We start from the raw sequence: 72,089 nt of genomic DNA on the forward strand, positions 1-72,089 counted from the left end.
AAGTGCAATGACTATAATTTTATCGGCGCCGCTGACTGCAACAGAGCAAATGACTCAGAACCGGCCCTGGATGTCCCCGGACAATTGCTTCTGTTCCAACCAACGTGATCAATAATTTGTATAGTCCCCAGGTCCACTCTGAGTAAGAGAAAACGTCGCAAGGCACCCACTCCCTTACGGGCCCGGCTGCTTTTCTGAGTGCTTGGACACTGTGCTCCTCACTGTCCCACCGCGACAGCGTCCTTCGTTCGGTCTACATTGCTGGCATCTCTGTATAATCACAAAGTTTCACATGCAGCGCCTGGAGCGACATCTCCCCGCCAAACAGACAAACTAGGCATTTGACATTGAAGTTCAGCGAACCCGATCGTGTCGCTTTCGCGGAGCTCATATATTATGCGTGTGGTGCGTGCTTGTTGAGCAAACCCAGCGTGACGATTCCGACCGCGTGATCTCGCACATGCGATAATCTGAAAAAAACCTCTCGTCTCGTACCGAAACAATTCAGCAGTGAAAATACGGTACGCATGGAAGAGAGCTTTCAAGAAACGTATCTGAACAATATACATGTTGTTGGAAAGGGCTCCAAAAAACTGTCTCAAAATGCTTGCTTCAGTTTTCTTGTTGCTAGAGCTAAAATACTTCTGCATCTGAAAATAAATCCCTTTAAAGGTTACGTGTTCATTGCCTGTAGAGTCAATCGCCAATTAGCTCAGTTCTCTTCTTTCCCTACATTAGTGACAAATTGTGAATGCTTATTTCGTGTTACTCTTGTTTCTGAATTTGAAATATACTTTCACCTATCTATGTTCATTGATAAAGTAGTGTCTGTCGTGCAGTTTGGGCACATGTTTCAAAAGGGATATGCGAGCATTCAAACTTTTCGGATATCGATTCCAATAATGCAGTATTTGGCTCGGCATCTGAACGGTTAGGAGAACTCCGAATATTCTAAATGTGTTTCAATGTTTGGGTACCCTGAGAACGCCATCCTTGCTTTCAAGAGACAAATGAAGGAAACCATGCTCAAACGAATACAGGTAACTAATGACTACGGTATAAAAAAAAATCAGAATTTATGTGCTGTCTTCTATCTTGCGTGCGCCTTCGAGGTGGTGGCGGTGATAGTAACCCCATTTTGCCCGTCGAGCGCCCTTGCATTGTCTACTCTCCCAGGTCGCGGCTGACGGCAGTCAAAGAATGGATGGCGTATAACAGTGATTCCACGACAACTTACCTGGATTTGCTTGATAAAAGTAAATTCAAAGGCTTTCAAATTCAATACGACATTTACCATTGTCTCTCCAGCACGCGGTTTAACCGGCCGCAGAAAGCAGACGAATCCCGGCGCAAAGCGAAGAGGCAACGTTATCAATGCCGCCCTCGCCCGCAAAAAGCGCGCCGACTCCCAAGCTCAGCGGAGTCACGTGACCACGGATGACTCATTAGACGTTTTTAGCATACCAGAGACGTACTAGCGGAGACGTATACCGGCTTACCGGACCCGTTCTGCGCACGCGCAGTGGCTCCCCCTGACCCCAACAGTGCCACTGCGCATGCGACCGCGGCGGCTGCGTTTTTATGGAGGCAAAACGCTAAGGTGCCCACGTGCTGTGCAATGTCACTGCACGTCAAGGATCCCCAGGTGGTTCAAATTATTCCGCAGCCCTCCACTACGGCACCTCATTCTTCATTCTATCAGTCCCTCCTTTATCCCTTCCCTTACGGCGCGGTTCAGGTGTCCAACGATATATGAGACAGATACTGCGCCAATTCCTTTCCGCCAAAACCAATTATTATTATTATTATTATTATTATTATTATTATTATTATTATTATTATTATTATTATTATTATTATTATTATTATTATTATTATTATTAATATTATTATTATTATTATTATTATGCGCAGGAGTGGTCCGGTAAACCGGTATACGTCTCCGCTAGTACGTCTCCGGTATGCTAAAAACGTGTATTGTACAGACCCACTCGAACAAATTTATGATTGGTCAGCAGGCGGAGGCCACAGTTTTCTCTACAGTTTTCAGTTTTCTTGAAGCTGTAGGCTTCAAGGGAAGAATGTCGGTACCCATGGTACTTTCCTTTGCTGCCAGCTGCAGAGGTTCAATTTGTTATTTTTGCAGTGTTAGCGAACTATAAATGTTCGCCCAGATTCGAAAACCCTACAAAGAGAACAATTATTCGCTTCGTGGGGGCTCTGATGTGAACAGTTACTATTTTTGCTTATTTACAGCTTAAAGGTAGTCATTTTGTCATTTTCGAGACCACTAAAACTGTATTTACGAGCATACGCTTCCAGTTACGTGTCGCCATAGTTTCCACTGAACTGACCTAAATATACGCGCTACAAAAGTCGTGAAGCCCAGCCCAAGGCACATTCTCGACGCTACGGCAAATGCATCACAAGCCACTCACTATCAGCTATGGCGCGTCATGCCCAGGTATCACGCGAGGTCTTCAAAGCATTTTAAGAAATAGATCGGATAAAATGGATTTTAGACCAGATTGAACCCTTGAAAGACGGCCTCTTACCACCAGGATTCAATCTCTCTAAAAGATATGGCTAATAGTACTTTAGAAGACGGGTTCTATTTCAGTCCTCTTTAAGATATTTTACAGACGAGGAAAATGGGGCATGGAAATAAATTCCCATAAAACAGTGTTTCTGCATGTTTCACTTCAGCTACTTAATTGCAATCACTCTTCGATGTCAGTGCACGTTACTGAACCCCAGGTGGCCGAAATTTCCGGAGCCCCGCACTACGGCGTCTCTCATAGCCTGAGTCGCTTTCGGACGTTAAACCTCCGTAAAACATAAACCAAACAAATATCTCAGTGCTGCATTAAACTCGCAAACAAAATGGAACTACCACGTAGATCACATTAGATCATCAGCGCAACGCAAACTTGGTTTTCTTCGCCATAAACTTGCACATAGCAGCAGCAAATCATTTCCCTACAATACCCTCACTAGAATGCGCTGCTATCGTCTGGGAACCCCATACTAAAAAATTGGAGGAGACACTTAATCTCCGCCTTAATGGTATGACGTGATTGCGAAATGGGTAAATTTCCATATATGCAGAATTGGTCATTCCTTACTTTTCCGTTCATAGTTCCGGGAGGGTCCTCACACCACTCCAGGGGCAGTGGTGCAGTGGTTAAGCGATGCGCCACTGTCCTGGGATGGCAGGTGCTGCCACCGGTGGGCATTGTGCGACCCGGGTTGCTCGTCACAAGCGACCAAGGATTAATTTGACTGCCACCTGTCAAGGTGGTCAATGTACTTTCAATCCGGTGGGCCGGTTGTGGTGACGTCGCAAGGTCCCGTGACCTATTTGGCCCATCGGCCTCTTAAGTTGCTTCTCGTGTGATTTTTGGTGGATTTTTTGCTCATGGTCAACGACGTTGACGATGCCGACGGCGACGCTGGATTTTCTGCGACACGAGCTCCTTAGCGCTGTAGCATTAAAAGGACGTAACAGAAGTGGAAAAGGAACAGACACGAGCAGTACGTTTTATATTTATAAGTATAAAAGAACCGATTCCCCATCTTTATTAGTGACAAAAAATCATATCAGACTTCTCTATGTAAGATGTAAGATTGCCCGCATGTTAGATGTAAGATTGCACGCATGTCCTTCCTCCACCAACAAACTCATTGCAAACTAGGCATTTCTCCCGTTACGTACAGTTTTTAGAAAAGCGTTGACCTCGTCATCACCACAGTGATAGCTTAGCCCGATACTTCACGAAAACTAACGGTTTTAAGTATTCTTATTTTCCGAGAACGACTGCCGGGTGGAATTCCCTACCGGTGAGAGTGATATCGGCTGTAGATTTTGGCAAGGGACTTCATGATATATTTTAGATGCTGTAATTGGTATATTCATCAATTTTAATTGTTGCACTTGTTTCACCCATGACTGCCTGCTCTTGTGTTGATTTTGATTATTATAATTTTGTGCCCTCCCTGCTTGGACGTTAGGAAACGTCTGCAGTATTATGCAAGTAAAAAAAAAGCTATGGCGAGAAACGCACCTTATTTTGGTGGGCTTTTCGGCCTGGTGGTGAATACGGAGTAGGAAACAGGTTCTATATTTCAGCCCACTTTAAGACATCTTAAAAAGGGCAGGAGTTTTGGCGGAAAAGGCATCTAATTTTAGGGGGTTTTTCGGTCTTGTGGTAAATACGGAGTAGAAGACGGGTTCTATTTCAGCCCTCTTTGAGTCATTTTATAGACGACTGAAGTTTTGGCGGGAAAGGCATCTGACTTTGGCGAGCTATTCGAGATTGTGATGAATATGAGGTCAAGACGGGCTGTATTACATCCCTCTTTATGACATATAATTGACGACAAAAATTTCTGCGGAAAAAAAAGCAATTAATTCTGGCGGGATGTTCAGGTTCGGCGTTTTTCTCAGAGGGCCGTAGCTTGTCTCGCCGCTGTCAGCCCACAACGGCCATGCCACATTTGCGGCCTCCGCTATGCGGGCCTGAATGGTGCGCGTTCTCTTCAGAATTCTTGCATCCAGCATTATTTATCTTGCGCAATTTCCTCATCGTGCGTCGAACTCTGCGGGCGCCTGTGCGGGCTCATCACCCTTAAAGCGCCACTGCCCGCAATGGCATCGCCACCGGGTCCTACGGCTCTCCATCGTGCGGCTTCTCCGCTGCACGGCGGACGTGGTTTGTGCTTTCTCGGCGCTTTCCCTCCTGCCACCGCTTTGCGGACCTGCAATCGTCGCTTAGGTTGCTTGTAATGCGGCGGTTTTCGCGCGAACCTTCGTGCGCCCTCAGCCCTACCCACCCTAGCAAGTTCACACTGCCAGTTCCTTTGTCCCTCGTGCGGTTTCGGATACCGCGAATCACTCCCTCCCCCCCCCCACCCCTCCACCTCGGCGTTTTAAGCGTAGGGTGCACAGTCTGCGCGCCTCTGTGTGTGTACACGAATGAATGAAAGAAGCAACCAACGACAGGCTTAATAAGGAGGAAATGGAGAGGCTTTACTTAGACGAGCTCACAGAACATGAGGGTGGAACCAAGACGAAGCCAGCAGGCTAAGCCTGTGACGAGGCTGAGCAAACGCCAACTAATATAGTTCAGCTGCATGGCGGCAATATCAGCGGTCGTAGCCGAGTGGGATCGAATGGCGTCGATGGGGATGGAGTCATACGAGAACTGAACGCCATAAAGCGCGGTCCTTGGTCGTCATCTCGTTGAAGTCAACGTCAACGGAGCTGAGAACAAACGAAGTAGGCGAACTCCGAAACGAACTCCGCCCCTTCGTAAGCATAGAATTGCGCGCAGTGTGTGTTATATGGACGTGTGTTGGCGGCATCACTTTCAGCTGCAAAAGCCCCTGAGTTTCTCACTAGGATCCCCTCGTCTAGCCCACGATGAAGCACCAGCTTTTTCCTTCAACGACAAATGACACTCACAGACGAGATGCTTTCGCCCCGACGCTGCATGCCTACAACCTTCGCCACGGAAAGCATTTCACTAAAACCTTCCCCTATGCTTTTCCACCACCATGCGCCACGCTCGCACCAGCCTGTCATGTAATGTGCAGCACAACCAGCTCGCAGTTACTTAGAACGCCCTTAAAACACAATCGCTTTCTTCCAACTGGCCTGCGTGCTGCCACCACTGCGGCGCGTATCACCAGAACTATAGCTCAGTGCCCTAAATAAGAAGTGACCGAACCAAAGTCAGTGCTCCTTTGCTTTACTCGATCGAATACATGTGTTCCGAACCAGTTCGCAAGCAATGTGTTTGCTGTATAGCTTACAGTGAGCTACAACATGTCAAAACGTTAAGCGCGGAAAAACACAGGGACGTGAGAAAGACGATGGACCACGAATTACCAACTAGCCCGCCCTCACACCTTACGGAATGGCATATATTGTTCCTATCTTGGTTCTTTGTTTAGAGGAAAAACGTAAAGGGAGGATAAAATATGTAGGCTACGCCCTGTTTGTAGTAATTCTCGTGTACTGCATTGCTCAAAGGTACCCGATTTTTCCATACTGTTTATGCAAACAGTGCAGTGCACTAGGTATTTGTGGACGATAGTTTTGTATTCCGAACACCAAAGTTCGACAGTTCCGTTCCAATGGCCTGCGGACCTTGAAGGATTAAAGGTTTATTTTGCAACAAGGTATTGGGAGGAAAATCGGGCAAAAAACTGTATAGAAAAACACCGCATTTACTAACAAAGTAGGAAGTTCGCGGCAGCCTCCCCTGGGGGTGAAAAGTTGGGTTACAGCTCCTATACGAATGCATGGAAAAAACATTTTTTAGAGAAGTTTTTTCATTTCGCATTGCATATACGATGTCATTCCTTTGTGAAGAACAGTAAAATTCATCCTAGAGCAGATTTTGAAAGTATGAAGCGTCATTTCGAAGGCTATGTATTTTTAAAACACCGTGGGATGTGCGCGTGGGAGTGATCCCCGGCTGTGGGAGCGCGCCCCATTGGAACATACGTAAGCAAAACTTGCAGGATTATTTTTCTCGTTTCAAAGTGTACCCATGCAACAAGGTTGTTAACAGTTGGCGAGTGCTTAGAGGAAGAATGTGAGAAAGTGTGGTCATTTGGAAGCTTTGTTTTTAAAACGCCATGATAAACGCGTGTTGTGAAGTCGTGTACATATCCTCTAAAGGCGTTCTACGCTTTGTGTGTTTCCCCGAATCGCGCAAGCTTCTCGTGAACTGCGACATTATACATTCGACATGAATCCGCGTGTGCTACATTTTCGTTCACACTAGACAGCCTAGAGAGCATTTCCTGAAAAAGCGATTCTCAAACTCCATGGAAAGCGCACGAAATAGAACCACACACTAGCAGGCGGTGCCGTAGACGATACCTCCGGCTGCCTCCGGTGTCCGCCAGCGCTACCTACGTGTGTTATCACGGTGCTAGTCGTCTGCTAGGGTGCTCAGTTCGTTTACCGTGCTGTTTGAGGACTGTCTACAACATAAACCTTGCTATCGTTTGAATGGCCGTATTTGCGAGGCAATACTCCCTTCTCGTGTTAGACTACGCGAGAAGCTTGCGCGATTCGGGGAAACACCTAGCAGATAGAGCGCTTCTTGGAGGCATGCCCGGCTTCATAATGCACATTTATGGTTGCATTTTAAAGAGGTAACTTCGAAATAACGAAGCGTACTTTAGCACGCTCTTCGTCAAAGCAGCCGCCAACTGGTATCGAACGGCCGCCTTCACGGGTGCTCTGTCAAAGGAGATATATAATTTGGCAAGCTTTCCATCGCCTTCAAACTGACGCTTCTTTCTTTCAGAACCTGTTCTAGGATACATTTGGTTGTTCTTAATGAAGGGACGACGGACGACATCATAGGTTCACTGCAAAATCATAAATCTGCTTTGAAAATTTTGTTTTCACGTATTCCTAGGGGCGCTAAGCTTAATTTTCGCCTGAAGTCGTAACCGCCTGCCACGAACCCCCGCTTTGTTTGTAAACACGGTGTTCCTCTATAAACAATTTGAAGGATCCTTACATTCTCTTTAGAGAGCAACAGTGGTGGTAACGCGTGTATGCCGGCAAAAAGAAAAGAAATACATTATGAAGATAACCCCACATGCACAGCGTAAAGAAAACGTTACGAATACCTCTGCACCGTGTAACATATATACAGATTGGAAAACGGCACAAGAGCAAGAAAGGGAGTTATGGCATAGTGTAACGCCTCAGCATTGCATAGCCCACAAACAGGAGCAGGGATGTGGGGAGCAGGGAATCAGTAATCGTCCTTGGGTGCCTTCTATAGGTTTTCGAAAGGCATACTGAATGTGTGCGCTACCATCTTTTTCTTGTCTTCATCCCTTGCAGAAATATGCGGAGAGCAGTCAAATCGGGTTTTCCTAGTGTTTAGGTAAAACTTAGCTTTTGTGGCTTTAACTGTTCTTTTTAACCATATCGGCGCGCTCCGAGATGGCGTCCTTTACAAGAGGAACTTCGCCCATAACACGGAAACCTTTCTTCTGGTTGTGCCATCCGAACTCCGTTCAGAAATCTTGCACGCCTGCCACGACGAGCCATCGGCTGGCCATTTGGGTGTTACGCGGACGTATGCCCGCATTCGAGCGAAGAATTACTGGCCAAAGTTGCTCTCATCAGTCCAGCAATATTTGAGGACCTGCCGTGACTGCCAGCGACGAAAGACACCACCAGTTAAACCCGCAGGGCTTCTCCAGCCCATCCCACCGCCTACAACACCTTTCCAAAAAGTGGGCATGGACTTGCTGGGCCCATTCACATTGTCTTCCTCTGGGAACAAATGGATTGTTGTGGTGACGGACTACTTAACGCGGTACGCCGAGACACAGGCGCTCCCCCACGCTAGTGCTGCAGAAGTGGCTCAGTTTTTTATGACATCAATCGTCTTGCGTCACGGTGCGCCATCAGTTGTCATCACGGACCGTGGAACCGCCTTTACGGCGGCATTAATGCAATCTCTCTTCGAACTCACCAACCCCAGTCACCGGAAGACAACAGCCTATCATCCCCAAACAAACGGCTTGACTGAACGCCTCAACCGGACGCTTGCAGATATGCTTGCTATGTATGTCGACGTTGAGCATCGTACGTGGGACGAAGTTCTTCCTTATGCAACCTTCTCTTACAATACGGCAGAACAGGAGACTACCTGTCTTACACCTTTCCAGCTGGTCTACGGACGGTGTGTCACTACCATGCTGGATGCTATGCTACCCGCTGCTCACAACGACAGAGACATCGGCCCCTACGCTGACGTTGACACATTCGTCCAGCGGGCTGAAGAAGCCCGCCAACTCGCAAGGTGCCGGATTCCACATCAACAACAACTCGACGCTGGTCGCTACAACCTCCGACACCGATGCGTTCGGTACGAGCCCGGCGACTCTGTATGGGTATGGACACCTGTGCGCCGCCGCGGACTCTCCGAAAAGCTTCTCCGACGCTACTTCGGTCCGTACGAGGTGGTTCGTCGTATAAGTGATGTCACATACGAAGTTTTTCCGCGGGACACGACCTCCTCACCACGTCGGCGCCATCCGACCGAGACTGTCCACGTGGTGCGCATGAAGCCCTACCATGACAGGCTGCTACCCGCCGCTTTACCAGCTTAACAGCTCTCTGTATTCTCTGCCGTCCGCCGTCTATACCGAACATTACCTTTGCTGTCCGTGTTCATTTCCGGCGTCGGCCCGCCGCCTTGATGGAGGGGGTAATGGCGCGTGCTCATGGGAGCGCGCCGACGATGAAGACGAAGTGTGCGTGTGCCGGTGGACAAAGACGAAGTGTGTGTGTGGTTCGGATAGCCATCTTGTGAGTTCCCTGCTGTGCGCTGGACTTCGCTGAGACTGTGATCTGTGCCGGTCCTGTCTTCGTTACAATATACAGTCTGCGTCACCTTTGTGAACGTCGCTTGAGCAGCGCACTGCCCTTCAAACAAAGCGACTCCTAAAGCCTCCGCAGGAAATTTCTCGCGGTCATGTTTGCACTGAAGTAGAGCTGCAGATGCCTACAAGTCAGATGGACGCAAGCACATCACCCGAAAACCATGGGCTGCTGCTCGACCGCTCTGAAGAGTGACGTGTAGGCTGTATTCGGCAAACACTTTCTCACACACTTTTCTTTATCCTGACAATGCCTTGTCAGCGGGCCGTGGTAGCCCCGCGCATGTAACTTGGAGTGGTAAAAAAAGAATAAAACTTATTTTTTCCCGAAAAGCACTAAATAAAGCCCACTTCGACAGCGATTAAAGATAAGACAGCATTTTTACTTCAAATGGGAGAGTGCCGAATAATAAGACAGGTAGGATTTTTTTTAATACTCCACAAAAAATATACGGTGTAAAGCTCGCAACTTTTTCGCGATTTTCATTTTAAATGTACTGAGGCATCAAAGAACAAGAGTTTCAAAAAGCTTTGACAGCGCTGCCTTTCTTCTATAAGTTTCATCATTAGCCCCACTGCTTGCTGTTTCTACAAAAGCACTGAGCGCACACATTTTTTTCAGTAAAATTCTTCAAATCACTTGAGTATGCGACTGCACGTCCCTTAATGGGCAACCGCGCATACGTCGTTTTCCAACATCGTATGAATTAGCTGCACTGGAACGTGTTTCAGCGAACAAAACATAGGCAGCAGGAAAGCAAGGCCCAAGTCAAGTATCTCAAGGTAATCCGAAGCCCGTGCTCACCTCACCCGCTTACGTCAAGTCTCTTCACCAACCCTAATTGGATCCCCGCGGATATTTGCGTGAGCTTAATGAGGTACATAGCCAGGTTGTTTGTCGCACAACGCTCATGTGTGGCGTCCGCACGAATGTCTGCAGGGATATGCATAATTGCGGCCTTGAGTTCGAACTTCTGAAGAAGGCGGTGCGGCTGGCGGTAGTCATGAAAACATATACGTTTACCTTTTTTCTTTGCGGAGGTATGTTTCTATAAGAAATGAATTAAAGAAGCTTTGGCTAAAGCTATGCGCAAGGGAAACACGAGTCTGCTTTGTTGTGCTTGGGAAACAGGTAGAACGTTGTGTAACAACAAAAGAGGCAAAAGTATACCAATGACACACAATTTATGCGCGCTTCTGCAGTTTGTATAGCCAATCTAAGTTTTAAAAAAAATATCTTACAGGCATGAAGTGCAAGCGCCCGGCTATCGCACTCAATTTTCGTCGGCATTCATTAGCTTTGGAACACCTGAAACAGCTTCTCGAGGGTGAAGGGGGGCGCTGCGAGCAGCCGAAGCGAGCGGACGCACGTTGCATGAGCTCCGCGAATTTCGAGCTTTTCGAACCGTTCAATCCCATTGCACCATCAAAATCTTGGTTGAAATCAACGGCGGATCAGAAGAGGACCACTTGGACACCAAATTCAAAACGGTGGGACCCATTTTTTTATTTTACCGGACTTTGAATTTTCCACGTGGTCGGCCGCACGCTAGGATTAGCTAGGCCTAACACAAGTACGGGGGTTCGCGGGCTCCCCGGCCTCGGCCCGAGGTGATATGCAGCCCGGAATGATGTCCCGACCTAGTAACCAACCCGGGAATCAACGTGTAATGGAAGGATCGACCAGGGATTTTGCCGAAACCCAAGAAATGGAGGAAGACTACCTCGACGCCGCCGGGCCCGGACTCGTGGAGGGCCGAGGCGGACAGGAGGCAGGCAGACAAGCCCCGATGTGCAGCACCCGGTTAACAAGATAACCGGAGGAAGAAGGCCATAACTGGGAGGTCGCCATGTCCAAGCGACAGAAAAGGCGCCAACAAGACAGCGAGCGGAGCGGCCATACGGCGGCTGTGCAAGGGAATGGAGTATCCCCAGACGGAGCGCGGAGCACAGCTGGCGTGCCAGCTGCGGCAAAGCAGAGAGGAGCAATGAGGAGAAGACGACCTGCGCTCCCGAAGGACGACCTCAAGATAGTCCTCAGGCCGAAGGGGCTCATCGTAAGAAATTTACAGACCCATCAAGTGGCTCGAGCGGTGGTAGCAGCAACCGGATCGAGGTGCAAGGCGGAAGATTTAATCATCAGACTACCCAACGGCTCAAACATTATTATCGTGAGCACGGACAATGAAGAAGCGGCCCAGCTCGTGAGACACATTACCCAACTCACGTTCGGGGACCGCACCTACGCGGTAAATGCACACGTGGTAGTACCGGAGGACACGCAGCGTTGTGATCCATAGCGCAGCAACAAAACAGGGGACAAACACAAGCGCTAACGCTGTTAGCGCTTGTGTTTGTCCCCTGTTTTGTTGCTGCGCTATGAATCACAACGCATACCCACTAGCCCGAACCATCAGCAAGGCGGAAATTTGGGCGAGTTGGTAAGTGTTCACTTTCGCTCTCAGCGCAACACGAACGGGACGCAAGACGAAGGACTAGCACAAACATCACCCGAACCATCACCTTGTTAAGACACGCAGCGAGGAGTCATCCATGGCGTGGACCCAGGTACCTCGCCAGCGGAGCTCAATGCAAATTTAAGAGTACGGACGCAAGGAGTCAAGATCCTCGCCACCCGCATGCTAGGAAAGACTAGCACAGCAGTAATCACCTTTGACGGCCCCATAACCCCGAAGTAAGTACTTTACTACGGAGGGGAGATGTGGTGTTATCCATATCGCCCAACAAGACAAGTCTGTTACATCTGCTGCCAGCAAGGCCATCGGTCCGACGTTTGCCCGAACCCCGAGATCAAGGCTTGCAAGCAATGCGGCGAGCAAAACCCGGCGGAAGAACATCAATGTACGCCCAAATGCCTGATCTGCGGAGGAGACCACGCGATAGGCACGAGGGACTGCAAGCACCGCCTCAAGACAGCCGAGGAGCTGCGAGGACGACCGACACAGAAGGGCCAGCGGCGCAGCCGGAGCAGGAGCCGGAGCCGCGGGCGGTGGCCGAGGTGGTTCAAAGAGGAAGAGACGGACCAAACCCAGGGCCGGAGCGGAAACGAACAAAAGTCGAGGAGCCGAAACCGCAACCGCGGCAGGAGCCAGAGCCGAGGCGCCAGCAGGGACCTGTCCTGCCCACCGCTGAGGAAGCAGAACGGCGGCCCGGGCCAGCGGCAGGGGCAACCACAGCAACAGCAGAAGAGCGGCGTTAAGTTGAGCTGGGGAGCCGGCCCTCCCAAATCACTTATTCCGCACTCGGGGCAAAGCACTAACAACAATAACATGCAAACAAATAACGAGATGAAGCTAGCCGAGGAAAACAAGGCGCTCACAAAAGAGCTAGAATTATGACGCGAAGAGACGAGGCAGCTGAAAAAGAGAATAGACGACCTAATAAGGGAAATGCAGTGGCAAAGGCAGGCAGGGTGCTCGCCGAGAGATCACCACCGCCGCCAGCCGAGCAACCCACACAACAGTCAGAAAAGCAAAGTTTAAGACATGAGATGAAGAACTTTATGGCAACAATGCAAAGCCAAATACAACAAATACAACAGAAAGTAGCGCTGCAGGATCAAAGCTTCCGCACCTACGTAAAAATTCACAATACGCAGAAAACCATAAACGACGCCAGAGATAGGCTATACAACGAGAGGAGATTCGGAAGAGAAACCCAAAGTACAAACACTAAGAACAACACAACATGGCAGAACAAAACCAACTAGAGCTGTGTCAATGGAACTGTGGGGGCTACCGGCGTAAACAGGGGCTCCTACAGCAGTACATCAACACGAAAGAAACACCACCAGACATTATCATGCTTCAAGAAACCAACACTACACCCACGCTAAAAGGGTAAACATGCCAGGAAAGCGGACGCTCCACAACCCTAATCAGTAACAAGATAGTAACCATAGCACACCAAGAAATTGAGGGTACAAAGATAGAACACGTGATAACAGAAATAATTCCCAAAAAGAAACGAAGGGTCAAAAGCACCTTCATAGTAAATCTCTACAGCCCCCTCCCCCCCCCCCCCTCCAGACAAAAGGACGGCGACTTCGTTAAGCTTTTCGCTGAAGCGAGTAGGCTAGCCAAGTCGAACATCCTAATCATAGCAGGGGACTTTAATGCCAAAAGCCCGAGCTGGGGATACCAGAAAGCCGAGAGAAAAGGGCAGAATATATGTAAACCAGCAGGGGATAGGCTGCAAGCTCTTAACAGATGAAAACCAACCAACAAGGCAGGGTAACAGCGTCAGCCCAGACACGTGTCCAGACCTAACCTTTGTTAAAGGAGCAAAGCAGGCCGAGTGGGAGAACATGCTGGAAAACCTAGGCAGCGACCACCATATCATAAGAACCACGATAGAGGCAGAAAACGTCAAGAGAAAGATCGGCACGGTGCGCCTAACGGATTGGGACGCATTTCCAACACAGGCGACAGCTACAAGGCGAGATCACCTCGATAGAGGAGTGGTGCCAGCAGCTAAAGCAAATAGAAGAAATGCACACGCAAGAAGTAGATAGAACGGAACAAGTGCCGGAGGTGGACAAGCGGCTACTCGGGCTATGGGTGGCAAGACTCGGGCTCACCAAATGATGGAAAAAACAGAAGCTGAATAAGAAGCTCAAGAAGAAAATAGCGGAAATCACGACTCAGGCGGAGGAGTACGCGGCACAGCTAGCCAGACAAGGGTGGCAACAGTTCAGCAGCTCGCTGAACGGAACACTCAGCACGGTTAAAACGTGGCGCATACATAAAGCCCTTATGGATCCCACAAAGACTAAGGCCGAAAGCGGAAAGGCAATCCAGAGACTCGTACACCAATACGAGGGTAACGACGAGCAACTACTCGAGGCGGTACGAACAAAATGCTACTTCAAGAACGAACACGAAGGCTACGACGGGGAATACCTAGGAATAGAGAACCCCGACATGGACAGACCCATAACACGAGAGGAAGTCACAGCGGCAATGAGGGCGATAACCAAGAACACGGGAGCGGGAGCCGACAGAATCAGAAACTCCCTGACACGCAACCTCAGCGACGAGGCGACGGAACAACTAACAGCATACCTCAACACACTGTGGAAAGAGGGAAGAATCCCAGACGAATGGAAGCACGCCGTAGTGGTGATGATCCCTAAACCGGGAGAGAATCTGCAGGTAGAGAACCTCAGACCCATCTCTCTCACTTCTTGCCTGGGGAAGCTCTACGAGATAATCATCACGAAACGGATCCAACTACACCTAGAAAACAAAAGGCTATAACCGCCAGCATGTTTGGCTTCAGAGCAAACCTATCCACACAAGACGTCCTCCTACAGATCAAGGAGGAGGTCCTCGAAACAGCACCCAAAATGGGCGAAAACATAGTCATGGCCCTCGACATAAAAGGGGCCTTTGACAATGTCAGCCACGCAGCCATCATAGAAGGGCTGAATAACGCCAACTGCGGAAGAAGGACCCATGACTACGTGAGGGCCTTCCTGACCAACCGAACGGCCACAGTAGGACTTGGGGACTTGAGAAGCGATATCTTCACTACCCCGAGCAAAGGAACGCCACAAGGCTCCGTCATCTCGCCCATATTATTTAACATAGCGATGATTGGTCTGGCCAAGAAACTCAGCAAGATCGAAGGTATACAACACGCAATGTACGCAGATGATATTACAGTCTGGGTCAACCAAGGCTCCTTGGGAGAAAAAAGAGAGAAACTTCAAGAAGCAGCAAGCTGCGTGGAAGATTATGTTAAAGAAAGGGGACTAGCCTGCGCCACGGAGAAATCCGAGCTCCTGAGAGTAGGAAGACGCCCCACCCAAGCAGAGCTAGAAGTGATGCTCGAGGGACAAAACATACCAGAGAGAAACATGATACGAGTCTTGGGCATGTGGATCCAAGGAAGTAATAAATGCAGCCACACGATCAGCCTGCTCCAAAAGTCACCGGAGCAGGTGAGTCGTATGATAACCAGGGTCTCCCAAAGAAGATACGGAATGAAAGAAGCTGATACGATAAAACTGGTCAGAAGTCTGGTGGTCAGCAGAGTCACCTACTCGCTCCCGTACCACCCCATGAACAAACAAGAAAGGGAACAAGCTGACACGCTCTTGCGAAAAGCATACAAGACGCCGCTACACCTGCCTAGAAACACGCCAAACGACAAGCTGCTGCAGCTGGGGCTCAGCAACACCTTCAGCGAACTAGCGGAAGCACAGCTCTAGACGCAGAAAATCCAGACCCCGAACGTCAGCCGCCGGCCGAGCACCCCTAAAGACGTTAGGTTACGACATGGAAGGACATTTTGATCGATCCGCCGTTATCCCCGACAACATCCGTAAAACCCTCCTAGTCTGTCCTATACAAAAGAACATGGACATGAATCTCCACGCGGCTAGAAGACAGGCGCGGGCAGATTATGTGGAACGCCATTTGGCTAAACTAGAAAACACATTGTACACGGACACAGCGCTTTATCCGTGGGATAAACGCACAAGAATAATCAATGCCGCCGCAGCAGTCGTGGATTACGCTGGCAAACCGATCACATACGCAACCCTACCGGGCCACACGGTAGCAGAGAGGGAGGAAGTCGCCGTTGCACTAGCGGCGGCCGAAGGCTATCGGAGAAACAAATCACTAATCATATTAGCAGACTCAAAATCCACATGCAGGAACTACGCGCAATGTAGAGTCTGCAAGGCGGCCCTAAGAATCCTCCTCGAAACAGGGCCCCCTAGCCAAAAAGTAACCCACAAGATACTCTGGATACCGGCACACACGGGGATAGCGGAAACTCAAGGGTGGACAGATTAGTTTGCGAGATCACGTTCCGAATTGAGCTGTTGGAGACCCTAGAGAACCCTACCATAGTGGAGCCAGTATATGCGGAGCTGCTAAATTGCTACAGAGGACAGAGGCTCAAGTACCCTCCGCCACACAACTCATTAACACAACAAGAACCAGTGAATTGGCGGAGACTGCAAACAGGAACATTATTAAACCTATACATTCTACACAAAATGTACCCTACACAATTCAGGGACATGCCCGTGGTGCGGGGCAACCCCCACGCTATACCACATTACATGGGAGTGCAAACGCAATTATGCATTCCACAAACTCAAAACCCCGAGTGCGTAGCAATGGGAGGGTCTGCTCACCAGCAGCGAGCTCACAGCCCAAAGGACCCTTGTGCAGCACGCATGCGAAACAGCAAGACTCAGCGGAGCCCTGGAATAGGGGCCCGACCTTGCGAGGAGGCCAGACGTCAACGATGACGACGACGGCCCTCCGCTAATCTCATTGAGATATCAATAAATGTGTTTCTCTCTCTCTCGAGAATGAAGGGCGACGGATGTGGGACAGTAACACTTTGTTTTTTTGTACAAAACGAACTACATGAGCTTAGACTGCCAAAGTGCTTCGGGCTTTTGGAATGCGAACAGGGAGCACAGGACTGTTTTATGCATACCAACCGAGGCTGCGCGCATCTCCAGCGGCACAATATTGTCACGATCCTTTTCGCGGTGCTTTCTTTCTGCTCCTTACAATTTGTCAGGCCCGTCTTCGATATCGGAGCCGGCGGATCGCATTACTTGTTTAGCTCTCAGTCAAGACGTCACAAGTGCTAACTATACCAATGGTAGGAAGGGAAAATAATTAATCAGGAGAAGATTATCTTCACAATATACGGCGCTGTGTATAGACGTCTCAGTTTGTTTGTTTCTTAATATCCTTAAGAGACAATGAACCGTCTTGCGTAATTTTCTGCCTTGCAAGATAAAAAGCTGGTTTTGGGATTCCAGTACGTAATGCACGCTGGTTAAGTCGTTTCTGCGCACTGAAAGCACACGGTGTTACCGAACAGGATTCCCTTGCGCTGAAGTCGTGTGTTCCATCTCTTGCGAGATCGCCGGGTTTTGTTCGCATGCGCGGGCGGGTGGACACACTCAGCAAGGGAAGTAAGGCAGCTACTTAGGCCATGGCTAAAAAAACACGATCAGAAGAAAAAGAAAGCAGAGAGATCTTGGGCTCTGTATCCCGCCGCTTCTTCGTTGTGTTTGCCGAAAGATAAGAACGACGCGCCGGCGCAGTCTTTCATTACGCTGACTAAACGTCTGTCTGCAAGCCTGCAGTTCATTTGGGAAGGCCAGCCTGTTGGTGCGGTGTCAGCCGTAAGCGCGCGGGCTTTGCGACAGCCTCTGAATGGTGCTACAGCTGGGCATGAAAGGCGGTGCCCTCTTTCGGTAGCAACGGTGGAACATTACACGGTCAAGAGAAGACTGCAGGCCAGTGTGCACACGGCTGGGGTACCCCGGCTGACGCGAGATAAAGAAAAGGAACTGACACAGATCGCCGAAATGAAACAGGATCACCATAGCTGACGATCGCCTAGAGCCCGCATGCATCTCTTTTACTTCGTAATACTGCTCGGATTAGTTATTTGAAAATTATTTTTAAACTTCTAGATCGCGCGACCGGTGCGAAAGGTTTTGATTAGTGTGTTATAGAGCATCACAAAAAATTGATAATGGCGCAGTTTCTAAACGATAGCTTTACTCTGACCATCTTGTTTGTTTGTTTTTCTGTTATCTGCTCTCGCTGACGAGCTTCTACGGAGACCACTCGAATCTGAGCGCGCAGGGCGTTGAAAACACGCTTTCAGCGAGCTTTTTGGGTTTCGCACCTTATCTTGATGAAAAAAAAAATACTATCGCAACAATACTACTCAAGGAACATACTGTCACCGATGCTCTACAACTTCATAACTGATACCTCTTTACTATATCTGCCGCTTTAGACGCTTAATAATCAATCAATATTGAATTATATTAATTAAAATTTATTTTCTTACAGGCTACCTCTAACAGTTCTGTTTCTCTTTTTATTTGATTACCGCGACATGCGTTAGATTTTTTTAAAATAAACTTTTGCTCATGTTTACCAGGACACCCTGAACAGACCGAAAAAAGCTGAAGGCTATTAAGGCATTACTAATACCCACGAATTCCTACCATCAGTTTTGGGTGCACAAAAGTTCCACGAAGCAGCCGAGTCAACCATTCCGTCGGATTACCCTCGAAACAAAGACGACGCACCATCTGTTGCAACAGTTCTCGGTTCACCGCGCCCTTTAATTGTGTCGTTAAGGTGACGCCAACTGAAAAGCGCAGCCAAGAGCGTTCACGACAGATGTCACACCTCAAAAAAAAAAAGAAACTAAAACTGACTCGATGGTTACGATTCTCAGTAACGCGAATTTTCAGCACAGCTGCTGAGGTATTTGCATTTCGCAATAAATTGAGCCAGAGAATTTGAGAGAGACATGCGTATATTGACAGTTATATACCACTCTTGTTATTTTCCAGATATACAGCACACTTCAAACACGAGTTCTCTCCCAGTCCTGGATAGTCGTGAAGAAAGCCTTGTGACTTGAGAAGTGGCAGATGTGTTCAAGGTGTTGGACGAAGGTCTGATTCTGAAAGAAGAGATCTGTGTATTTGTTTTTGGTGTGTTCACAGCACTGGAAGGAGTTACCGGAGAGACAAACGGGACGTTTCTGCGGATGAGTGGCATGAGGTTATCGTTTGTCGTCACACCTACGTTAGTTTAATTTATGGGGGTTTATCGCCTCAAAGCAACTCGGGCTACGAGAGACGCCGTAGTGAAGGGCTCCGGAAATTTCGACCACCTGGCGTTCTTTAACGTGCACTGATATCGCACAGTACACGGGCCTCTAGAACGTCGCCTTCATCGAAATTCGACCGCCGTGGCAGGGATCGAACCAGCGTCTTTCGAGTCAGCAGGCGAGCGCCACAACCACTGAGCCACCGCGGCGGTTTCCATGCCTACATTTAAGTCCCCTACTAACAACATTGTTGTGGATCGATGTGTGGTTACTGCGAAGTACAAGAAGTCCGCGACATATTTGAGCCGTACACAGTAGAGCACAGCACGGGCTTCATTTTAGGGTCCCTCTGAATTGTCGCTTTACTGAGCCTATCCCGGCCCAGTCCCGGGGCCGCTCCCGACAGCAGTGCAACAAATGAATTGCTCAGTGTGTGCTGGTGACGCATACTACACGAGCACAAATGTTGTCAAAGGCGCTCAAACGCAATAACCCGCGAACAAACTCACCTGGAAAACGAGAAAACGAGAGAAGATGAGGTGAGTGCCCGTTCGCTGTCGTGAACAATGATATATCTCACGTGTACGTAGCTCGGAAGAATCCGTCCCGACGTGGCAATGCTGCTACGGAAAAATTGTTAGCCCCCGAAAGTATAGCTACAACTACAACCATCTCCTGGTGTGGGTATTCGGTATTCGACAGGAGAAGACTTAATTCTTCCTCTCCATCAGATATTGTTATTGCTGGGTTGGGTTCTGTTGTGCTGAAGTTTAAGACTACTGCCCAAAGCAAAGCGTAAAACGACTGCAACAAGGATGCTGTTCGGCCCGAAGCGCTCGCAGCATGTGAGCTTCGAAAACATCGCGGGTTCGGGAGGTTTGCGGGGCATCGAAGGCCGTTTCCCCGAAACACTTTCGCCGAGCGTTATTCTGACCCGGGTGAGTCAGTCTCAGAGCTGGTCACAACCACCCTTTATGCCATGACTCTTGATTGGGCATCCTAAGGCATTTTAACTAGTTCAAACGGACAAGGACAAGACCTGTTCCCCCACCCATTTTTTTACTATTACTTTAATAAAAAACCACTACCACCACCACTACCGTGTGTTGTGCGAGGTCAGTGCACGTTAAAGATCCCCAGGTGGTCGAAATTATTCCCGAGCCCTCCACTACGGCACCCCTCTCTTCCTTTCTTCTTTCACTCCCTCCTTTATCCCTTCCCTTACGGCGCGGTTCAGGTGTCCAAGGATATATGAGACAAATACTGCGCCATTTCCTTTCTCCCAAAACCAATTACTATTATTATTATTCGCCATTATTGCGCACTCTTGCATTAAGGAATCATGACTTTGGGGGGTGTTAGTTATATGATCTATTGCATAAGAATTTTCTGTCGAATCGCCTTGGAAGGCTTTCAGTTATGACTGAGAACAAGTTGCGCATATTGTCAGTCTTTTTTTCTCGACTCGCCAGGCAAAGCTTGCGCTGGGCGAATTCTGTGAGTGGTCGTCATACTCGTTTTGTTGTTGCCTCGAATGGCAAAAATTGTTTGTGTCGTAGACTACGTCTACATGCGTACGGAATGATGCCCCTGCATGGGGCTCCACAAAAAGAAAAAGAAAGTTAGCTGCGGTTAAATTAATTTAACGTAAAGTGCGTTCCGTCTGGAAGTGGCACTTCTATAAAGCGTTCGTAAACCAATAAACGTTGCGGCCTGTTGCTGCAGTGCCGCTTGACTGAGACGAAGGCGTTTCTTGTGGATAGACAGAAGTTCTCCGCAATAAAACATCAATGAAGAAATTCATTAAGCTACACAAAAAATTTATGTGGATTAGCCCAGATAATTCAGGGAATACCAAGCGAAAGCGAGATTGAGGTCTCCAGTGGCCCACGGAGCCGGTTGTGCGCCTTTCCTTTCCTGAAAATGAACGGTCTTTGCAAATTTAAAGATCCCCAGGTGGTCGAAACTATTCCGGACTCCTCCACTACAGCTCCTCTCTCTTCCTTTTTTCCTTTTTAACGTCGTTTTTATGATCTTTTAGGCGCTTTTCGAAGTTAGCAGTATCTCCAATGTATACGCAGTAACAGTTGGAGCAGAGAATGCTGTAGACCACAGCAGGATAGTTTTCTTTTGGAAGAACGTCCTTTACGTTGACCAAAGCATGTCGCAGTTCTCTTGCGTGCCAAAGCCTCACTGATCCCAGGGGTTTGGGGAACAGCGGCACGTTTCAGGAGGGAAGACAGCAGTTTCACGTTCTGGTCGACACAGCTGTCTTTCGACCAATGCCAGGAAAGACGTCGGATAGTTATTGCGTGAATGCTCTTGCCGCGCTATGTCAAAGTCATTTGCCCGTCTTCAGGACAACTGCAAATGTGTTAGCTCTTTTTTAATACGGTGGCAGCAACCGATCTCTTATGTGAGGCTGGGTGGACAGATCTAAAGTTGAGATAATGCCCCTTGTGGGTGGGTTTCCTAACAATGCTGAATGATAGTTTGCCACTATCGCGTTTTACCAAGATGTCTAGAAAGGGCAATGCACCGTTCGCCTCAACCTCGGCGGAAAAATATATGGCGTCCTCTATGGAGTTCAACAGCGACGAAAAGTCAAGCAGAGCGTCTTTTTGAATCCATTTTCCGTTATAGCTATCCGTTACCCCTGCCTCTCCCTTGTATACTATGTGATATTATTCACGACAATAGCTTACTGACTAGTCCAGCTGCCCATTATTGTGAAGGTACACTTTTCAAGTAGCTACTTAATACAAAAACGAGCATTACAATTACCAGCCTGATCAAGTTTGACCCCCTTGAGCATAAAGTGTCTCTACATACCCACTTCAGGCAGCTCATTATTTTTTTTGCTGAACATCCAAAGCACACCAGGTAGACTAACTGCTTCCACTGATTGAAATAACTCTGAACTATGCCTAAACAAGTCTAATTGTGGTTATTTGCAACAGGTCGCAAGAGTACTGATTGCTGTTGGCAGGAATCGCGAGGTGTGCAGCACAGATGCAAGACAGAAGCATAAATCACCCTCTGTGCTGCACCCTGCTTCAAGGCGCATCACACAAAGAAGAATGAGAGAAGGAAAAGAATTTGAGTTTGAGATGTCATGATGAGTACATGAGTTCCAAGGAAATATGAAGTGAATTTTATGCATCTTGTACAACAAAAGTGTAGCATTCCTTCAGTGAAAGAACTCCTCAGGGCATTGTTGGCAAGGAAAAAAATAACTTCAGTACGGTATTATAAATAATAGGTTGTCAAGAATCAATTGAAAGCAGTAAAGGAAACTGCAGGAGACCAAGTAATACCACAACTCACCGTATAGATACTTAGTCTCCACTGGCGAGTCACTTGACTTCCCCAAGGCATCTCGTCATCGCTGAGTCCATAGGGCATTCCTTTGTAGCCTGCGCCAACAATCCTATTCTCTTCGTTGACGATCAAACAGCCAACCTGTAAAGCATTTAAGTTGCTCATTAAAACAGGCAAAACAGTAAGCCTACAAATGAAAATCTGCATATGAGTTGTAGCCTCCAAAAGTGTATTCTGGAGAACGCCATGATTGTCCCTACCTGATCTGTGTTTGCTCTTCTTCAATGCGTATCTTTCAAATATCTCTTTTGTTCTCACCATTAGCACTAAAAAAAGACACTATTAATGGCAAGTTCAACTGCCAAGGCAAAAATAAAACACGTTCACAAGTCTTTTAAAAACAATTAACACTATCATGTGGTGTGAATGCCTGAGTGTGAGCACACTGTCCATGCTACAATTCATGTACAGCACGTACAGCAGTGAACACAGTTGCAATACCAAGAGATAGCAGTAAACCTCTTGGATTCAGAAGCAGCAGTTAGATTAGTAGAAAAATGATTCTTCCAGACAGCCGTCACTAGGGCGCTGAAAAAAAGCACAGAGACATGGATGAAAGAAAGAAAAACATAGGCACTGACTGACAGCTAGATGTATTTGCTCATTTATTTTACTTGTGCTTCAGCAAAAAAAATGCTTTTATTTGTTTGTCAGCCTCTTTTTGTTTTATTCATCCACTCCTCTCTGCTGTTTTCTACTTTCAATCACGAACCATCTAGCCCACCTTGGTTCCTTTCTGCAGTCATAACTAGCAATTCACCAAAGTCATATCCACCACAGCTCCAATACAACAAATCCGTATTTGTATGCAAAGTTCAATGTCTCAAAGCAATATATTGGCTATGAGGGATGCTGTAGTGCAAGGCTCCAGATTAACTCGGACCATCTGCAGTTCCTTAATGTGCGCTGACACTGCACAACACACGGCCGTTTTTGCATCCTTAGAATTAAAGAAAAATTATCAAGGAGGCTTTACTGTATTAGCTAAAAGCTTTGTACCAACAGGAGCATTTTTTAACCTTCCTTTTGAGAAACTAAAACTTTTGAGAAATAAGCAGAAATATCTGAAATGTGAACTGACCCTGACAGATTATTTGTAAGAGTTAATCCTTCGTATTTGTAATTGTCAACTTCCAGAATCACACTATTGCCAAGGTAATAAGTGAATATACTGGCACGTTTCTTTCTCCTGACACATAGTAGAACCGTTTTTTCCCAAGTGCCTCGAGAGTTGCCTGTATGGAAGCACGATCTATGCACAAAATCTTTTCAAAAACTGCACAAATCTGCAAATAATCTGACTGAAGCATAGTGTGAGCCATTGAACTACTGCAGCCAATCACCATTTGATATTCTATAACTCTGTAACATCGCAAAGAAACAGTGAATCAAACAGAACATAGCCCTATGCAGGATAAACGCCTGGAAAATGTGTTTACAATTCAAAAGCTCACTGCAGTGCCCAGCAGTCTAAGATTGTGCTACTATTCTCCAGTGAACTGAGGTGCTGTCGGCAAAAGCTCCTCATGAAAAAGTAGGCGCCAACAAGAAAAATGGGCTTGAATGCCTATTCCGAAAATGGTACTTAAAATCTGTCAAACACATCACAGTAAACCAACTTATGCAACTTTTTGCGCTCTCTGTGGCTCAATCGTGTTTGCATTCCGAGTCTTTCCATAGAGTAAGAACTACTTCGCCATGAAGAGGAACATCAATCTCATGCGCAAAACAAAAATATGACGACACAAAACCAAGCACGTTTTTAGAGCATTCCTAAAGCATATGTTCCAACAGTACAACAGCCTAGGCTGATTAGTTTGCTATTAGTTAGTTTAACATTTTCACTGATGGTAATGTGTACTACCCTCACTGCTGATCCTTGATCTGCTAATCCTGCAACATACAGGTATATCAAAATGAGTGGAGGTGATTTCACCTTCAATCTTTTGTTGTGAGATACGTGCGACTGCATGAGGCATTAATTCACTGTACGGAATCAAAACTTGTAGGTGTTTTCCATTTTTTACTTCTCATGTTTCTAACAAAACTCCCCCATTCTCTGCAGAAGTTTGGCATTAAATGTTGAATAAAGTTGTGTTCAGGAAAATTTTCATTATCGGAGGGGTTTAAATACCTAGGGTTTCACTTTGAGAAGGAAACCTCCGTGAGGTGATGCAGGGTGTGATGGGGAAAGGGTGCTAGGATGGCTGTGAAGGAGGATTAACCAGTTGACCAGCAATACAGCAATAAAGAAATACCTCAGCTCAACAGAAACGAATTCAGGGGTGGGGAGGGTGCAGAGATAGCGAACATGGACTTGAAAGGCTGTGTGTTTATGCATCGGCAGCTGCCGCAGGTGGCATGGTATGACTGGTTCTATTGAAATGGAAAAACCTGCTACTTTAAAAAGCTTTCTTCATTGCAGAACATCATAGTGTTGCTAATAAAATTACCTTTTGAATGATACAATGAAAAAAAACAATATATGATGCTTACGAAAGAAAAATCTGTGATTGGCAAAATCTGAAAGATTCACCGAAAAGTCACGAAAATATGAAACATATCCTGTCAGAAAATAGAAGAATAAAAAATCTAGAATACAAGTTGTGTGCTTTACTATGTCAAAAACAAGTGTTCAGCTAGAGACCTCTTTATGCCAAACTTTCTGATCAGCAAAAAAAAAATCAATTGCTCGTGAGCATCGCTTTGGGCTACTCCGCAGTGTAGCGCCAAAGTGGAACCCGGGCCGTCTTGCAGATAACTGTGTCCTCTACACTGCTGGTGGCAGTGGCACAAAGTAGTGAATCTTCTCGGCAATGGCGAGAACGAAAATTACCGATGAGCAGCTGTCGATAGTCTGGGCTGGGAGAAGTAATCATACGAATGAACGCCACCTACAGAGTCAAGCTTCGATGCTGTGATTATGAAGACACTGTTGCTGTTGAGCAGGGTTAGTGCGAAATTATGCCACCTTAGGCACCATGCTTGAGCAATCACTCTGTGTTGACAGGTTTTGTGCGAGGTTAAAAGTATTCCCTCATGCATCTGACGAAAAAAACGGCTCCAAAACTGCAGCACAGCCCTTCGGCAACATAATGAATGACGCTACATGTCCAGAAGCAGCCCTGATTGCTCAGAATACATTTCGCGCCATCATTCAAATTGCATGGTTTTAATAGGCGCCGTTAACAGCGAGTTCAAGTGTGCTTACATCACCCAGCACACGGGCATTTTTGCATTTCGCCTCTACCAAAATATGGTCACTGTGGCCTGGATTCATTCCCATGACCTTTGTATCAGCAGCCGGATGGCAAAACCACTAAGCCACTGTTGCAGGCAAATGGCATTTGAAACGCTTGGGCGGCACAGGTAATCATATGTCACGACCAGGTGTGTTTATACCTGTGTATTAGGGTCTTTGCTGCGCATTGCTGCCAAGTAAGTTGAAGACATGAAGTAGTCCTGCCATGAAAGGTAGTCGCTTCGCTTTATGCATCGTTGCCTACAATTTGGCTCGCAGATTTTGAGAAATCGGGCTGCGCAGTCACCCCTGCAAGTTTTGAGAAAGCATACAGGGCATGTCATGAACCTCGACTAAGCATTCTATAAACGAAAATTAGTAATCAGATCAGACGCTAATAAGCAAGCACCACTGCTTTAGACAACCGGGACATATCTGCCAATAAACTCTCCATATAACATCAGCTCTGCTTTCATGCGCTACTGTGTTTCCTTTATTGTATCATGCAACAATTTATGCCACATAAAATCTCCTGTAGAATGGTATACAGGTAAATTTTCTATCAAATAATGAAACACCAAGGATTATTACACATAGTGGTAGAAAATCATCTGTCAAGAAGACATTTTTTGGGATTCTATTAAATAAGTTCTCTATAGCAAAGCTTATGCCAACGCATGGGCTGGCATATGAAAGAACAGATCGCTTATTATTACCAAGGCACGAGAGCTGCACGCAAACAGCTAAGAAGCTTTGTTGGTCACCGAGTGACGATACCACCCATGATGCCGTGGAAGTTTTGCACAGATAATAAGCTGAACAACAATAGCATACCTTAGTGCTCAAAGTGGAAATAGATTTTTAAATGAATGCCGCAACTAAGCTCTCTTTAAGATGCACCTATGGCTGTCACACAAAATGCACATCACGTACTGAACCGCAATGACTTCCAACATTTCCAATTGTTCCTCTTTTGAATATTGTGACAGATATAAGAATGAAAATGTTGTTACGATAATATTATATCAGCATAACACTTCGCACTCCCTCATTTAGATGCGGAGGTATGAAACAGCCTTGCGCTGTGCTTTACCAGGGAAGATGAAAGTCACACAGGCGGCCGAAATGAATTCAGAGCTCTCTCTCCCATAGACACAAATGCACACACGCACACTGCGCCGACGACAGACCAGACGCCGCCCACCTCGTCAGTTGTGCGCATGCGCGGAGTGACGTCAGGGTACACAGCTGGTATGCGCGCCGCGCGCCTACGTTATGCTAGCTTTTCGAGCCTTTATCGTGGCGGCGCCTAGGCCACCGTGGCAGTAAAGTCCCTCAATAATATAAAAGTAAGGAAAGGCTTTGATACCGTCAGTGCTGGGGTCACTTGCAGCACGTGACCTTGCTCCGCCCCTCCGCCGCCATGAAAGTTCCCGCGCGCGCGGGCAGAGAGCTCGCGTACAGTAGCTGAGGGCTGCAGCGGCATCGCCTGTTCTGCCAGCGGCCCGCAATCTTCTCTCTTCAACAAATTCGATAGAGTACACGCACATTGCTGTGCTAATTAGGCTCTAGAAAAGGCCATAATGTCTTTCTGCTGTTCGATTGGGTGCTTAGTACGGACAGAAGACGGCAAGAAATTATTTTGCATCCCGCGCGGGAAGCAAAACTTGGCTGGAAGAAAAGTGTGGCTACACAGAATCGGCCGGAAAGACTTTGAACCTTCGGCAACTGCCCGACTATGCGAGGTAAACAATGTTCGTGACACAGAGGTTCTAGAGAAAGGCTGCACTTGCGCGTGCAGAGCTGCGACAGTATTTCGCGCGCGCACGTGCTGAGGACCAAAGTCCGCCGTGAATATCACTGCATTCTTTTTCCCGATTCTTTTCCTCGATCTCAGTCAGTAAGACATTGCTACAGTACAGGCATTGTGCACTATTATGCACATTAAGCAATTGTCCCGTCTTCGATCTCCAAGTTAACTGGACCCCTTTCCTTCCCTCTTCCAATCTATCAGACTACATACTATTTCCACTGCTTTTCCCGCCAAAAATTTCCTGTATCCAGTAATTAACCGCCTGTGTCTTGGCCACTCCCCCGTAGTGGGTATGTGCCAGCAACGTCTGAGGCCTTCCTTCCTTCCTTCCTTCCTTCCATCACTGCATTCTAACGTAGCTCACGCAGTCTTATATAGCGTGCAAGTAAGGCGTTAAGGAAGCGCGAAAAAGTCGCTAACAAATATGCGAATTGCGTTTCTTGAGATAATACAAATAAATTTTAGCATTCATTTCTACTTTTGGCGTTTTTTGACAGCTGTGTTTCCATGCGCATTGTTAAACAAGCGCGTTAAAAAGTGAAAAAAGAAATCGATGCTCAATTGCTATGAGTAATCCAATGCGAATAAAATGCGCTAGCATTCTGAAGGACCAGCTTTTAATTTTGCCTCGCAGGAGATCGTGACGGAGTGCTCTCTTCTGTGGACTGATTCGATCGCGCATTAAAGTTGAGGAAGGCGACGATATCTCGAGCACAGCCCGAGAGGCTGGCAGTTTAGCACATGTGTGCTGTGAATGTATGTGAAATACAGATCTGGACAAAATCCGAGTGGGATACTACTGCTAGCAAACTCATAAATGGTTTTCACTTCTGTTACAGGACCACTTCACGGAAGATCAGTTCGAGCAGATTATTTTAAAGAATACCGGGAAAAAAGGTAAAGCCATTTGCGACGCCAAGCATCTTTTTGCACCGACCAGCTGCCAAGCCGTGAAAGCCACCCCTCAGAAGAATAAGAGTGGATAGTGCTGGTATGTAATACATTGTGTTCATTGGGTCAAATTTTTGAAGAGAACTTATAGCCTTCAAGCCAAACACGCTATACAAACTACTCTTCAGCTCTATACTTCAGTTGTCATGTTTCATGGTTTTCCTGTATCCTGCGCAGACACCCCTATAGTCGAGCCAAACATACAGGTGGACTTCAGATCTCGACCTGTGGACACTGAAATTGGTAAGCTTTCTTAGCTGTACTCTCACAATTTTTCCTGTTAGCATTTTTGTCTTCATGCTCTTCTTGTGTTCACATGCAGATGAAACATGTGTACAGACAGCACAGCGATAGGCAAAATGTATATTCTGTACTTATTATTTTTTTCTCGTCCAGTGTATGCTGCAAACTCTCTCATGTTTCATGTACCTGTATCCACGGGCCATCCAAGCACAGAGGCTGCAGTTGTGGGTCAAAGCATTTGACATCCTGCATGTATTTTCTCTACATGAAATACTAATGCACCTCTACAATGCGGGTTGTCATATTGCCGTGTTCTCCGCGCAGGTACTTCTGACGTGCAATCAGCCACAGAGATGGGTGTCGGTTTCCCACAAGAAAGTATAGAAACTGGTGAGTTAAATATTCTTCTTCCATTTTTTCAGTGTTCCGTCATCCACTGTTTTTTGCATACTGAAGTATGCAAGGTGACACAAGCTTTTTTTTTTGCTTTCCCAAATTATTATCCTGCAGTCAAAACATTTCCTTTCTGTTGTAATCATCAATACATTTTAACAACCCTGATTGTCAGACATTAGTGCAAAGTGAGGGCAAATAAACTATGTGAAGAGCACAGTCCGAAAATAACATTCACGGATTCTGCAACTTTTCCAGTACGCTTCTATATGCATTCTCTTTTCTTTCATATAAGTTCATTCACTGTCAGCAACATATTATTTCGAACGCTGTATACAGCTGCTCTGCATCAACTTTTGGTTCGCTCTTACAGCCCAACTGATACAAGAAGCCCTGCAAAAGAGAATAGCGCAGCTTGAAGCTGAACTCCAGGCGACACAACGAAGGCTTCGTCTTACTCAAAAGCAGCGGTTGCAGGCACTAAAAGAAAATAAGCACCTCGTTGCCGGCCTGACTAATTTTTTGAATGAGGACTAGGTTAAATGTCTAAAAATGGCAGCAATGAAAGGAACACAATGGACGTAAAAGACCATTATAAAGGCACTGAAAGTGAGAATTTCCAGTGGAGCACGTGGCTATGAACCGGTCAGGGAGCTTGGCCAACCTCTGCCAACAGAACGCACTCTAAATCGTCACCTGGAAGGGTACAAGTTTGCACCAGGTTTGCTGCAGGAGATCATGGAGTCACTTGCACTTAAGGTAAGGTAAATAGACACATGCTCATGACAGCTCACCTATGTCACTATTAGAGAAGCTCTGTTCACGCTCACTAACCCTTTCCTTCTCACAGGTCAGCCTCATGTCATCTGAAGAGTGGCATGCCACTTTAATGCTGGACAAAATGCAGCTTACACTAGGCTTGTTGTACAACCCATCCTTAGGAAGAGTGCTTGGAGCCCCCACCATCCCGCTTGCAGATGGAACACTGACACTTGAATGCCTTGCCACTCATGGGCTGGTGCTTATGATCGGGGGCATCACAACTCACTGGAAGCAAACAGTTCCTTACCAGTTTACTGGGAATTCACTCCGTGCCAAAACAGTTAACGACATAATAATTGACATTATAAAAGCATGTGAGGCAATTTCTCTAAAAGTAGATGTCATAGTCACAGACATGAGAGGAGGAAACCAAGCCATTTTGAAATTATTCGGTATAGTCGTCGGCAAACACAGAAAGCCTAAAACCTCGTGTCCCCACCCATTTGATGCATTTGGGCCGCTTTTCTTCATGGCTGGCATTCCTCATCCCCTTAAGAACCTGAGGAGCCACTTAACAAAAGGCCAGAAGATATATCTGCCTGAAGAATTAGTGAGAGAAAAAACAATTTGCCAGGAAACGTAGTGTCAATCGAGCCTATCCAGACATTGATCAAAACTGACACCAATGTAGAGCTAAAGCTGGCGCCTCACCTTAAGGCTTCTTCAGTAGATCTAAGCCATTATGACAAAATGAAGGTAGGGCCAGCTTTCAGCCTCATGAACAGTGACACCGCTGCTGTGTTACGCTTGTTTGTAGAGAAAGGATCAGTGGATAAGTCAGCTTTAACAACTACATGGTTTATTGAGATGGCGCTTCGATGGTTTCATCTGATGACTTCAAGAACAAAACTGGCACTGAGCCATTTTGATGATATTGAATATGGAAAGGCTCTTCAGTTTTTCAAGGAAACAATTGCACTTTTCGATTAAATTTCTATTAGTGATGATGAAAGGAAAATTGTTTGGAAGCCAGTGCAGACTGGTGTCATCCTGGCAACATCATCCATGTTACATCTGCAGGCCCTGTTTCTTGAGAAGTACTTAAAGTTCCTGTTTCTAAGCAGGTTTAGTCAAGATGCCCTTGAGAATCTTTTCTGTACACTTCGGTGCAAAAACCCTGTGCCCGATGTTTTTGAATTCAAGTGTACACTTCGAGCTGCTACAGTGTCTCAGTTTCTGCGGCCAAGTAAGGATGGCAGCTATGCTGAAGAGGACTGCTTTTTGTTAACTGGCATGGAGGAGGGCAAACCAGACGAAAACAAGATGTATGTTGTCTGTCCATCTGACCTGCTTGACGTTTAAAATTTGGAACATGAATCTCTCGAGTACCTTGCAGGGTATGTTGTCACGCAAATCCAAAAAGTAAACAGTCGCCAAGCCTGTCTTGAAGCAATAAGCAGCTCAGCCGAGGGCAACAAGCTAACCATGCTGAAGTGCTACAACAAAGAGAAGCCGGCACTAACAGTCCCTTCACCAGCTGTTTTGCAGTTGATAGTGACTGCTGAAAGTCATGTATGCTTGATTGAGGATGGATTAATAACAAATAGGCTGTCTACATCTAAGCTCCAAAGTAGCATTCAAAGTTCTCTGCACTTAAGCAGTTGTTTCCCTTCATGCCACGGCATATCAGATGCACTGCTTGCAACATTTTTGAAAACCAGAAAGTCAATCCTCGTAAAAAAAGAAGGCTTATCCTCCTAGAAAAAATTCAAAGCTCCTAGAAATGTGGCAGCAGAAGCATTGGAATGCACGTTGCTGCCAGTAGCATTAGGGAGTGCACTGCGATTCCTCACTGCTAATTTTCATGTGAAAGCACTACTCGTGTTATCTCTGTCACGTGGTCACTGGCAACACCTTCTACTATGTCCTTTAGGGGGACAAAAAGAAGGAAGTTGAAGAAAGGAAAGATTTTTGTCTCTGTCATGGTGTTATGACCCCTTTAGGAGGTGACTGTGTGAATTGCACTATATATTCATTAGAAAAATAAATAAAAAGTAAGTTTAGAAAAGGAAAGGCGTGCTGTATTATGCCCTACTATGTGCTCTGCCCTATGCTAAACTTCTACCATTTTTAGTGACTTACTCATGATAGGTCTAATGTGTCAAAAATATGGCCTTTCCCTTACTACTGTAAGAGTTTGACAACTTGAACTGTTTGCTTTACAAGAACTTGCTTATTTCAGCAGAACAGTTTATTTTATGCAGAATTTTCTGTCCACTTGGCAGGATCTCCAATTGTGACAAAATATTTCAATCAATAAAAGCATTGAAATCGTTGCTGCCAAGTTACTAATCATAAAAAGAAAACTGTAAAACCACCAGTCACTTGCACTCACGGGCGCACACACACACACGAGCAAACAAACAAAAAGGTCACGCTGACAAAGTTTCACTCAGTTGCTGAGCCACGCGATTACATCGCGTTAGCAGCAAAAATACTCTATGGCATGCTCCATACGGCCGATGTAGAATGTCGCAATAGTTGTACAGTTGAACACAGGGGCTGGAACACAGTCTAGTGGTTGGGTAACAACCGCAATACGCCACACAGTGAACGGCAAGAAGCACTGTTGACACTCATTTTCACACACACGCACTAGTGACGTTTACATTCCGCGAGGATCAGCGAAGTTATGTAGCAGGTTTTCCAGTGCAGGTGTCTATCAGCCTTTTTTTTACGAAAACTTTTCGTTCATAGTAACCACAGTGTCTATCCAGGACACGTATACGCAAAAAGAGCCACAGAGAAACGAAACCAAACGCTCCCAACTGCCACGACGGATAGCGTGAAACAAAAAAAAAACTCGTCACGAGTCGTCTTCGGCTGCGACTGTGTTGCCCACCATCAGAGGCTTCTACTCTTGTCTAAAATGCTACGAACTCAATATTCTTCGCTTTTTATAATTCTTTGAAGCTAATTTTAGTCTTAAAAGTGTAACTTATTTCGAAAAGCGCAAACAGACAAGACCGAAACATCCGGAGTGAGCGCTATGGAGCACTCATCCTCTCTGCTGTTTTTATTTTAACACGCGTTTGAAATTCAAGGAAAGACCTGTTCTGGCTACCTCGGTCTCTTTTTTTTTCCTCTTTTCAAAAGACTAAGGTACCGGAACGTTTTGTTCCCTCGCATTTTGGATTGGAAAACATTTATTTCGTCAGAGAAGGCAGAATGCAGACGATCCGTGCTAGGTGGCTATCAGTCCACGGCTGACAGCGACCTGGGTAGCCCATTCAATGACCCGGGTTTGAACTCCCAAGTCTGAGCTGACCAACACGGCCTCCCACTGCTCGAGAGTAGGAACCTGTATTAGAGATTTCGGGCGCGGCTCCTCTTTACAATTCCACAATAGGCGATGTGAAGATAGGTTCCCCGCTTATGAATACCGCGGGCCATGGTTTAGCGTGGGCGTCGTCTGCTACACAGGACCTTTCTAGGTGGCGCGCGCGGCAGTTGTCTCTACCTTTAGTATTATAGAGGGTCCTTACGTGGCAGCTGCCGATGGCGCGGTGCGCCGGCGAAACCGAGTGGGGGAAGAGGGGAGAGGGTGGGAGAGAGTGTATCCACTTCCAGAGACGAAGATAAACAACGAACGGCCAGCGAAACGCAGCGGCGAAAGGCTGACTTTGTAATTCGACTGAGCGAGTTCCACTCCGCCAGCTGTGGCTATGCAGGTCTAACCAGAACTGAACCACTGCCATTTTTTTTCTGAAAATCTGTCCTGGGATACTCACATAAATGACCTTATCACAAAACTTTCGAAAACTATTGGCCTCATGCGGACATTATTTCACACTTCCAAGAGCAGTTAATATTTATTTTTATTTATTTATTTACTTATTGGATGGGCCATACATGGCACACCACATGGGGCAGGACAAAAAGAGGTAATTAGTCTCCTGACGAGGCCCTGTACCCACTGGGCACAACAGCAGTGGTTACTAAATACATGTAGACAGTACAAATACAACTGGACATAACAATCATCACCGTACAAAAATGCGCATGAAGCATGTGACAAATTACAAAAAAAGAAACATGTTATTGTTGACACTTTGTACGCAAATATAGAAATCAGAACACAATAACTATGCAATTATAAATCATTAATCTTACGTGTTTGGCCTACTATTTGAAGTGAACAAAAGTTGTAATCTGCGTTTGAAAGTTCTCAGACATCTACATGTTTTTGCGATCTCTAGAATGTCTGGATAAATATTACATAATTTCATGATTTGATGATCAATTGTCTGTTTAGCATAATTTGTCCTTGGTTTTTCTGTGACAATGAATGTCCTACGCAAATTGTGATCAGTATCTCTATTTAGATAGTGACTAACAAATCGGCTGTAATTGCTTGATACTTCCGAAAATATGTACGTAGATAAATTTTGTATGTGTATTTCGTGAAAAGGTCGGATATTTTGAGTTCTCATTACGATTACAGGGTGTACATTTTCATTATATAGTGTTCTAATTGCCCTTCGCTGCAGTGCAGATAGTCTATCATTATCAGTCTTAATTCCGGTTGCCCATATTAAGGCACAGTAATTAAAGTGTGAGTATACAAGCGAAAAATACAGCTGCTTTTTGAGCCTGGAACTGGGACAACTGTTTATTCTCATCGGAACTCAACTACAGCGCACTTCTTTGGGGAACCACTACGAAAGACAATATTCATGAGCTTCATTTGCTACAAAAAACGTGCCATCCCCATAATTTGCAAAGCATCCTATTTAAGTCGCACGCAGGAGATGCACAAGCAGCTAAATATTGTCAGCGTAGAATCTATGTATGATTGTAGACTTTCTACGCAAAACAGAGTAGAAAAAACCAAAGGAATGACACCTTGAAATTACTCGCAAATCTAGTAGAACACACGCCTATGTGCCCAATGCCCAACCCAGATGAATGGAAATTCAGCAAATGCCGTACAGGATATGAAAGACAAATTTTCAAGTTTAGACTGCCAACATTGCTAAATGATTTCGAGGGGGACAGCAATATAAATTTTGAGCATATTTCATTGAAGAGCCTGCGGAATAAATATGTATAGGACTGAAATGTCACCATGTTTTAAATTTTGAAATTCTTTGCGCATTTACCTTTTTACCGGTTCCCATTATTGGTGATGTTTCTGCATAATGTTTTATGTAGGGGTAAACATGTATACGCTTCACCATGGTAACTAAAATTTCAGTGCAGTGCGCTTTATTTTCATGTATGCTCATGTTTGACTTGTGTGTGCTCTCCTATCGCACCCATTTTTTATTGTTTATTTTTAACCACTGCAGCATGGAGCTGCACACTGCTTGCCATGTATTGGTGTACGGGCCTTAGTTAAGCCCGTGCCCCAAGCATTCCTGAGATGTTGAAAAAATATTGTATTGTATTGTATAAATGGGGTATATAAGTTAAAGCAAAAGTATTCTTTGGATGCACATGCTGAGCTTGTGCTATTAGTGTTTAAATAAGTGCATCTTGTCTCTGATGCACGGCATGTCTGTTGATCATCATTTCCATGAAAGGATGCAATTTCATTTTTAATTCCCTGACAAAGGTTTTGATTCGCACCAGCCAGAGTGTCTGACCACACTCCTCACAAATCAGTTTCCTTTTTCCACATTAATAACATGTCAGCTAAGTTCTGGAAATATTTGTCACATTATGTAATTTACGCAATTTATTTTCAGGTACATTTTGTGAGAGCCGCCGCGGTGGTTCAGTGAATATGGCGCTCGGCTCATGACCCGAAATATTTGAGTTCAATCCAGGCGCGGCGGTCCAATTTCGATGGATGCGAAATTCTAGAGGCCCATGTACTGCCCGGTGTCAGTGTATGTTAAAGAGCCCCAGGTGGTCGAAATTTCCGGAGCTCTTCACTACGGAGTCCCTCATAGCCTCGGTCGCTTTGGGACATTAAACCCCAATCAAACCAAACTAAAACACAATTTGTAAATATTTGGCGGATGCTATAACTGCCAATTCGGTCTAATGGGTCCAATTGGTCGGGTGATTATATAAGAGAGCTGAAACCGTTTGGAATGTACACATAGGTTCGAGTAAAAACTACCAATGATTTTTTTCTTGCTTGGTTGTCAGTACATTTCCTAAATAAAATTAGAAATAATGACTACAACCTTAACTGTGCTCAACTTCAGGTGTTCATTACTGCCCCCTCCAGCTCGTGCCATAGAACGAGACATGTGACCGCTGGAGCAAAAGGATGGCTTGAACATGTTGGCAGTTGTGCGCTTCTCTAGTGCTCTAGTACTCTACTGAATGCATGTTCCACAGCACTCATTTGAGCGCTTTCAATCAGTGCGATTATATTAGCCATGTTTCTGCTAAACTTCATTTACAGTCGAATTCAGCATGCGCAGAGAAGACAGCTGTGGTACCATCAATTAAGCGGTCACTCAAGCGGTCTGCAGTCGAATTACAGCCCGGAATGCCGCCAGAGATATAAGCGCACGCCCCTCCCAACAAGAAGAACCGTCTCAAGAAGGCGATTTTCTTATACGCATCGAAATCAAGCGCCTGTTCCAGGCGTGCCCATAAAAGCGCCAGCGAAACGGGCAACAGAAAAAGTAGGGGACATTTAAGCTCCACCTGAAAGGTGTGACCCGATAGCGTTTATAGGTAAGGACCATGCGGAACTGGTTATTCTCTTTTATACATTCAAGTTCGCTGGGCAGCCGCCGCGGCGGCTGATTGGTTATGGCGCTCGACTGCTGGCCCGAAACACGCGAGTTGAATCCTTGCCGCGGCGGTCGAATTTCGATGGAGGCGAAATTATAGAGGCCCGTGTACTGTGCGATGCCAGTGCACTTTAAAGAACCCAAGGCGGTCGAACCTTCCGTAGCCCTTCACTACGGCGTCCCTCATAGCCTGGGTCGCTTTGGGACGTTAAACCCTCATAAACCGAACCAAATCAAGTTCTCTGGGAGTCCTCATACCACTCCTGGCCAGAGGTGGGCAAGTGCCCTCATTTTTACTCTTCCTCCCTTACCCTCACTTTTGAATTCACGGCTTTCCCTCATCCTCGCCCTCATTTTTAAAAGTTATCCGGCCCTCCCTCACCCTCACCCTCACACCATCGGCGCTCCCTGACCCTCGCCCTCACTGACAGTCATTTTAAAATTCTAGTTATATTTTCTAGTCCGCAGCTTCTGGCGATATTACTGAGTAATAAAAATACAAGCCACACCCTCAAGGCTCTCATGGACAAGAGGCTAGATGTTTATACTATTATGTATTTGCGGGTGTGTGTGCGTGAGCTGTTTGAGCTAAAATGTGAGACAAAACCGAGACAGTTACGAGTTGGGCCCTAAAATATCAGTCTGCCTTTACTTCTGTCACGCCCTGCAAGCATACATGTGCCCTGCACTTAAAAAATTTCATTATTGTCTATATTTTTTTGCTTATACTCCAATCCCCACTGGGATTTTAGCAGGGCGGGATACAAAGAAGTAAACACACCGTAATAACAGAGGCAATGAACACAAGAACAAAGTAGAATAACGTAGCTTGAAAATTTGGGAAAATAAGCACACACAACAGATTTGTAAAAAATACTGGAATGAAGTGTCGACATATATGATTTTGAAACGTGGTGATTGGTTGGCACATTCCGTTCAGTTGAAGTTCGTGGAAAGAAAGAATACTGAAAACAGTTATTACGCGTGGTAAATGTCGTTACTGTGCGTCTTTGCCTAGTGGCGTAACAGATGAAAAAGAAATTATGCTCGTGATATCTATTTTATAGTGACCATTAATAAATTTAAAGAGGAATTTTAGTCGTGACACACGCTTTCTTTGCGTTAATGGGGGCAAGTCCGCTTTAGTTCAGAGTTCTGTCACTGACGTACGTCCAAATCTATTATAGCCAAGCCAGCTGCTTTTAATTGCACCATTTCTATCTTATTAGTGTAAGTTTTAGTGAAAGCGTCCCAACTAACGCATGCACAGTCTAGTATCGGCAGAATTACGTTTTTTGTATGCGAGCAGTCGGGCAGAAGGAGTAGAAGTCTCAAAGCTCTCCTCAGAAAGAACAGCTTGCGATTAACATTGGTCATTGTGTAGTAAATGTGCTTAGTCCTGGTGAAGTCATGAGTCATCAAGAGTCCGAGAAACTTATATTGTATCTCGAGAAAAGCCCACCATGACGGGATTTGAAGGCGCAGGCTCTTTCGTCAAGTCATGCAACCCTAGCAAGGCGAACACCAGGCCGGGGCAAAGCTTTTACCCATTTTGAGAAAACCGGTGGGTAACTGGCCGGCAGCGGCAATCAAACCCGCCACCTCCGAAGCCGAAGCGGGAGCTTTCCTGGACAAAAGCTTGAGAAAAGTTTTGATACGATGAATATTTAGGTTTCCTATTCAAAGCGTCGTCTGCAGTATACTGAGCAATACGGCTTTGTTGTCCGATATTCCATCTACTATCTGGCTATTTGTTTTGGCAATAATTGATCCGCTAACAAAAAAAGGGTCGAACATTGGTTCAGAATTGCCTTAAATATGGTATTTTCTTCAACAATTTGCAATAAAACGAAGGTAAAAGCAATGTCCAACATAGCTTCACCTCTGGGTCATGCTTTTGAACTGAAAAATATGAGCAATCTACTCCAGGAAAATTAAAATATCCTGACAGTATGATACGATTATCGGGTTTCATTCAGCCACACGCTTCTATTTTAATGCTACCTTGCCTAATTTTATCAAATCAGATCCTGAAAAATTCTGGAGGTCTGTTAGTGAACGTAAGAATCCTATTGATCAAATTTCACATCACGGCACCTTAATAACAGATCCTGAGGCTATTGCATCTCATTTCAATTGCCACTTCAGCAAGGTCTTTTCCATCTCTAGCCCACTTGTAAACACTCCTTGTGATACTCACGACACATTTTTTTTTTCATATGAGGGCATTGTTAACATGATCTTAAGGTTGAGAGTTAAATCGGCCCAAGTACCGGATGGTATTCCAAATGCATTTCTCCGGCGCTACAGAGAGCAACTAGCAAGGTATATTGTATTATTCTTACAACTTTCAATTAGATCTTCCTCTCTTCCTGCTGAATGAAGACTAGAGCGTGTAGTGCCTGTGTTTAAAAAAAGGCAACCCACTCTCAGTATCTGATTACCGTCCTGTTTCCTTAGTATCATATGCCTGTAAAATGCTTGAACAAATAGTGAGCACTCACATAACCGACTTTTTAAATCAGCACAATATTCTATCCCCATTCCAGCATGGCTTCAGAAAGGGGTTATCAACCACTACCCAATTAACAACAGCTGTTCTTTTTTGCGCTTCTGTCCTGCATAGAGGTGGGCAAATAGCCTTAGATCGCATCCCACATGACAATCTTATTTTCAAATTAAAGACAGTCGAACTTGCAAGTTTTCTCATTGCCTGGATTTCCGCATACTTAAACGATCGTTCTCATTACGTACATTTTAATGGCTTCAACTCTAACTTTCTTCCAATCACTTCCGGAGTTCCCCAGGCTAGTGTTCTCGGGCTGCTCCTTTTCCTGATCTTTTGCAACGACAGTTTAAGTGAGCCATGATCTCGTTAAATTCGTCTCTTCGCCGACGATTGCGCTATATTTAATGAAATTATGGTACCTGAAAACCAGCACGCACTTAATGATGAACAATTTAACATACTAGAGTGGTGCTAGGAGTGGGGCACGCAGCTCACAAAAATCTGTCTTTGCATAAATAGAAAATACCCACTTCAGTACTCTTACTCTGTCCAGGACCGCCGCTTAAATGAAGTTCAGAATATAACTATCTCGGCGCTACATTAAATAATCGACTCAGCTGGAACACACACATTCATAACATTTCCTCTTCAGCTTTTAGCAAACTGTGCTTGCTCAGGCACAAGCTTAGGGATGCTCCCGCTCATGTGAAACTTCTTGCTTACACAACACTTCTAAGGCCTAAGATGGAATATGCTTGCATTGTGTGGGACCCCCAGACGATGTGCAATAAAATTCTCTTGAAAAAATTCAGAGACGGGCAGTACGCTTTATCTATTCGAAATACGGTCGCACCGACTCGGCATCTGAACTCATGGCAGCCAGAGGTGGGACCTCAAGCTTAAAATGACCTCAACCTCACGTCGTGAGGTGAGGTTGAGATGAGGCCGGCGATGGCTCGAAATTTTGTGAGTGAGGTCAGCAAATCAGGCCTCAACCGCAAGCGTGACGTGAGTTTGAGGTTGAGTGAGGTCGTCATTCGGTGAGGTCGAAATTTTGAGGTCAAGACTTTTTGCAGTTGCCACGTCTTACTCCGACGAGTGCCGCTTCCGAAGCTGAGTTGCAGGGCACCGCCGCAATATTCATGCAGTGATGACGCTTGGTGTTCGGTTTCCCCTGTTTGAACCGAATGCCACAGTTCCCTCTCAGCTTCCGATGCTGCTCCGTAATGTCCGTTCAGTCCGAGCCTACAGGTAGAGGCACCCCTCTGGTCTTCCTGGAAGGAGTGTTACTGTCACAGCACGCCACTCTCCCTCCCCCTTGCCCCGCTGGCGTAGAACCCGGCTGCCTGCCGGTTAGCTCAAGCTCCCGGGAGCGCTCAAAGCACGTAACTCACGTTGACCCGCGGTAGCTTTGTTTAATGCCGCAAACAAATAAGTTCAGTCCAACAAGCACGCAATAAATTCGTCGCATCGCGGTTGGCCTCAAGCAAGATTGCTTCGTGTTCATGCTCGTTGCCGGCATTGACATCATGGCTCTTGCCTTGCAGTCGAATAAAGAGGATCCTGGTGTACATTACAAGCTGACATAACACCAACTGGAATTGTCGGCACAGGCGAGAGAATGTGATTCAGGTGGTTCCTAAGAATGACACCTGCTGATTTGATTTAAAAAAAGCACGAAGCCAGAAAAACCTGTAACACTGTCGAAGCTTTTATCAGTGACTTCCCCTTTCGAATCTTGCACTAATTATGTATATTCCCGTTCCATAATGCAGGCAGATAGAAATATAATTTCGCTTTTTTATCCACCCGAATAACCTTTCTTTGGTCTCGTGTTCCTTGTTCCTTTTCGGAAATTCGCTTATTATGCCGAAACACCACAAGACGAGGCGAACGCACCAGCATAGCGATGTTGCAGTGGCGAAAAAATGCAAAACTATAATGAATGTATGATGATGTGGTAGCTGATTCCTCTTCCCTTTTTTTAAATGAATATGTGTGAATGGAACTGACTGCATGCTCGCGCTGTGCGGCTGAGTCGCTGTTTCAAACCTTCTAATATGACGTTTAATAGGGCGCACTGTTGTTCGCTTCTGTTTTTAGTGTGCTATTTTTGTTTGTATGTTTCTAATCATTCTCTTTTTTTCTTTTCTCGTATGGGATATCAGGATGGCGGCCTGTTTTGCAGACGACCAGGCATTACACGTTATCTTTCCTTTAACTATTTTGCAGAGACCCATCGTTCATCTTAAACGGCCTCGCTGAATGATTGCGCGGTGCTCGTGGGTAAAAAACGTCGAGGATGCTGGAGTACCATTGATTAGTTCAGTTTTGAAGGAAAACAAGTGATTGTATTAAAGCAGCTTGTCTCAGATTGGTTGACGAAATGGTACCCAGAATTCTGTTGAGGCGTATGAGTACTTACACGGTTTTTTTTCCTCGAGGTATAGGGAGAGGAACGGTGGGTGGGTTGGGGGGAGGGGGCGGGGGCTCGGAAAAAGATTTCGCTGCGGAGAAATTTCAGCGGAGAGCTGTGGTGATCCTGATGGAGAGAGCAGTTCACGCTGCCCATTCTTGGCCAGTTATTTTGACCCGTGTGATTTTAATAGTTGGCACAGTGTTCGAAGACGTAATCTAGCTCTTTCTTTCAAAACGCCGCGGGTTCACCCAGTCATCGGAGATTTGTCAGGATTTCAAAACCATTACCATCGCCACCTGGAGGGAAGTGGCGAAAACGGGGGAGGGTCTTGACCTCCGAGGAACATCATCATCCTTAATTATTAGCTGCAGGTATTCTTATTTTCCCGCACAATAATTGTCTTCGGTAGCTGGGTAATGTACAATATTTAATCAATATTCAGGCAAATTTTAATTTAGTAGCGGTATATCAGACTTCCACGGGCTCTTAAGGATACATTGTTAGCATCATCATTATCGACATCATCACGAGAGTCAAAGGCATGTACCGTTGCATGATATTTGCAGTATGATATACATGAGAACTAGCGCGTTTACCTGCTGGACAATCCGAATGTTCTTAATGTCGGTCGGGTTGTGGGCACTCTTTGTAATGCGTCATTCGCGCATTTGTAGTAATGTGGGATCCATATGGGTCTTGAAATGGGGTGGAAGGGGGTGGATGGGGGCCTGGTATGACGAGAAATTACATCGTTGTCACGTGAGTAGGTGTGATGTCATATTACAGCGCCGTCACGTGACTAGATTTGATGGCACATTACATCGCCGTCACGCCACCTGGTATGACGTCACACTCATATGATGTCATCACTAATAATACCAATTAGTCTTAACGTTACCCAATTATATTAATTAGCATTGATTAATTATGTGACGTCATCATCTTCGTCGCGTGACTCGTCGGCTCGTGACGTCGCATGGCGCCGTTTCTTGCGGATACTTTTTTGCGGATATGACCTGGAAAGTGAGCCATCTAATGCTTTCGCATTAATAAAAGAAGCCGCTCGCTTCTACACAGACGTAAATACAACGCGCCTCTGTTGGTGTACTACAGTCGTCGCACCTTGTTAAATGTTTTCGAATGCAGCATACAAAGGACTGAAAAGAGCATTCTCGCTATGCCGGATAGAGCAAGATAATCGAAATATACTGATATGCGTCTGCATAACCATCGCATTGGAAAGTACATCGACGAGTATCGTGAATACCTCCCCCTCCTCCCAATTTCTGGTAGATGGTGTAGAAGGGCTGTGTTTGTCAATTGCGGGTTCGTGCGTGAATGAACGAGGGGCTTCCAATACGAACAAGTATACACGAAGGTGGTTGCCAAATATTGACACATATAAAATACTCACCGACGTTCTGGCGGTAACCGTGGAAACCTGGTAGCCCGCAGGCCATGTACTCTCTAAGGGTTCATCCCAGATTATAAGCTTCTCCTATTGCGTGCATATCGATAGTGTCTGTAGACAACTTATTAAATACCATCATAATTTTGGCTTTCCTGTCTCACAGGATTCTCAGAATTGTTTTTAACTCAAAAACTTCTTAATCGTTTTTTGTTTTGTTTTTCGTTAGTTTTTTGAGGTCGAGCAGCGGACCTCCACCTCACAATGAGGTTGAGTGAGGTTGAGTGAGGTCAGCAGTGAGGGCGCTTAAGGAGACCACAACCTCAACTGATGAGGTGGAGGTTGAGTGAGGTCGGCAAATTTTGAGGTTCAGGTGAGGTCCAGATTTTTGAGGTCAGATGCCCACCTCTGATGGCAGTAAAGGGCATCAACACTCTCCAGGGCAGAAGAAAATTCTTCCGTCTCAAATTTTTATTTCTCTTACTTAATCGCTAGCTCGCACTAGATCCTACACCTCACGTTCACCCTCTTACTTCCAGGCAGACACGCCCCTGTCATGCATTGTCCTTGGCGCCTCACTTTGCGAGGACTAACATATAAAAATTCTCCTTTTTCTTTATTACAATTGCATATTAAAACAGTTTGCCAGCTTCTTCTCTGAATCCTTGGATAAGCTGGAATTAAGTTGATAAAAAGTTGAAGTAATTTTTGTCTTCTACGTGTTCTTGAATGTGATTTTTTATTCCAGTATCTCATCTATAGTAATAACCACTTTTCCTGTCCTATCAAATGTGGTGTGTTTTGAAATTGTACTTTAATGATTTTTGTATTTTATATACCTCATACCACTTCTGCTTGGGGGCTTAGCCCGCAGTATGTTGTAAATAAAAATAGAATAAATGACATTCGTGCACAAATATTGTTTTAGTTCCTATAATACGGCAATGGTAGAGTTGCGAGCCCTGCACAATGCTCCAATAATATTGTGACGTGGGGACCAGCCGAAGAATGAGGCGAGGTGAACGATGGCAGTGAGATGATTTTAAGGCTGCTGGCCTAGCGCGAACGCTCCGTCCCGCGCCACTGCCAGCTTCGTCGTCTTCGTGACACTACCCGGTACCGCCGAGCGATCGTCCCGATCGTGAATAGAAGAAGACACCGACGAAGAGACGCGCTCAGTGGTGATCACTCATATCTTTCAAATCCTCGTAATCGGAAGGCCCTGTATAGATCCATGGCACATAACAAGAGTTCTACAGTCTCTCTCCTCACAAGTTCAACATAGTTATCACCACAAAAGTCTCAGTAAACCCTGGAGAGTATTGCTCAGGGATTGGCGTTACGCCTCCAGACGCAGAGAAACGTCCCTTTGTGCACAATTTCACCCCCTTCGGTTTATACTGAGGTGGACGCATCAGAGCTTCTCTCCGTCCTGACAATGTTGCATAGTGCAGCTCCTGGAGCAGAAGGTGTCACTTTTGGTATGATTAAAATTTTAACCCAGGATTTTACAAGCGACCTCCTAGATATGATCAATGCTTCGTTGGAAAATGCATGGATTTCAACCATTTAGAAGACAGCGAAAATTATTTTATTGATGAAAGATGCAGGAAAAGGATACGTCTTAGATAATGTTCGGCCAATTGCGCTGACTTGAAGTTTAGTCAGATTAATAAAAAGAATAGTGCACAGTCGCCTCACAAAACATGTTCATGATGTCAACGCCCAGCTGAGCCCAGATAGGTTTTCGTCGCGGATGCTCTATATGGTGCGCGCATGTAGATCTAGGGAGCAGAATCCGGCTCTCGCTACGCAGAAGGAAAGTTTCAGCTTTGGTCACTCTTGATGTAGCAAAGGCCTATGACAGTGTAGAACATATTATTTTACTTAACAGACTTGCTCAGTTACATCCTTCAACATACATTTATGTGTGGATATCTGAATTTCTGAAGGACAGATGCTTTTATTGCACTGAGGAAACCCTATGTTCCAATACATATTATCAAGAGGTGTGCCGCTAGGATCGGTGCTATCCCCGCTGCTTTTTATTATGTTGGTCAGTGACATGCCCACTCGTCCTGATATAGCAGTTTTTGTGTGTGCAGCTGACATAGCTTTTTTCGCCTCGACCAGGTATATTCATTCCCTTTACCAGATTCTGCATGATATTTGGATGCTCGTAGAGTATGGTTGCAGGGTATTATCCGTGAATTTAGACAAATGCGGCGTTTTGGTATTTCCTCAAGACACGCCTTTGCACATTTGATTAGTCCATCGCTCTAACCAGATTCCACAAGTGGAATCCGTAAAATATCTAGGTGTTACTTATCACCCAGCATTAGATTGGAGCCTTCATATAAGAGCAATGTGTTTAAAGGAGAACGCGCTCTAGGTCGGCTGACAAGAATCGCGAACAAAAAGTTTTGGATGCGCCGCGACACATTATTGTTACTATACAAAGCCTACGTAAGACCTATACTTGAATTTGGTTGCATTCTGTTCTCTGGTAGCACAAACTACAAGATTCAACGCTTAATCTTCCTGGAAAGGCGCGCTCTACGTCTCTGCCTTGGTCTCGAAAAATCAGTTTCAAACGCCCTGCTTTATCTGGAAGCCCGTATCGCCGATATAAATTCCCGCTTTCAAATACTCACGGTGCGAACCTTCCTCAGGTCGATCCACCCGGTGGCTAGTGTCAGCACTCCTATTTTTGTGTCTTAGCCAGCCTTATTCTTATCTCATCATTGGCCATGGTATAAATGCCGCAAATTATATTAGCACTGAACCTTTTAACACCGATTGGTGTTGATCTCAGTTATTTGGAGTGAGTTGATGGCACGCCGGCAGCAGTTGAAGTCCATTTTGACCACATCTTCCAATTTCGTGCGAAACACACGCCCGCAAACTTTTTAAACGGTCTTCTCTCTGATCCCATAGAGGAATACCCCATCATACGGTGCTTGCTACCGACGCATCTGTCAACTGCCAAAAAGCTGCAGTTAGCATCTTTTCACAGGATTTGGCATGGAGCTATTCTGTCCGCATCCCAGATTATATTCCTATATTCTTTGCGGTATTTTTGGCTCTTGGAGTTGCCTTGCACAAAATTCTATGTCATGTGTCTCACGTTATTATCCTCGCTGATTGTTTGTCAGTTTCAGTCTCCCTTTAAACTTCACAAAAATTTCTTGAGCCGTTTTCTGCGATTTTTTTTGTCCCATGCACTTTGAAGAAGGTCCGTCTTGTCTGTGTCCCTGGCCATACAGGTATTCATTCAAATGAGGTGGCTGATTACTTAGCAAGGTCGGCTCTTGACGGGTCAGTGACACATCCCGTCCCGAATATCAGCCTGCTAGCGATTTTCAGGTTTCAGCGGTTCCAACTCATATCAGCCAAGTTACATGATCGCTTACTAAATACCACTGAATATCAGCACTTGCATATAATTGGAACGTACGTTCGTGTAAAACCAGGCTGTGCGAGGTAGCAATGACGCGGTTGCGGTGCAGGATTCCCAGTTTGAATTTATATATACGCAGGTGTGGATTGACACCGACAAACCTATGTGATGTGACGCATGCGGGGAGGTTGAATCCGTAGACCATTTTCTCCTCTACTGTCCAAAGTTCGCAATTCAGAGATAGATTTACCTGGAGGTCACTCTCTCTAGGTTAGGGCTCCCGTTATCTCTGCCAGTGTTGTTATTGTTTGGTGCGAGCGCCAAAGGATTTGCATTGGGTTCAATTTGTGGGATTGTCAATGATTACACAATTGCAACTGGTACGTTGATTTGCTAATTCTTTTAACATTCTTCGAGCTCTTTTCTTTCACCAAAATTCTGTCTGTTATTTAATTTTAAATATTATTCTGTTGTTTTATTGATACATTTTTCAAAATTCACGCTTGGCGCTAAAATTTTGTCGTAGTCTCCTATGGAAATTTCTTTGTTTATGCCATTACACCTTGGCCAATCCCCCGCGTGCGTATGTGCCATGTTTACTGAGGTAAAGAAGAAGAAGTGTTGATGGGTTCAGAAAACGGTACAACATAAATGTCATATGGGAGGCAGTGCTGGCAGTGACGATGAAACATATATGACCGAATGAATCCCGGTCCACGAAGCTTCCGGGCCGCAGGTCTCCAAGAGCCGACGGTCAAAGCCCTTGGACGCAACGAACGGCAGGGGCAGGGGCAGGGGCCTGTGTCCTCACGTGTGGGCAACTTCCCTGGTCGGTCGGGTCATGGGGACGGCTCGCGGCAGCGTCGTCATGCCGTTGTGTCTTGTGGTCAAGGCGGGAGACGGGGCTGGGGTGAGCGGCGAGGTCGGTTCGGGATTGGCACGCTGGGGCACTGCCGGGCGGCTCGGATGAGGAACTCACGGCCGACGACCACGGCTGGCGGAGGACGCCGAAGCTCCAGATTCAGGATGGGGATGATACTCCGGACCTCCACCAAATGTTACATGGCGACCAGCTGAAGAATGAGGCGATGAGATGATTTTAATGTCTGCTGGCCTAGCGCGAGCGCTCCGTCCCGCGCCATTGCCAGGTTCGCCGTCTTCGTGACAATGTATCTAACGTTTCCATAGTACGCTGTGCAAAAAATGCACTCCACATTGGGTACATCAGGCATTGGTAAAATTCGGAGGGATGGTTTAAACCGAATGCTGACATTTCCACCTCTACCATCACAATCCTTTCGGTACGAACTGTAGCCAGTGGTAACGAACTTACTGTTAAATACTGTATTGTCAAGCCAAGTTTCTGTCAAAACCGCTATTTCATGGTCATGCAAAAGCAGAAAAGCCTGCAACTCAGTTGTCTTATTTATGACACTTCTGCAATTACCATTAAATATATTCAGGGTCTGAGATCTCTTACTCTGGAGTCAGTTTGATTTATTTGTAAGCCTAAAGCGAGGAGCTCTTGTTTCATCCCAATCATACAGTACGCTATTAAGGCTTAACTTGCTTATCATAGATTAGCTTTAAACCTTGGCGGCCTCTTCCCCTTCTTCTCCAGAGCGTTTCCACGGTTTTCGTATTTCCCTAACTCGTTTAGAAAAGTCCTCAGCTAATGATTTTGAGCTTTTTTGGTGTTTGGATTTTGAGCTGATTTTGGTGTTCTTGAGTGAATAGCATGATCGTAATATTGAATTTTTTTTATAGAAGTCGAGGAGTTTCAAAACGAATGGTCGCGCGTTATTTATTTCCTTTTTACCCACCCTGTGGCATCTTGAGACACTACTCACTGTTCAACCTTGTTCTACAAAAAAAGACCATTATTTCCTTTTCCATTTCATCGCTAGTCTCCTCGCTAACCTGTTTTATTCCGTAAATGATCAGGTTGTTTTTTCCTGCCTCTTTTTTCTAAATCATCTGTCTGATTCCCATCTGTACTAAGCTGCTCCTGAAGTTCCGATATTGCCGATTCCATGTCTGTCACCTTCGTGGCTAAGACATTTAGTCCTGACCACTGTTTCTCAGTGCCGTAAATTCGCTGCGTTAAACCGGACAGTTCATTCTGTGGCCTTCTATTAATTCCGCTAGCATTTCTTTTACAAACGGGTCAGAATTTGTTTACTGCCACAAGAAAACAGATCTTTTGATAATGCATTCAGGCAACAAACGAAACGCTGAGCACACAGTGCACAGAGCAGCAGCACAAGAAAGCGATCGTCACTCTTGTAGCTATGTTCAGATTTGGAATCACTAGGCTGGATAGCAAAGCAAAAAGAATTGCTTAGCATGCTGGCACGTTTGCTGCTGCCATAGCCATTGTGCTAAAATGGACTGCTAAAATCAGTCAGCGCGTTGTTGTGTCTGTGTGCAAAAATTAATGTACGCCAAGGGCATTTAGTAAACCACTCAGTAGCGTTTACCAGATAATTACAATTAGTGCTAAGCACAGAAGGGACTCAGAACAAGGAATTTTGTAGGTCGCTTAATTACCATTACCTCATGAAATTGCGATTGCACTCGGTCTTGTGAATTTAACTGCTTCTAGCCTTCCGCCATTTCGTGCGGTTTGGTACATGCTCATCTGATGACGCTTCCACGCGCACAGATGGAAGACGATGAAGACCACGCTTTCAAACTACAGCGTGAAAGACTGGCACTTTCAACAACGTCGTGAACGCGGCTGCGTGCCGAAGACGACGACAATGCAAGCACAGCACGAGAGCTTGGCAGTTCGTACAGGCAGGATGCTAGGATTTCTCCCAACTGATTGTTCAAACTAGGGAAGAGTATGAGCCGACCGGCTTAAAACCGGAGTGGCACTCCTTGATGATACGCTCAGCCTCTACCTCGCGTCTATTGCAGTGTTGCTGTCTTTTTGCGATGTGTTTCGTGGCGTATCCTAAAAGGTTTGTTAAATAATTTAGTTGAAGCAAATACACTATATTTTCAATCTTATAAATAAACTGTGGCGACAGTGTAGTGGTCTGAAGTAGCGTTAAAAGGGATGCTTGGGCGAGTTGGTAAGCCATTTTAAACAGAACCACGCGCGCTTTGACAGGGACTACGAGGAAGACACGACACAGATGAGCGCTCGTCTTTGTCGTGTCTTCCTCGTAGTCCCTGTGAAAGTGCGCGCTGTTCTTTCTGAAGTAGCGGCCAGCTGAACTGATTTCTTATTGCCGCCGCGAGTTTAGATCCCGCTCCCTAGCTTCAATTTTTTTTATTTCTTTAGTGTCTTCCCGCGATGCGGTGCCGGCTTTCCGCTTCTGTTAGGCTCTTATGCGGACGCTTAAACTAAAACATTATTGAGGCCACTTGAAAATCATACGGCTAGCTAAAATGCAGCGTTTGCGCTGAATAATAGTAATCACTAACTCCCCGAGTCTGGAGTGAAAGATTCCTATGCTGGCCATTTTAGTGCCCTAGCGCTTCTAATCCGCCAAAAAGTGGTTGTCTGTTTGTTCGAAGCCTGCTTCGAGCATGTGGGCCACCTTGGTCACGTGACATTGTGAAGTCATCACAAGCTCCACACCGGGGCAGTTGAATTTAATAATTAGTCGTGAGAGCTTCCTCAGGAACAACATAGGTCTCACAAGCCCCACCGATGTCATAGCAGGGTACTAGCGCGTAGCTTAGCCGCTGCGCATATGCGCCTAGAGCGCAATCAGGACTCCCAGGTATCTTTGAATGCAGAGAACGACTAATTCTACCGAAGTAGAAGTCCAAAATGATGCAATAACATGCAAGCTTACATCATATGACATATCAACTGAACTAAGCATGTTCAGGCCCAGCAGCAGCATAAAAAGCCAAGACAAACCATGCGAAACAGGACTAACGGTGCTAGCGCACAATAATTCGTGGTTAACCCCCCCCCCCCCCCCCCCCAAAACCTCCCGTGATTTTGTTGCTTGTACGTCTACGCCTTACTCAAACGCTGAGTGCCAATTCCTTGCCATGCCTGGTAGAATTTTGGTTCATAAAATCAGGGGCGCGATTACGCGGTCACAGGTCTTACCAGGGACAGAAATTAATCAAGAGATATTTATGGTATTTGTAGAGCAGTACAACTTTTTCTTTTTTGGCACATCGTACAATGCAAGGCGGTGCGAACGATGATTCAGACCAAGGTGTTTAAGGTGCTGCTTTTTTTTCAAGGTAAGACTACAGTGGTCGCCTTTGCCCGCCACATTGCGGCGCTGCTTTCCTATACCGCAGTTTTAGAGAAAATCGAATATGTAAAAAATATATGACTGTACTGAACTACTCTTCCGCGGGAACTTCACCCTAAGATTAAGCGTTTTAAAACGAGAATTCATAACGGGTGGCAGAGAGTACGGTTCGGGCCACCACCCTCGCCCTAAACAACGAATTCTGTCCTCCCTAACCCTCACCTCACCATGTTGTTCCTCCCTCACTCTCGTCCGCGCGTATTTTCTTGCGCCCATCCTCCCTCACTCTCACCTCACCGAGTGAAATCCTCATGAGGTGAGGGTGAGGACGCCCTCATGAGGGTTCACCCTCGTGAGGATGACCATATCCCTTCTCCTGGCTCAGTGGTGCAGCGGTTGAGCTGGCGGGGCGGCCAGCGATGGGGCTTGTACGACCGAGGTTGCTCGTCCTGAGCAGGATTTGATGACACCACAAAGTCATGTCTGGAAATTTCTCTGGAGAATTTTCGCTCATGCCATCGGGTTTCCCGCTCAACTTAACGCTGTAGCATTAAAGAGAAATTGGGGAGAAACTTTAGTTGTTTGATCGATAGAATACCTGTCCTAAACACAAAAACACCACTCTTCCTGAAAACAAAAGCTCTTGTAAGCTAGAGAAGAGCAAGAACTAAAATATGGGTATCGCCGCCACAGGCCAGTCTCGCAATTACAAGCGTGATGATGAAATAAGAGAAAAAACCACCGATCTCTGAGGCTGACAAGCATGCATCGAGGTTACGTCTTTGATCGTTATTGGAAAATATGTTTCGTTTTGAAACAATCAGCGCACTTCTATAACACGAAGACGAGGAAAAAACACTACGTGAATGTTGTAAGTCAAAGAAAATCTGCAGTTGGGTTCGCTCCAGGCGGCCAGCTCAGTTTCAGTATATTTGGGTGCTTCGCGGCTATGCGTTCTTCGTGTCCGTGTGGTTTCGTTACGCGCCTTGATTTACAAGGGCGGAACAGCGGAGGACCTTCAAGTGCCTCTCTAAGTGCTCCTCGGACGTTCCTGCAACGGCACGCAACTGCGACAAGGAAAAACAGCTGCGTATATATCCAATGTTCAACGCACCTCCACGTTAGCAAACGCACCGCTCGGCGTGTTTCCTTCCTCAACCTACTAAGACGCTGAGCCGCGTAACCAGACCTATGATGACTATTATTACATAATTCAAATGTGCACCCAAGGACCATTCGCTACATATCAGTCGTGACAGTGGATCGGTGGTGAAGCCGACGCGGCAGACTCCTCGGCGATAGGACTTTCTTGCTAGACTCCCTGCCACAGCCATCAAAAGCATGGCACGCTGTGTGGGGTTGAAGTCACTGAACACAAGCCGCAGTTCTCTGCGAGAACTTCGTTGCCGGATTCAGGAACGGGGTCCAACGTAAGGTCTTTGCAAACGTAAACGATGCGACGACGGCTTACAGACGTCAATGTCCGGCCGGAAGTAGTTTTCATTTCGGCTGCTGCTAGGTGAGAGCGCAGCGTTTCAAGCCAGCAAACACGGAGTCCTCGTTTCTCTCTGGCGGTCCTGCTATGCGTAAATGTCTTACTAACTGGCTGCACTTCGCGTCGCTGTTGGATCATTTCTTTTTTTTTGCACCGTTGTAGGGGCGTCATTTTGAGTACTCATGCACAACTAAGCACCATTCTGCTGTTTACGAGGAGCGGCTAATTCGTTTCTACATAAAGACTGTTTATGCGAGACGTGTTCTCTATGCACCAGATAAGAGATGCAAGCCCACGTTTTGCGCCGAGTTCAGTCGTTCCAGGCATGACGATCTCGCAAACCCACGAACCCATAATCCTAGAAACTGTACAACAGAGCGATGAATGTGTCAGTTTCCATGAGAGCACTTCTCAGTATGTTCAGAGATCGAGAGGCTTTCTATTTAAGGGTACGTGCTTATGTGAGCCAGAAATGTGGGTTTATCAAAAGTTGCACCAGAAAATTTGTTCTCGTTTTACCGGTACCGTTCTTTCATTTTGACAGATGGAGGGATCACTGTGCAGTCCTCGTTTAATTTAGAACAATGCAGCCACTGATTTGTGTATGGAAAACTTGAATTCATAGTGTTGGAGTGCGTTTATTATGTGTCCGCGGAGAGACCGAGCTGCGGTGACGGATCATGCCGCATATCTCAGGCATAGCCAGAACCCAGAGAGCGAGCGGGGCAACTTCTTCGCCTTCAGGCGCAGCGTACTGTCTGCGCGTTGTGTCGGGGCTTGCGGGTAGCGGAACCCGTGACTGTTGGTACACTACAGCTTCTCAGCTGGAAAAGGAGCTAGCCTGACGACTTATAGGCAATAACGAACAGAGGTGTTGTAGCATGCCTTCAATCGATTTACGTGGTGGTGGTAGTGGTGAAAGGCCTTTACTAATTTATATATACAGAGAGGTGCTCGGGGAGGGGCTCTAGTGCGTCTCGCCCCTTACAATACAAGGCTGACTTCGTCATTCTCGCACGCATAGGGTGCAAACGGGCTAAACGATGTAGGTTTGCTATAAAGCAAAATACGGACAATGATATTGAGCAATTAAGCACTTTCCGCGGATGGCCGGGTGTTGGGGAGGCACCCGGAGCCACAAAAAGGATTCAGCAAGATAGGCGTAGAGGCTTCGGGCGTGTCGCTGTCGTTTTTTTTTCGTCTCACTGGTTCTGCGTCGTAAACAAGCGAGCGAGCTGACTGCATTCTTCGGCGTACGTGGCGGCGTTGGAGAGCTGCGTGGACTCGGAAATGCCGGGGTGGTAGCGAAGAAGAGTATCCACCGCGTAGGGGGGGGGGGGGGGGCATACAGAAGAAAGAAGGGATAGAATCAGTGGAGGTTTGCGTGGCAGTGTTATACGCGTAGGTGACTAAGGGAAGAACCTTCACAGTCAATAACACAGTCAATAACGACATGATGGTTGGGAAAGAAGTGACATTCCAGGATGATGTCTTGTGAGCAGTGATGCAGAACAATAAACTCGATGGTGTACAAAACGACTTGAATGAGGACACGGGCCGCACACGCGGCTGAGGGATGATTGCGCTGTGAGGAGGCGCTGTAGAGCGAAGTCAGCAAGCAGGGTGGTCACATCGGGGAGTCAACGGCGGAGAGCTTCACTGATGACGGACACTCCAGCGAACGTGTCGACGAGAGCGAGAACTGCGGCGCCTTCCATGGACAGTGCGATTACATTAGCGGGACGACACGGAGGACCTGAGGAGTGCGAAACAAGCGCCGTTCTCTCCCCCATAACTGCGACTGTTAGAACATCGAAGCATCGGAGAAGGGGAACGGCGACTATTGAAAGGCGATCGGCGAGTGGCGCAAATTATTAATTAGAAAACACTAGCGCTATAGATGAGCGGGATCTTAGGTTCACGCATGAAGTTCCGGTCAAAGGATGCCTTCATTTTTTAGAGTTTGGTTTGTATTTTGGTCGGGGGCATATTGGCTGGGCGTAGAAGCCACGCTCAAAAAAGGACATAATGGCATACAATCCGGCCCACTCGAAATTTGTAAAGCAGGGGATAGTAAAAAACAGCCTGCGGGATGCTCTTCAGAAATCTTGTCACCATAGAATCCCAGAGAGTCGGCAGGCATATGACGTAAGGCTGGATAAGGCCGGTTTCCCTCATGAAACAGTGATCGGAGTCGCTGAAGGCTTGATGAATGAAATCAGGCCAGGTGGGCTCTCTGCTACAGCGGTGGAAAAAGCGGCACCAGATTGAGGCGAGCAGCCATCCCGTATGTGCACCAGCTATCCCACCGGCTGAAAAAGGTTGGAGGGAAGTGCAGTGTGAACGTTTTGTTCACCGCTCCTGAGAAGCTTGTCCGCATGTGCAAAGCTGTGAATGAGAAAAAGAAGACAGCCTGCACTACAAATCATGAGTGCAAGTATGTACAGGTACCCCAAAAGTAATACGGAGCACGCCAGCTGTGGCCGAAATGGAAAAAACTGCATGCCAGCGCAATCTATCGGCAGATGCGCGGCAAAGAGCGAAGGTATGTCGGCACATCCGGCTGGCCCGTCGCGATAACTTGATGCTCGCGTTATCGCCGCCACGAGCAAAGCTGCGATGCTGTCATCAGTGATAGCCAGGGGCGCTTTCAATACCTCATGCAAGGGTTTGTTGTTCGTCCGGGCCGTGCAGAAAGTTGGCGTTCGGCAGCTTGCGCTTTTTGCTTTTCCTTGCCCCTGGCGGACAGGGATGATAGCAGCGCAGCTTGGCTCGTTGAGGCGATTAAGCGAGCATCTATTTATCGAGACGGTGCCGACGCCCCCTGCTCTTTGATGCTCATCTGCTGATAGAGCGTGCTGGCATGCAGTTTTTTTTTATTTCGGCCACCGCTCGCGTGCTCTGTATTACTTCTGGGGCACCTCTACCTTGCAGAACTGGTAATATATACCGGATTCCACTCTCCTATGGAAGTGCTATGTTGGGCAGTCGGAACGCTGCCTAAGTGATAAGTCGATTCTTTAGCGGGACCGGCTTTTTAGCCAAACACTGTAGGCGTTGCGGGTGCGTGCCAGCATTTGAAGCCACGTGCGTGCTGGGTAGGGGAGGTACTAGGCTGCACCGAGAGATATGCGAAGCCTACTATATCATCGGCGACGAAATAACTGCGTCAGCGCGCCTTTTTTTCAATTCAAGGATTTTATTTATGTTTCTTTCAAAATACAAAACAGTTGATAGACCCATAGCCATTGGCTAGTAAAGGGTCCAGTGATGAAATACGATACAAATACTAACACAGCAGAGGAGGAATGTAATTAACAAATACAAAATTTATTCTCGACGCACACATCATAGGCAATGCAATAATATTGTGTCAAATTTGATTTAAACATTACAATAGGTTTCAAAAAGGTATTTCTTTAGATCAGTTCTGAAGTTATTGGCTTGCTTGATGTGTACTGGCAAAGAATTCCAGATCAAGACCCTGTTAAGTTCTATGAGACTTTTCCTGTGCACATTATGAGATGGGGGCAGGTTAGAGTTATGATTAGTTGCAGCTCTTGTATTTCGTAATGGGAGTTTAAACAAAGTTATGGGGAGAGGATCATTAGTCTCTAAGATTCTATGTATAGTTTGTGCAATTTTTAATTCGTACAATGCATTGAATGGCGGCACATGGACAAAATTATACAAAGATCTACTGGATTGACCATGACTTGAAAATGTAATAATTCGTAATGCACGTTTTTGCAGACGGATTACAGGTTCGAGATAAGTTGTGAAAGTGGCACCAGAAGACTCAATGCAGTAAGAGAGATGACTATGAAATAAGGAAAAGTAAAGAATGCATATAATGGTGTATGTAAAAAATTCACGAGCTTTAAGTAAAACATAGCAAGCGTAAGCGAGCCTCGAACAAAGGTGTTTAATATGTGATTTCCAGTGCATGTCTGATCTAAATAAAATACCTAAATATTTCTACGAGATAACTTTTTCTATTTTTTGGCCGCGCAATGATATGTGCAGTTCATCAGTATTTATTTCCTTTTTTTCTGGAATGAAAAACTGTATACTTAGTCTTACTGAGATTAAGGGTTAATTGATTGGATGTGAACCACGTAAAAGCATTGTCTAGCTCTGCATTTATTTTATCCTGTATTTCAAATTCCCTCCCATAAATACAAGAGCGGTATTGTCAGCATACATTAAAGGTTGGGAATACTTAAGGATAGCAGGAAGATCATCTATGTACAGTGAGAATAGCATGGGCCCAAGAACCGATCCTTATGGCACGCCAGTTAATACTGTTTGTGAAGTAGATGTATATTTTTCAATTACTGCATGCTGCTTGCGGTCGCTAAGATAGCTTTTGAGCAAAATCAGGAACTTACCCCTGAATCCATAATTGCTAACTTTGTTGAGTAAAATCTTGTGGGTGACAGTGTCAAATGCCTTTTTTATATCAATATATAAAACAAAGCAATTCTATTCTCATTGAGAGCTGTATTTAGCATTTGTGTTAGGTTGAGAACCGCAGATGAAGTAGATTTATGAGGTCTGAAACCGTGCTGTTGGGGCTAAGCACATTGTATTCGGATATAAATCTGTTTATACGTGTACTGAGTATCTTTTCGAAAACTGTATTTAAAACACTGATAATTGATATTAGTCTATAGCTTGATGAATGAGAGCCATCTCCGTCCTTAAATACTGGAACGACCTTTGCTATTTTAATTCAGCAGGATATATTTCACTTTAAAGGGAGTGATTAAATAGACAAAGAAGAGTATCGGCTAATATATCAATATTATCCTTAATTATTTTAACAGGAATTTCATCAAGGCCTGCTGCCTTATTTGTTCTCAACTCTTTAACTACTGTTATTATTTCATCTATGTTTACATCATATATTACAAAACTATTCACAACTATTCACAATATTTATAAAATAGTCATTAAACTCATCAGCAGTTTCTTGATCAATTAAATTATGTAATATACGCTGGTCTTAACGAAGCCCTATTGCACCTGTTACAATGTTCCAGATTTTCTTCATGTTGCCACTAGTATTTAAAATGAGAGATGAGTAATATTCACGTCTTCTTTTGCGTAGCAAAGATACTGAAAGGTTCCGAAAGCGCTTAAACTGGCTTAAAAAATAATGATTAGTTTTAGCCTGTTTCCATTTGTAATGCCATTTTTCTTTCTTTTTCAGTATGTCTAGGATGTCGTAAGTAATCCAGGGGCATACAGGGGCATTATATTTATCCGATTTAATTACTGTGGAACTCTGCGAAATGGCAGCCTGAGCAGTTGCAAAGAAATTTCTGCATTTCTTATTTATGTTACTATCATACCCAGCGGAGAAGTCCGTTTGCTGCAAGATCTCACGAAATAATCGATAGTGAATCTTTTTTGTGGCCCACCACCAGTCATTTTAGGATTAATGTTTTCTTGGATATTAACTATAATAAATGTGGGTATGTGATCAGCTATTGGATCTGTATAAGTTCCGGCCCATCTGTCATTAGTAATATTGGTAAGTGCATGATCTATTAAAACGTACTAGAATTGCCAGCTACAAGTGTGGGTTCTGTTATAAGGTTGGTCATGTTATATAATCTCAAAAGTAAGGTGTAGTTGTTTGAGTCTCCCGAAATATATATGTTAAAGTCTCCCACAGTTACAACGCAGTTACGTTTCTTAGAGGTCAAAATTTCTAGAACCGATTCGAGTTTTTCAAGAAAAACTGAAATAGCAGAACCAGGAGGGCGGTAGACCACTCCAACAATTATACCACCCTCAATTTTTATAAACAGCGCTTCAATTGTATCATCGCTGATAGTAAGAATGGGCAGCACTTCAAAAGATATATCTTTTACAAAGAAGGCAGCACCACCCCCACGTGCACGTGAAAGCCGCGGTAGAGAGGAAAGTTTGTAGCCAGGTACAAACGGTGATTCTTTCTCCTTAAGCCACGTTTCATTGATAGCGACAACGTCATATTGAAAAGTGTGCCGGGAGAGATAAGCAATCATCAAGTTTAGGTTTTTCTGATACTGCGCACATTGCAGTGGAATACCGATAGCATATGTTGTTGTTTCGTTAACTGATCTATTTCGTTCAGCCTCAAAACCATAAAGAAACACAAGAACAAAAAGAAAAAATGAACAACGACTGACACTACTCGACACCAGCCAGGTCATTCTCGCTCTCGATTCTTAACACTGTAGAGGTTTCTGTCTTTCTCATAAGGATCTTTCCCTGCGACACCCAGACAAATTTTCATTTTTTCTCCAGACGCAGTTTACGGGCTTTGCTCAGAAACGTCTTCTCGACGCAGAAATGCTCATTGATGTAAAGCGGCTCGCTCTTTTCAAAGCCAAGAATACCAGTGTCAAGCCTTGTCTTTTTGGCCGCAGAGAAGAACTTGTCCCGCACAGCACGAGAGGAAAAGCGCACCACAACATTTGGCGTACCATTGTCCTTCGAGCGGACACGGTGTACAACATCTATGGCATCGTCTGAGACATCGACTCCCACAGAGGCAGCTATTTTCCCAAGGGCCGCGCGCAAATCATCTTCTTTACCCACTGGAATGACTTTAATATCGATGTTCTGACTCCTTCCGTATTGTTTTAGCTCAATAATCTCCCTCCTAGCCTCCACGAACTCTTTCTGCATCTGCGGTATTTCATGCTGGCGTCGAGTATTCTGGAACTTCACCTCCGCCACCTCACGCCTGAACTTGCCGAAATCCCTCTTAAACGCTTCAAAACTTTCATTCATGAAACCCATAGCCTCTCCTATGCCCTCAAGTTCAGAATGGATCTCATTAATAGATGTGCGCATGGCTGTAATTTCAGTCTTTACTTCAGCCGTGAACACATCCATCTTTACCAGCATCTCGGTTAACACTTTGGCAATTTCTTTGATGCTATTCGGCTGTTTTTCGCCCAGAGTACCAGAGCTTCCCATAACTCAAGGGGCAGTGAGCGTGAACGAGTCCAGAACGTTTATGACGTTTCGCCAAGAAGAGTGACAAAAGCAGCACACTCGTGGCAGCAACAGGGACCGACTTAGTGTAACATTTCTACCAAAGGTATCGAAATTACCAACAACCTGCAAAGAGAGGTGAGCGTGTTTACGGGCCGTCTGCCGCCGCTGCCGCTGCCAAAGTGACTGCAATGCACAGGGATTCCGCCCCTTTGATGAAGCTGATAGGCCAGGAGTGAGTCTCCAGCCGGAGAAAACAGACGGCAGCAGATGACGATCCAGTTGATGCTTGAAAAATAGGGTCTTCTCGAAGCTTGCAAAAGCAAAGAAGCCGCGTATGCGTCCCGGGTATGGTTCCAAAACACAGGCAGTGCTCGTTTCCACAGCGCCTGCAAAGATAGGTGAGCGTGTTTACGGGCTATCTGTACGCCGCCGCTGCCGCTGCCAATGTCTCACCCACTCACCCTGTCTCAAAAAGAAAAACGCTATCTGGAAAAACGTTTACCACGTATGCATAAGTGATTTCTTTCCAGCCACACTCATATGATCATCACCTCTATTTATGTGTCTTTCCGTGAAGAACGTAGTTGATGTTTGGCGCTTGTCTGTGTACTTCTATTTCTGTGCCCTCGTCTATAGCGCGTCTTTTCTTATTACTTAACAACCAACTAGCCCAGCTTTCAGTCTTGACGGCGGTAATTCAGCGACCGGAGGACACAAAGGGAGACCGGGCGGCCTTCTCGGCGAGGATGATTCGGCATTGTAGGGGTAGAAGCACAGATCAGGTCGAGAAGATGGAAGGCGCTGGTGGCAAAGCCGCGCGACATAGACGAGAAGAACACAGGCGTAGTAGATTGGTCGTTTGACCGCAGTATGTCAAGGGTTCATAGCATGTGAGCGGGCTATTGAGAACAGATCATGAGCCGTGGACTCATATGACGGCGGAGGACGGAACGAAGGGGCGGCCTGGCAGGAATCGGGTGCTGGCTGATGTCGCAGCCCCATCGCCGATATGCTCGCCATGTATGTCGATGCCGAACACAAAACCGGGGATGTCACCCTGCCTTACGTCGTCTTCGCCTGCAACAACATAGTGCAGGAGACCACCCAGATGACGCCTTATAGGCTCGTCCATGGCAGGGAGGCCACGACCACCCAACGTTACAGAAGAAGATAAAGTCGACGTTGCCGCCTACCTTCAACGCACCGAAGAATCTCGAAGGCTTGCCCGATTATGGATCAAAGATCAGCAGCGGTCCTACGTCAGGCACTACAACATACGAAGACGCAACGCGGAATACAAGCCAGGAGACGAAGTCTGGGTTTGGACGCCCATTCGCCGCCGTGGATTGAGTGAAAAGCTTTTGCGCCGCTATTTCGGCCCGTACAAGGTTCTTCATCGGCTAGGTGAACTGGATTATGAAGTCATCCCTGACGCAATGACTGCATCCCAGCGACGCCGCGTACGACCAGAAGTTGTCCATGTAGTCCGTCTGAAGCCGTATTATGCGCGCTAAAGGACGCTGCATTTCCATACTCTATTTTCGCAAGATCCATTTTATCTCTTACTAGTCGCATTATCTCTTACTAGTCGCATTAATGCATCGAGCCGATGCTACTTTGAGAGGGGAGTAAAGCCGCGAATATTCACAGTGTTTGTTCGTTTTTCAAATCTGCGCCACACCACTTTATCGCTTTGTTTGCGACGCAAGACGCGACTAGATTTATCTCAACTGATCGCAGCCAGGCAGAGTTGATTCTACGTTGTTTCGGAATGTTCTAGCAACTTTGCACGTTTTATCTTGAAAGTTCGCTATCAGCTTTAAATTGAGCACGGCCGACAGCAGCGGGCGTTCTGTTCGGCGACCGCCGAGCACGCTTGTGGCTTCGCCGCCGCCCAGTGATTCAGTCCATTGTGGGCGCAAGTCAGCCCAATGAACAGTTTTCGTTTAGAGAACACGACCTCTGTCGAAACTACCCTACCCACAAGGTTCGCTGATGATTCACGCATCAGGGCAATGCCAGCATGTTTGATCATACACAGCTGCACAGGAGTGAGGAAGAGGGGCCTGCTCACAATCCAGGAACATGTAGCTCTAGGGATGCCATATATGGTTCTGCTACCTGGCTTAACATTGAGCCCTCTAAGCATGAACATGCTTGACTAAGCTGCAGCAAGTCATTGTGTCTGTTTAGTGCGACAACCATAATAACTGTTGGGAGAAAATGGTATCCTACCGTTATAATTACTGGCCTTGCCCAATTTCTCTGCGCCCCCCTCCCCTTAATGCCCTCTCCCAGTGTATATGCCTGCTCTGAAAAAGCGCTTCGAAAAATGTGAGCCCGGGAGAGCTGTTTTTCCCACACCCATTAGTGCGTCCATGAAGGATAACTTTTTGTCCGTGATAAAACAGAACGACCTGCCCGTCTTCAAACGTAGGCTTTCAGCATGATTAATGTCATGACTTTCGATGATGGTGATTTTAATTTATCGACGGGCATCATGATTAACAGGTTTTCGGACTCCACGAGGTGGGGTCTACAAATTTTTTTCACCCCGGTGAAGCAGGGGTGGTTTTATTTTTGCATTCAGTTTCTATGACTTCCTTCATTGAAAAAAAAAACGGGCATTTCATGGTTTTCCCACAGCGGGATATTAAAATATTTCTGATGCTGGTCAAAAAAGTTATCTCCCATCACCCAATGCGTTCTCTACGACAAAAATCTAAAATCTTCAATGTACACAATGCATCTAACCTCTACGTAGAACTTGAAGGCAACAATGGCCCAGAACTCCTAACATACGCTTCTTAGTTTTCAATCGCTCTCTGCTCTTGATAGCTCATATTTGAGCCAGGAGGGTTTACGTTGAGTCATTGAAATGATTTACCACATTTCTCCGGTTTCCTTATACGATAGGAGAGCAGAGAAGGCCTTATCTTCATAGAAGACAAAATAGACCCAGATGCTATCGCAGAGACTGCGACATACCACTAGCGTTAAAATACGTTGGGCGTATTTAAACGCTAGTAATATGTCGCAGTAGGTGGATCAAAAGCAGCAGCTAGGCCAACTTAATTCTTTAATCACGCTATCTCACTGCCAAAAGGTGAGGGGGAAACAAACTGAACCGACAACTTAGGGTGTGTCGAGGCCTCCTCAAAGGCTTGGCGGCCACAACCAACCTCCACAACTAAGGCTCACGACCACTAACTCCAGTCTAGGTCCGTGTCCCACGATGTTCTTTTCCTGCACTTTCCATCTCCGTGTACTGCACTACTCAAGGAGCTAAGCCTCTACAGGTACAGATTCCTGTTGGGACTGGCCTTTCCCTCTACGAATATACATAGTGAACGGTAGACAAACGGACTCGGCGGCAGAAGCTAAGCCTCTACAGACACAGATTCCTGTTGGGACTGGCCTTTCCCTCTACGAATATACATTGTGAACGGTAGACAGACGGACTCGGCGGCGGAAGCTAAGCCTCTACAGACACAGATTCCTGTTGGGACTGGCATTTCCCTCTACAAATATACATAGTGAACGGTAGACAGACGGACTCGGCGGCGGAAGTTAAGCCTCTACAGACACAGATTCCTGTTGGGACTGGCCTTTCCTTCTACGAATATACATAGTGAACGGTAGACAGACGGACTCGGCGGCGGAAGCTAAGCCTCTGCAGACAGATTCCTGTTGGGACTGGCCTTTCCCTCTATGAATATACATAGTGAACGGTAGACAGACAGACTCGGCGGCGGAAACTAAGCCTCTGGAGACACATATTCCTGTTGGGACTGGCCTTTCCCTCTATGAATATACATAGTGAACGGTAGACAGACGGACTCGGCGGCGGAAGCTAAGCCTCTGCAGACACAGATTCCTGTTGGGACTGGCCTTTCCCTCTACGAATATGCATAGTTAACGGTAGACAGACGGACTCGGCGGCGGAAGCTAAGCCTCTGCAGGCACAGATTCCTGTTGGGACTGGCCTTTCCCTCTACGAATATACATAGTGAAGGGTAGACAGACGGACTCGGCGGCGGAAGCTAAGCCTCTACAGACACAGATTCCTGTTGGGTCTGGCCTTTCCCTATACGAATATACATAGTGAATGGTAGACAGACGGACTCGGCGGCGGAAGCTAATCCTCTGCAGACAGATTCCTGTTGGGACTGGCCTTTCCCTCTACGATTATACACAGTGAACGGTAGACAGACAGACTCGGCGGCGGAAACTAAGCCTCTGGAGACACATATTCCTGTTGGGACTGGCCTTTCCCTCTATGAATATATATAGTGAACGGTAGACAGACGGACACGGCGGCGGAAGCTAAGCCTTTGCAGACACAGATTCCTGTTGGGACTGGCCTTTCCCTCTACGAATATGCATAGTTAACGGTAGACAGACGGACTCGGCGGCGGAAGCTAAGCCTCTGCAGGCACAGATTCCTGTTGGGACTGGCCTTTCCCTCTACGAATATACATAGTGAAGGGTAGACAGACGGACTCGGCGGCGGAAGCTAAGCCTCTACAGACACAGATTCCTGTTGGGTCTGGCCTTTCCCTATACGAATATACATAGTGAACGGTAGACAGACGGACTCGGCGGCGGAAGCTAAGCCTCTGCAGACACAGATTCCTTTTGGGGCTGGCCTTTTCCTCTAGGAATATGCATAGTTAGCGGTAGACAGACGGACTCGGCGGCGGAAGCTAAGCCTCTACAGACACAGATTCCTGTTGGGACTGGCCTTTCCCTATACGAATATACATAGTGAACGGTAGACAGACGGACTCGGCGGCGGAAGCTAAGCCTCTACAGACACAGATTCCTGTTGGGACTGGCCTTTCCCTCTACAAATATACATAGTGAACGGTAGACAGACGGACTCGGCGGCGGAAGTTAATCCTCTACAGACACAGATTCCTGTTGGGACTGGCCTTTCCCTCTACGAATATACACAGTGAACGGTAGACAGACGGACTCGGCGGCGGAAGCTAAGCCTCTGCAGACAGATTCCTGTTGGGACTGGCCTTTCCCTCTACGAATATACATAGTGAACGGTAGACAGACAGACTCGGCGGCGGAAGCTAAGCCTCTGCAGACAGATTCCTGTTGGGACAGGCCTTTCCCTCTACGATTATACATAGTGAACGGTAGACAGACAGACTCGGCGGCGGAAGCTAAGCCTCTGGAGACACATATTCCTGTTTGGACTACCCTTTCCCTCTATGAATATGCATAGTGAACGGTAGACAGAGGGACTCGGCGGCGGAAGCTAATCCTCTGCAGACAGATTCCTGTTTTGACTAGCCTTTCCCTCTACGAATATACATTGTGAACGGTAGACAGACGGACTCGGCGGCGGAAGCTAAGCCTCTGCAGACATAGATACCTGTTGGGACTGGCCTTTCCCTCTACGAATATACATAGTGAACGGTAGACAGACGGACTCGGCGGTGGAAGCTAAGCCTCCGCAGATACAGATTCCTGTTGGGACTGACCTTTCCTTTAAAAAATATGCATAGTGGACGGTAGACAGACGGACTCGGCGGGGGTATCTCGGACTGAACGGCCGTGTCCACTGAAATATAGACAGTGGTTTGCAGGGACTAGACATATATGCTGGGTGTTGTATCGCTCAGAGGAACTCGATAAAAAAAATCCGTCGGCTTAACCGCTCTCTTAGTGGGGTTCAAATTTCGCACCGGGGCGGCATTTGGCAGTTATTTTTGTTTTATATTACGTTTGGGTGGGTACTTCCCTGAATCAATGAGGAGTATACAAATGTCCGCATAGTATGCGGCGATGCCGGACCAATAAAAGGCTGTTTCGCAACGCCTGTACTGGAAGCGCGATCCCTCGCCTCCGAAAGGTTGCGGAGCGCTCTTAGTTTCGCGTCACGCGTTCGTCTGCTTTTGTCATTCTGCAGCCGACAACAGGTGGTACTGCCAGTACAGCTGTTGCGAAACCGTCCTTTTTAGTCCTGCACTGCCCCATACTATGCGGACTTTTGATTATTCCTCATCGATTCAGGGAAGTACCTGGCCCATACCCAGCATACAACAAAACTTAGATTTGAGCGCCAAATTTGAGTCAGAACACGGCAACGGTTTGGCCAAAAGATATTTTTTATTCATTATCTCTTAACGAGACAACACTCAGTAGAAATGCTACGCCTGGTTCATTAAACGACTTTTTCTCCCTATCACAATGAGAGGGAAAAAATGAAGTTTGTGTCTTTGTTAACGTTTTCAGCATCATCATCATACGCGTCTACAAACTGCGTCGTTCTTCTCCGATAAGCCTTCACTACCATCACGCAGCTGCAACGTAAGCAGCCAAAAATGTAGAGATCCGACGTAAATTTTAAACATAATTTGCGGAGCTGAATACTCCACCAGATACTGACGGGACCACAATGTAATGTCGGATAAAACGGCAGTTCAGGTTAAGTGATTTAGAATTAATGAAAGCTCACTGTATAAGAATTGAGCAACCAGGAGATTTGATTACTCACTACTCTACAAGAAATAATGTTAACATGAACGTCGAATAAACTGTCCGCACATTTTACTTTCTGGACGCCCCAACTACACTAGATTCTGAAAAAAGAAAAAAAACTCCATTGCTCAAGCACTTGCCGTCATTACTGCAAGTAGGTTCTGAAAAGCAATCTTTTGAAATCCACAGTGTGAGTTTACAACAGCTGTGTCCGTGGACCACAGAACGCGAACGGAAGGAAATAAGGAGAGCCTAATTCCGCCATCTTAACGTTCAAGACATTGCATTTTAACACACAGTACTGTAAACCAGTACACTTCTGTATCCTCTTCCATTTCCCGCTCGCAAATGAGGCAACGGCACTTCTTCCATTCTCCCTCCTTCACTATCCCGCGAAATTCGCCGTACTCGATTATTCTCTGCACACATTCCCCTGTGCAATAAAGAATTCCACTGTCCCCAGACACACACGCAGAGGACTTTAAACGGCGCTTTCACCAGCCCGAGACTGTTCCCGCTCAGAAAATCGTGGCCAGAGAGCGATCCGTCGTCGCCCATTGTCTGGCTGAACGGCGGGCTGCACTTTTCGGCACTGCCGTAACTCGGAAACTGGTCATTTAGGAGCGCCGCATCCCGCGCTCTTTTCTTAATCCTTTCTTTTCCTTCGGACCGACACGTCAGCTCTCCCTTCCCCGCGTACACAAAAGTTTTGACGCAACCCAGACCGGGCGCATGAGGTTATCACGGGCCCCGCTCGGGCAGCTGGATTGAGGCAACGCGCCCTTTCCGCCGAGTAAAGAAATTTCGGGGAGAAAGAACGCGTCTTTCTGACACGAGCGCCTGTTAGATGACAGATATTTGCACAAGCTGTGGACATGCAGTGCTGTGCGCAGCTCGTGGCAGCAACAGGGACCGACTTAGTGTAACATTTCTACCAAAAGTATCGAAATTACCAACAACCTGCAAAGAGAGGTGAGCGTGTTTACGGGCTGTCTGCCACCGCTGCCGCTGCCAAAGTGACTGCAATGCACAGGGATTTCGCCCCTTTGATGAAGCTGATAGTTCAGGAGTGAGTCTCCAGCCGGCGAAAACAGATGGCAGCAGACGACGATCCAGTTGATGCTTGAAAAATAGGGTCTTCTCGAAGCTTGGAAAAGCAAAGAAGCCACGTATGCGTCCCGGGTATGGTTCTAAAACACAGGCAGTGCTCGTGTCCACAGCGCCTGCAAAGATAGGTGAGCGTGTTCACGGGCTATCTGTACGCCGCCGCTGCCGCTGCCAATGTCTCACCCACTCACCCTGTCTCAAAAAGAAACACGCTATCTGTAAAAACGTTTACCACGTATGCATAAGTGATTTGTTTCCAGCCACACTCATATGATCATCACCTCTATTTATGTGTCTTTCCGTGAAGAACGTAGTTGATGTTTGGCGCTTGTCTGTGTACTTCTATTTCTGTGCCCTCCTCTATAGCGCGTCTTTTCTTATTAATTAACAACCAACTAGCCCAGCTTTCAGTCTTGACGGCGGTAATTCAGCGACCGGGGGACACAAAGGGAGACCGGGCGGCCTTCTCGGCGAGGATGATTCGGCATCGTAGGGGTAGAAGCACAGATCAGGTCGAGAAGATGGAAGGCGCTGGTGGCAAAGCCGCGCGACATAGACGAGAACAACACAGGCGTAGTAGATTGGTCCTTTGACCGCAGTATGTCAAGGGTTCATAGCATGTGAGCGGGCTATAGAGAACAGATCATGAGACGTGGACTCATATGACGGCGGAGGACGGAAAGAAGGGGCGGCCTGGCAGGAATCGGGTGCTGGCTGATGTCGCAGCCCCATCGCCGATATGCTCGCCATGTATGTCGATGCCGAACACAAAACCGGGGATCTCACCCTGCCTTACGTCGTCTTCGCCTACAACACCGCAGTGCAGGAGACCACCCAGATGACGCCTTTTAGGCTCGTCCATGGCAGGGAGGCCACGACCACCCAACGTTACAGAAGAAGATAAAGTCGACGTTGCCGCCTACCTTCAACGCACCGAAGAATCTCGAAGGCTTGCCCGATTATGAATCAAAGATCAGCAGCGGTCCTACGTCAGGCACTGCAACATACGAAGACGCAACGCGGAATACAAGCCAGGAGACCAAGTCTGGGTTTGGACGCCCATTCGCCGCCGTGGATTGAGTGAAAAGCTTTTCCGCCGCTATTTCGGCCCGTACACGGTTCTTCATCGGCTAGGTGAACTGGACTATGAAGTCATCCCTGACGCAATGACTGCATCCCAGCGATGCCGCGTACGACCAGAAGTTGTCCATGTAGTCCGTCTGAAGCCGTATTATGCACGCTAAATGACGCTGCATTTCTATACTCTATTTTCGCAAGATCCATTTTATCTCTTACTAGTCGCATTATTTGTTTTATTGCATCGAGCCGATGCTTCTTTGAGAGGGGAGTAGTGCCGCGAATATTTGCAGTGTTTGTTCGTTTTTCAAATCTGCCGCCACACCACTTTATCGCTTTGTTTGCGACGCAAGACGCGACTAGATTTATCTCAACTGATCGCAGCCAGGCAGAGTTGATTCTACGTTGTTTCGGAATGTTCTAGCAACTTTGCACGTTTTATCTTGAAAGTTCGCTATCAGCTTTAAATTGAGCACGGCCGACAGCAGCGGGCGTTCTGTTCGGCGACCGCCGAGCACGCTTGTGGCTTCGCCGCCGCCCAGTGATTCAGTCCATTGTGGGCGCAAGTCAGCCCAATGAACAGTTTTCGTTTAGAGAACACGACCTCTGTCGAAACTACCCTACCCACAAGGTTCGCTGATGATTCACGCATCAGGGCAATGCCAGCATGTTTGATCATACACAGCTGCACAGGAGTGAGGAAGAGGGGCCTGCTCACAATCCAGGAACATGTAGCTCTAGGGATGCCATATATGGTTCTGCTACCTGGCTTAACATTGAGCCCTCTAAGCATGAACATGCTTGACTAAGCTGCAGCAAGTCATTGTGTCTGTTTAGTGCGACAACCATAATAACTGTTGGGAGAAAATGGTATCCTACCGTTATAAATACTGGCCTTGCCCAATTTCTCTGCGCCCCCCTCCCCTTAATGCCCTCTCCCAGTGTATATGCCTGCTCTGAAAAAGCGCTTCGAAAAATGTGAGCCCGGGAGAGCTGTTTTTCCCACACCCATTAGTGCGTCCATGAAGGATAACATTTTGTCCGTGATAAAACAGAACGACCTGCCCGTCTTCAAACGTAGGCTTTCAGCATGATTAATGTCATGACTTTCGATGATGGTGATTTTAATTTATCGACGGGCATCATGATTAACAGGTTTTCGGACTCCACGAGGTGGGGTCTACAAATTTTTTTCACCCCGGTGAAGCAGGGGTGGTTTTATTTTTGCATTCAGTTTCTATGACTTCCTTCATTGAAAAAAAAAACGGGCATTTCATGGTTTTCCCACAGCGGGATATTAAAATATTTCTGATGCTGGTCAAAAAAGTTATCTCCCATCACCCAATGCGTTCTCTACGACAAAAATCTAAAATCTTCAATGTACACAATGCATCTAACCTCTACGTAGAACTTGAAGGCAACAATGGCCCAGAACTCCTAACATACGCTTCTTAGTTTTCAATCGCTCTCTGCTCTTGATAGCTCATATTTGAGCCAGGAGGGTTTACGTTGAGTCATTGAAATGATTTACCACATTTCTCCGGTTTCCTTATACGATAGGAGAGCAGAGAAGGCCTTATCTTCATAGAAGACAAAATAGACCCAGATGCTATCGCAGAGACTGCGACATACCACTAGCGTTAAAATACGTTGGGCGTATTTAAACGCTAGTAATATGTCGCAGTCGGTGGATCAAAAGCAGCAGCTAGGCCAACTTAATTCTTTAATCACGCTATCTCACTGCCAAAAGGTGAGGGGGAAACAAACTGAACCGACAACTTAGGGTGTGTCGAGGCCTCCTCAAAGGCTTGGCGGCCACAACCAACCTCCACAACTAAGGCTCACGACCACTAACTCCAGTCTAGGTCCGTGTCCCACGATGTTCTTTTCCTGCACTTTCCATCTCCGTGTACTGCACTACTCAAGGAGCTAAGCCTCTACAGGTACAGATTCCTGTTGGGACTGGCCTTTCCCTCTACGAATATACATAGTGAACGGTAGACAAACGGACTCGGCGGCAGAAGCTAAGCCTCTACAGACACAGATTCCTGTTGGGACTGGCCTTTCCCTCTACGAATATACATTGTGAACGGTAGACAGACGGACTCGGCGGCGGAAGCTAAGCCTCTACAGACACAGATTCCTGTTGGGACTGGCATTTCCCTCTACAAATATACATAGTGAACGGTAGACAGACGGACTCGGCGGCGGAAGTTAAGCCTCTACAGACACAGATTCCTGTTGGGACTGGCCTTTCCTTCTACGAATATACATAGTGAACGGTAGACAGACGGACTCGGCGGCGGAAGCTAAGCCTCTGCAGACAGATTCCTGTTGGGACTGGCCTTTCCCTCTATGAATATACATAGTGAACGGTAGACAGACAGACTCGGCGGCGGAAACTAAGCCTCTGGAGACACATATTCCTGTTGGGACTGGCCTTTCCCTCTATGAATATACATAGTGAACGGTAGACAGACGGACTCGGCGGCGGAAGCTAAGCCTCTGCAGACACAGATTCCTGTTGGGACTGGCCTTTCCCTCTACGAATATGCATAGTTAACGGTAGACAGACGGACTCGGCGGCGGAAGCTAAGCCTCTGCAGGCACAGATTCCTGTTGGGACTGGCCTTTCCCTCTACGAATATACATAGTGAAGGGTAGACAGACGGACTCGGCGGCGGAAGCTAAGCCTCTACAGACACAGATTCCTGTTGGGTCTGGCCTTTCCCTATACGAATATACATAGTGAATGGTAGACAGACGGACTCGGCGGCGGAAGCTAATCCTCTGCAGACAGATTCCTGTTGGGACTGGCCTTTCCCTCTACGATTATACACAGTGAACGGTAGACAGACAGACTCGGCGGCGGAAACTAAGCCTCTGGAGACACATATTCCTGTTGGGACTGGCCTTTCCCTCTATGAATATACATAGTGAACGGTAGACAGACGGACTCGGCGGCGGAAGCTAAGCCTCTGCAGACACAGATTCCTGTTGGGACTGGCCTTTCCCTCTACGAATATGCATAGTTAACGGTAGACAGACGGACTCGGCGGCGGAAGCTAAGCCTCTGCAGGCACAGATTCCTGTTGGGACTGGCCTTTCCCTCTACGAATATACATAGTGAAGGGTAGACAGACGGACTCGGCGGCGGAAGCTAAGCCTCTACAGACACAGATTCCTGTTGGGTCTGGCCTTTCCCTATACGAATATACATAGTGAACGGTAGACAGACGGACTCGGCGGCGGAAGCTAAGCCTCTGCAGACACAGATTCCTTTTGGGGCTGGCCTTTTCCTCTAGGAATATGCATAGTTAGCGGTAGACAGACGGACTCGGCGGCGGAAGCTAAGCCTCTACAGACACAGATTCCTGTTGGGACTGGCCTTTCCCTATACGAATATACATAGTGAACGGTAGACAGACGGACTCGGCGGCGGAAGCTAAGCCTCTACAGACACAGATTCCTGTTGGGACTGGCCTTTCCCTCTACAAATATACATAGTGAACGGTAGACAGACGGACTCGGCGGCGGAAGTTAATCCTCTACAGACACAGATTCCTGTTGGGACTGGCCTTTCCCTCTACGAATATACACAGTGAACGGTAGACAGACGGACTCGGCGGCGGAAGCTAAGCCTCTGCAGACAGATTCCTGTTGGGACTGGCCTTTCCCTCTACGAATATACATAGTGAACGGTAGACAGACAGACTCGGCGGCGGAAGCTAAGCCTCTGCAGACAGATTCCTGTTGGGACAGGCCTTTCCCTCTACGATTATACATAGTGAACGGTAGACAGACAGACTCGGCGGCGGAAGCTAAGCCTCTGGAGACACATATTCCTGTTTGGACTACCCTTTCCCTCTATGAATATGCATAGTGAACGGTAGACAGAGGGACTCGGCGGCGGAAGCTAATCCTCTGCAGACAGATTCCTGTTTTGACTAGCCTTTCCCTCTACGAATATACATTGTGAACGGTAGACAGACGGACTCGGCGGCGGAAGCTAAGCCTCTGCAGACATAGATACCTGTTGGGACTGGCCTTTCCCTCTACGAATATACATAGTGAACGGTAGACAGACGGACTCGGCGGTGGAAGCTAAGCCTCCGCAGATACAGATTCCTGTTGGGACTGACCTTTCCCTCTAAGAATATGCATAGTGGACGGTAGACAGACGGACTCGGCGGCGGTATCTCGGACTGAACGGCCGTGTCCACTGAAATATAGACAGTGGTTTGCAGGGACTAGACATATATGCTGGGTGTTGTATCGCTCAGAGGAACTCGATAAAAAAAATCCGTCGGCTTAACCGCTCTCTTAGTGGGG

At 46.5% G+C, this 72,089-nt stretch overlaps 1 pseudogene; it reads left to right on the forward strand.

The window, feature by feature from the left end:
- Positions 1-14,713: 14,713 nt before the first annotated feature.
- On the forward strand, positions 14,714-30,200 carry LOC144119985 (uncharacterized; annotated as a pseudogene).
- Positions 30,201-72,089: the final 41,889 nt, after the last annotated feature.

The sequence above is a fragment of the Amblyomma americanum genome, chromosome 1 (genome assembly GCF_052857255.1).
Source record: "Amblyomma americanum isolate KBUSLIRL-KWMA chromosome 1, ASM5285725v1, whole genome shotgun sequence".
In the NCBI taxonomy this organism is placed as follows: Eukaryota; Metazoa; Arthropoda; class Arachnida; order Ixodida; family Ixodidae; genus Amblyomma; species Amblyomma americanum.